This window comes from Bidens hawaiensis, unplaced genomic scaffold, assembly GCF_021521415.1.
Source record: "Bidens hawaiensis isolate Kalapana, Puna unplaced genomic scaffold, B.hawaiensis_p1.1 tig00040598_1, whole genome shotgun sequence".
NCBI classification, from domain to species: domain Eukaryota; kingdom Viridiplantae; phylum Streptophyta; class Magnoliopsida; order Asterales; family Asteraceae; genus Bidens; species Bidens hawaiensis.
Window position 1 is genome coordinate 8,663 of NW_027505669.1, and position 72,089 is coordinate 80,751.

At 37.0% G+C, this 72,089-nt stretch overlaps 5 protein-coding genes and 1 pseudogene across 5 annotated transcripts; 3 read left to right on the forward strand and 3 right to left on the reverse strand.

Annotated features, from left to right (window-relative positions):
• Nucleotides 1-7,119: 7,119 nt before the first annotated feature.
• Nucleotides 7,120-11,513, reverse strand: LOC143614639 (uncharacterized). Its single transcript, XM_077088021.1, has 5 exons — nucleotides 11,300-11,513; nucleotides 9,494-9,692; nucleotides 9,335-9,403; nucleotides 9,128-9,260; nucleotides 7,120-7,722 (listed from the first exon to the last, which is right to left on the reverse strand). Exons 1-5 carry the CDS (start codon nucleotides 11,511-11,513, stop codon nucleotides 7,180-7,182), a joined length of 1,158 nt encoding a protein of 385 aa, XP_076944136.1. The 3' UTR covers nucleotides 7,120-7,179.
• A 1,145-nt stretch (nucleotides 11,514-12,658) lies between these two features.
• LOC143614641 (protein MULTIPOLAR SPINDLE 1-like) lies at nucleotides 12,659-15,627 on the forward strand (annotated as a pseudogene).
• A 4,636-nt stretch (nucleotides 15,628-20,263) lies between these two features.
• On the forward strand, nucleotides 20,264-23,002 carry LOC143614642 (protein EMSY-LIKE 3-like). Its single transcript, XM_077088023.1, has 10 exons — nucleotides 20,264-20,356; nucleotides 20,832-21,043; nucleotides 21,127-21,236; nucleotides 21,329-21,563; nucleotides 21,655-21,870; nucleotides 21,948-22,016; nucleotides 22,087-22,332; nucleotides 22,414-22,482; nucleotides 22,562-22,625; nucleotides 22,757-23,002. Exons 1-10 carry the CDS (start codon nucleotides 20,329-20,331, stop codon nucleotides 22,792-22,794), a joined length of 1,287 nt encoding a protein of 428 aa, XP_076944138.1. The 5' UTR covers nucleotides 20,264-20,328; the 3' UTR covers nucleotides 22,795-23,002.
• A 4,414-nt stretch (nucleotides 23,003-27,416) lies between these two features.
• Nucleotides 27,417-29,824, reverse strand: LOC143614637 (uncharacterized). Its single transcript, XM_077088019.1, has 2 exons — nucleotides 29,691-29,824; nucleotides 27,417-28,803 (listed from the first exon to the last, which is right to left on the reverse strand). Exon 2 carries the CDS (start codon nucleotides 28,755-28,757, stop codon nucleotides 27,417-27,419), a length of 1,341 nt encoding a protein of 446 aa, XP_076944134.1. The 5' UTR covers nucleotides 28,758-28,803; nucleotides 29,691-29,824.
• A 32,517-nt stretch (nucleotides 29,825-62,341) lies between these two features.
• LOC143614638 (uncharacterized) lies at nucleotides 62,342-63,058 on the forward strand. The gene has a single exon (XM_077088020.1). The coding sequence runs from the start codon at nucleotides 62,342-62,344 to the stop codon at nucleotides 63,056-63,058; it is 717 nt and encodes a 238-aa protein (XP_076944135.1).
• A 2,931-nt stretch (nucleotides 63,059-65,989) lies between these two features.
• LOC143614640 (mannose/glucose-specific lectin-like) lies at nucleotides 65,990-67,329 on the reverse strand. The gene is made up of 3 exons (XM_077088022.1): nucleotides 67,057-67,329; nucleotides 66,331-66,780; nucleotides 65,990-66,244 (listed from the first exon to the last, which is right to left on the reverse strand). The coding sequence occupies exons 1-3, from the start codon at nucleotides 67,327-67,329 to the stop codon at nucleotides 65,990-65,992; spliced, it is 978 nt and encodes a 325-aa protein (XP_076944137.1).
• Between the last annotated feature and the right edge of the window lie 4,760 nt (nucleotides 67,330-72,089).

The window sequence follows — 72,089 nt, forward strand, 5'->3', positions numbered from 1 at the left end:
TCATATAGAGGGAAGTTAAAAGGTGGGATGCCCTTCTCAACAAACCCTAGACCAAGCAGGAAGCCAGCCTTTTCCCCATCCTCATGAGAAGCGTTGAGGGCTGCGATCATGGCATCGTCATAAGATGTGTTCGTGAGAACCCGATGCACAACCTACAAAACAGAAATATATCAAAAACTCTTCTAAGTGTAAGGAAAAGCGTAAAGAAATTATGAAGCTGCGCATACCTACGACAACGTTTCTCGAAGAAGCCATTCCTTGGTGATCAGAGCCTCCTGGAGGGCAGCTTGAGCTTCATCACGGGCGCGTTCGGCTTTGTTTTTAGTAAGGTTGGCAAGCAACACATCTTTAGCTGCAGCCTCTTCAATGCCCTTCAGCTTACGCTCAGTGTGGTCAAGCATGCCCCTCTGGTCCAAGATCTCTTGGAGCTTCTTGGCGTCTTCCATGGCGAAGTCATCATGAGCCTGCTGGAGCTTCTCTAATTTGGATTTAAGTTCTTCAACTTCAGTGCGTAGAGGCTCAACAACAGCTTCAGCCTTGGTGGCCCTCTCAGTTGCGTTCCGTGCAGTTTCCTTAGCCAACCGAAGCTGTTCGTTAACAGCTTGGGTAGCCTTGGAACGGGCCTCGAGCCGGGCCTGAACTTCAACCTCGAGGGCCTTGAAGGCCTTCTCCTTTTCCGCAGCAAGGGCCGCAAGCCTCTTATTCTCCTCCCGGATAGCCCGCGCCTGAGCCATTTCCAGGCTACGCGCCGTCTTTAACTTGTCGTTTTCACGACAAAGCAACTCGACGCGCGGCTGCATCCGGGCAAGGAGAATCCGAAGCTCATTCGTCAGCCTACCCTCCTGGTAGCTAGACATGGCTTCCCTCAGCGCACCACTTGGGGCGGCGTGGCGTGCCCACTCGACACAGTCCGCAGCAGTCCGGAGGGTCGTTCCCCGGCGGATACTCCACCGAGGAGCGTACACCTCGTTGGAATCACGAACTGCAATAAAACAAAAAACAGTTAAAAAAAATTGAAAAAAGGGATATAAGGCCAAGATAACCCCACGCACCTGTAGGGTCGACAACAGGCCGATAGCCACCAAACCCATCACCTGAACCTAAGGGATATCCATCCAAAAGGTCAAGGATAAGGGAAGGAGGCAAAGATTGGCTAGACGCCCCAACCCTGAACATACCTGAAGGACCGGCCGTAGTCGCCGGCGCTGGAGGCATGGTGGAGGCCGCCGCGGTAGAAACCAACGGAGGTGAACTCACAACCGTGACCGTCGCTGCGGAAGAACCCGCAGGAAAAACCACCGCCGGCTCAGTGAAGGATTCCGTGAAGATGGCACTGACAGCCGGCGGGGATGATGTTACAGTTGGAACAGTTGCCTCAACGGGATGAGCAACTGAACCAATACTGCAAACAGGCGTAGCCGCCTGGGTCATCGCCTTGGGTAGGTTGACCAAACCTACCGTCATGGGTCCAGAGCTGCTCCTTCCCGCTCCACTCTGGAATGCGGTTGCATCCACGCCTGCATGAAGACAAGATATTTAAATATAATGGCGGAAAGATATGCAGTTAAAGCAAATGAAATTTATACTTACGAGTTCTCTTGAGCTTGAAGTTCGGACAGGCGGGGACGAACCCGATTGAGCCGGCCTCTTCACGCCGGTCACCGTCGTCGTACTGGGCTGTTCGGAGGTGACAGCTGTCTCAACATCCGGAACAGTGGTCTCACCATCACCAGGGTTCCCCGCCGCCTCCTCGCTTTCGGTCTCCGACTCAGACCGATTCCCCTGATTGGCAGTAGAGGCAACCTTCGCCTTGCCCTTCCCGCCAACAGCCTTCTTCTTCCTCGCGAAGAAAGGACCATCTGCGGATTCCTCATCAGAAGACAAAATTAGAGGAATTCCAGCAGAGGTTTGAGCATTGAGAGGGCGAGGGTTACTATCAGCCGCTGCCTACCCACCAACCACCAGCCGCTGGTTTGAGCATTGAGAGGGCGAGGGTTACTATCAGCCGCTGCAGTTGGTGGAAAAGGAATAGTACACAGCCGGCCATGTCACTATCAGCCGCTGCCTACCCACCAACCACCAGCATGGCACGTGCGTAGCCCACAGTTGGTAGAACAGGAATATTATACAGCTGGCTGTACCTGCTTGGAAACCTACCTTCGGCTATAAATACTCCAACACCTTGGAATGGTAGGATGACCTTATCTTCTCTAGCTATTTCTCTTAATACACACTTATATTCAGAGCAATCTAGTCTGATTCTCACGCCGGAGGGTGGTCACAAGGAGGAACCCCCCCTTCTCAGTGACGAGCTCACGGTGTCTGTTTTGCAGGTCATCTGAAGGATAACCATCTTTGCCGGACCTAACCCTCGTGGGAAACATCTACTTAACCCCCAGATTATCCGTAATCTGCCCAGGGTCACTTAGTGTTTCTTCACCAACCAAGCTCTATAATTTACTTTGGCACATGATGCAAATCTAAGATATCCCAATTGTTGCCAGGTCCTGAATGTTATATTTGATCAAACATTTGTAGTTCCTTTTTTCAAACTTCTAAATACTTAGATGTTATAAACATCATATAAGTAGGGGCGGAACCAGAAGGGGTTAAGAGTGTCACTGACCCTCCGACCGCAGGAATATGTTAAGTTTTATACATAAATTTACGGTTTTGCTATACAAAAGCATAGTTTGGACCAGTTTGAGAAGAGAGGCTTATGATGGCATATATGATAAAGAAGTTTTGGTTCCATGTGTGTCTTATCAATTAGTAGAATGGGTCTTATTTGGAGCATTTTTCTCATTATCATATACTATAAGCAATCTGAAAAAAATGAAATTCAATAGCTTTGAGATTTCTCTATCCTTTACCTTTTACTTTTTGATGCATGGAAAGATTTTGGTAAATATTTTTTCATTCAAGTTGCATTAGTTTATGGTATTTATGGAGCAAATGAACAATGACACTTAAAATTTGTTCCAAAAGAAGTCTTAACCTTTTGTTCAATAATGACATTAAAATCCAAGTTCATAAGTCTATAGGACTTCATAATTTCTGCATAACTCAAAAACAAACTTTTCAAGGCTTTTGGTCATAGCTTTGTCATTTTAGAAAAAGATACTCCATAATAAACAAAACAAACCCTAACTCTAAAATAGTTTATATATTTCCTTTTTTTTTTGTCTTTCCTCATATTGTAAGGATTTTCTTTATTTTCTTTGACATAACTCGATTCCTAACATGGCATGCGATGAGCTTCACATCAAAGGTTCATATGTCAATTTCAATAAGCCAACATTGCAATAATCATGCAACCTTATTTTCCATCCAGTCCCATCATTTTGTTATGGTGTAAATGGTTGTCATTTGATTTAAAGGAAAAAGAATTCTAATAGAACAATCCCAATAAGGTGATCCTGGTCGGGTGAAAAATAAAGACAGCACGAAAGTTTATCTGGACATATTTTAGGATTGAAGATTCACTCCTTTGAGATATTGGTCGGGGCTACTGACTACTCTCATTCCATTTGTGTAACTAACAAGAGGCAATTCGAAATTCTTTGCTTAGTAATGACTTTTCTTTAAAAATAATGTAACTTAGATAACTTTTCGATATCTACATTTATATTTCAAAAATATTTTTTCTTCTTGTGATTTAGAGTGACTCATTGTGTAAAGGATGCAAGTATATAGTTAGGAACTTTGTATTTAGCTTGCGTATTGTATGAGTTTAGATTAACTCATGTTAAAGGAGTTCCAGTCAATAGAGTTTGAATATTCTTTCTGTACAATTTATAACGTCTAACATGTATGCAATCTTACAAGTCATATAAAGAGAGAAAACTATTATGTGTTAGGTTGCATAGGCCTTTTTTAGGCTGGGGTTTTAGTTGAGAGCATGAGGAGACTGGTGCAGGGCAGTGGGCCCTAAGCCCAGCTTGTTTGAGAATATCTAGTTGTAACACGTGAACGTGTGTTAGTTTATATTGAATTATGTTAAATTCTGGCATTCGCTTATTTGCTTTCGTATGTTTGTCAGATCCTAATATAATGTAGATCAATTCTATAATGTATAATGATACCTATGGAGGGAGGGTATATACCTATGGAGGGAGGGTATAGATGAGGAGAATGGATAAGGTGAGGTGGGGTTTTAAGGGTGCAAAGAAGACTACAAACAAAATTGTCCTAAAGCAAAGGAAAGCCCATGTTTCTTTCATGTGAGGATTGTCCCCCTACCCCCACTCCATGTGCTCATTTAACCAATTAAACTCAACCTTCCCTACTTGTATTTATCTACTAAGATTGGGACCCAATTTCCCTTTTTCAAAATCTGAGCTTTTTTTCACATCCTCAAAAGTTGTGGCATTTGTCATGCAACCACTTTCCAGCCACTTCATTTCATCAACTATACATACACACTGATGTGTCTATTTAGAGTAATGGCATGTTTTTTATTTCATTTTTTATTTTATATTATGTTTTAATAATATTAGACATGTATATCATTTTTCACCTGTTAATATCAAATAAAATTAACTTGATAAACATACAAATAATTAGTGTAATTTCAATCAAAACTAGAATAATTATGTTATAAAAAATAAAAGTGTAATAATAATTATTGTAGTTCAAAAGTTATAAAGTACTAATTCATCTAGTTATTTGTACGCTTCTCATGCTAAAAGTCATTTATATATGATTCATACTCTATATGTGTATAGCATATATTTTGAAAGCGATCAAATGACCGAAAATACAATTGCTAATCAAAGACGCTAATCAAACCAAGGGTTAAAAAAACAAGTTCTTACAGTTTTAAAATCAATCAAGACTGCAAATAAACATTCACTAAACCCCAATATTTATACTAAAGATAATGATCACTTGAAATAAAAGATCAACCAAATAAAGATAGAAATAAAATAAATATTTAAATTCAAACATTCGGATAATCATAAATCTGGATCCCATTTCAAAGCGGGTTCAACTCGGGGATCGCTATCCTCGTCATTTTTGAGACACTGAAACATACCAAGGAAAACTATTGGTTGACAAAATTACAACCCTAAATGATGGAATTCGAGTTCGACAATTAGGTCAAACGTACTATTGTCATTTGTTACATGATCCCGCTCGTTAAGACCTTTCCGTTAGCCAATTATGGGCCTTGTGACTCTACTTCAAGCCCAAGTTATACTCGTTTGAAGTTTGAGGCATCATGTTTTCTTTTTTCCTTTATCAAACTTGTGAAGTAAAAATTTCAAGCTTTTACGTCAACTCTTTAATCTTAGGGGTTTTGAGACCTTGATGAATCAAGAAGGGTTTGATTTTATTTGTATTTTTGGTCACATCTTAACATGTACATTTAAGGCATATATAATACAAACATTTTAATTAGTCTATTTTGTATTTACTTGTTCAATTATTTATAAAACTAATAATGGATTATTTGTTTTTTACGATATTATGTTGCCACTTGATGATGCGTGTGTTGGTAATTGATAGTTTTCTCCCCAAAATGCTAACAATGTCAATATGGTTGTTTGCAATTTTCTTAAACATTTATTTTAACAGTAATATTATATATACAGATTTGCTAAATATAATTCTTAGTGGTTTGGATAATTTCGGAGGTTACCAATAATAATAATAATAATAATAATAATAATAATAATCATCATCATCATCATCATCATCATCATCATCATCATCCAAGCATGGTTTTTCAGATGTTATTTATTTGCTAACTATTTGCATCCATGTTATTTATTTACTAACTATTTATTAAGATTTCAGAAAAGATTGATTATTTAAAATTATTTAAGCTCCTTGAGAGTTTAAATACACTGTCGAGTGTCATCCATATAATACGCGTAGAAACATTCCTAAGTTTAAATGGCCCTTTATGGATCTTGTGAAAAGCATGACATGTCTTCATTTCAAAGGTTGAAGAAAGTCAACCCGAAAAAGTTAGTTTGGTCAATGACCACGCCCAGAAATACAAGTTTTTGTATGGGCTTGAGCTTCTTACCTTGTAAGCCCAATAACAATAAATTTATGTCCAGAAATAATTTTTTTTTTATTTTTTCTCATAAATACAATAATTTCGATTTGAACTCATAAATCGTACTCCCATTCACTACTCTTATTCGCTAATTCATTTACCGGTTAGTTTCCCTTTTTAGAGCCCCCGATTTTCCTTAGGATTATTTTTATATCAAAACGAGAGAAATATGAAAGTTGAACCGGATTCTCCTCGGACTCAAAAACATTTTTTTTTCCGACAGTCCATCTGGAATTTAACATGGTTGAAAAGGCAGAGTGGGGATGAAACATTTTTATCTTTTGCTTTAGTTGCAAAAATCATTCGATTCACAAATCACATGTTGAAGATGTGAATCTTTTAACCTCATACACTAATTGACTAAAATCTTCAAAATTTAAAAGGTCCCCTATACAATGTGGGTCTAAGAGCATTCTCATCTTACTTCCTATCTCTAAATCAAAAATTACACTAAAACTTTCATCATATTTTTTCTCTTCATTACAATTAAATAATACTTTTTATACCTTTTATCGTTACCTTTTCTCTTTCCTTCACTTACAACCACTCTCAAAATATATTAAAAAATTATATGGGATGAACAGTAACTTTTCAAATATACAGAAAAATCACTACTTTTTCTAAAATATAAAAACTTTTCACTCACAACACCCTGAATCACTCTCTAAATTATAAAAACACCCTTCACAGGGGTTGAATGAGAATGCTCTAAGGTGGTTACTTTTTCTTATATGGACCACTAATAAATAAACATGCCACTTGGGATAAATACATGTTCCCATCCAATAATGAATAACAACTTAAAAGTGCCACTATAACAAAATAAGTAAAACAATGTTACACAGTAAGGTCAACAGTTCAAAACAATGTTGCATAAAAAATAAATGTGAGACATATTGGGACAGAAAATAGTGTGACAATCATAAATGCCAAACAAATAAAGCCTCAAAATTTGCATCTTCACATTTCTCACTTACCCAAAGTCGTGATGCATCTTTTCATATGCATTAACTACAATAACATTAAAAACGAAACAAAAAACCCGCTAAGCCGAGTTACCAAATTAACAGAATACGGGCCCACGAACGCCTAAACAGTAAACGCTAATCCTAACCCGCTATTTCCCCTTCCTCCAATTCTTCGTTAATAGCTCCACACAGACCGTCTTCTTTAGATGGCAAATCATCACACAAACCATCAAAATCAAGAAAATCATCAGGGTTTGTTTCTGATATGAGAGTGGAATAAACATCAACCAACTCGGGTTCAAATTCAAAATTAATCAAATCCACAAGTTCATTATCATTATCATTATAGGTTGAATCAAGAGACTTGTGAATTAACCCTTTGTCTTTTGTCTCGGTTTTGATGTTTGATTTATCGGTCAGATCCAAAACATGAGGGTCTGCAGAGTTGTCATCATTAATTTCTTCTTCTTTGAAGAACACACCTTTCGGGCTTGGTTGACTATCGTTGACCAGGTCGGGCTTGGGCTGCACTTGTTGACTGACTATGTCTTTGACTACTTCGACATCAGGAGTATGTGAAGGAAGGAAAATGTGAATAACAGGATACTCGATGATAGTTAAGTTGCTTAATTGTTTTCTTAGAGGGGCGTTTATGTCCAACTCACGAACCGGTGATTTTGGATTCTACATTTAAACATGATATTTTTGAAATGAAATGTTAGAAATGTTGAAAGCCAATGTACAAAACTAAAGATAACTCCACGGATCATATTACTATGGTGGCAAAATGAAAAGGTTGGGCAACAGATAGGCCTGTAAACGAACCACGGCATTCATGAATTGTTCGGCGGGAAGTTCATCAATTTAAATAAACGAACGAACATGAACATATTTTTTTTGTTTTAATTAAACTAACAAGCATGAATACACGCTTTGGTCATTCAACTATGTTTGTTTGATTGTATTTGTTCATTTAAATTTTAATAAAAACATAAGTTGTTATATTTATATAAATATATATATAAACATAAAAGAGACTCATTGAAAGATATATTTACTTGGCTACTTTTTAAATGAAAAATAAAACAATCGTGATTATCCACTAGAGTTTGTAGTTGTGAAGAAATATGTTTGGTCAATTATGTTCATGACTTCATTTGTGTTTGTTTGTTTTAAGTTAGTTTGTGTTCGTTTAAGTTTGTGAACTGTTCATTCGTTTTAAACGAACGAACATGAATGCACACGAACATGCCGATTTTCTTAATGAACGAACATGAACAAGAGAATTTGCTCGATTATATGTTCATGTTCATGTTCATGTTCATGTTCATGTTCATGTTCAGTTAAAATTAAATGAACGAAGTCGAGAACACATACATGCCCCAGTCCTAGATATATGAGGCTGTACAAAACCAGTTTTAAACCCAAACTGAACCGGTTTATAAACCGAACCGGTTTGGTCAATGGCTGGTCAAAACCGGTTTGACTCAAACAGGTTCGGTTTATAAACCGGTTTAGAAGCAAGACAACGCCTGGTCACGTTGGTTCGGCCCAGTTTATAAACCGGTTTTCCTAAAACCGGTTCGATTTTAATACCGGCTTTGTAGATCTTAAGGGGAACCGGTCCTGAAACTGCCGGTTTGGGAACTGGTTTGGGTGAAACCGGTTTTAAACCCAAACCGGTTCGGTTTGGTTTGCCTAAAACCGGTTTTTTGTACGCCTCTAGATATGTCTGTGTCAACCAGGGTTTGGTTCACCCGAACTACTTTATTGTCCAAATCTTCTATTTCTTTTTTGAATGATTAGTGTGTGAAATATGATTACATATACAAAATTGTTTTAAAATTAATCTAATTTCTAGAATACAATGATTTAAAAGGTTTTAAAAAATAAAAATAGGCATTGCATAATAGTTTGCTAGTTCTAATGTTTGACCCATTTCCCCTTAAAGAAAATTGACCCATTTAAAGAAAATGGGTCAAAATTTCCACCTCTACTTATGATAAACAAACCAAATCGGTCAATCACTCAATCCCATATATAAAAGAAAAGCAAACAACATAAATAGTTCAAGATTTTATATAAAAACCTTTGGGTGTTTGCTGATATAAAATTTGAGAGATTCCATGGGCTCAAGATAAAACAGCTTCAATAGATAATTTGTTGAACCAGATTCTAGATGTTTCTGGATAACCGAGCAAATATTCGAATCTTCACGAACTCTGAAATAACAAAATTACTATTTGTTAGAAAATAAATGAGTATTTAAAAAGATTTGAATAATGAATTAGCTTACCCGTGGTCAAGTATCTTAACGTTAGTTGAATGAAAGCGCCATTCTATTGTCCAATAGATAGATTTACACCTGTAAACAAAGTCAGCCAAGATTTGATTATCTATATATAGTTTTTATTTACTATGATGAGCTCAAAATGTAAAAAAAAAAAAAGTTAACCTGTTGATATAATATGTCTTGTTGGTCTGCCTCTTTGACATTCCATTTGGCATGACAAAAAGTCTAATTCTCCGAGCCTTAGCAGCATTCATTAAGTTCCTAACGTAGAAAGAAATCCCGGAGTAATTCCCGCAGATATTTACTCTCCTTCTCTTGGCAGAATCAGCTATTCTTTTCACATCCTCGAGCATATTATAATCTGTTTGTACATGTGATAGGCAATAAGAGTAGATAACAGGTATAATAGTTTGAAATAAATAAAACGGGTAAAAATGATAGTTCTACGGCTCGTTTGGACACAAAAAATCACCACCAAACAAACAGTAGGGTGACAACATCCAACTAGAGATACATATACACTACTACGGTTAGATAATCGAGCCTAAGAATACAACCCAACACGCCGCGGTTGCGCTAGCATATACAAACTAATTTAACTCATAATCCAATGGTATAAATCGACACACTTATTCTTCATTCTAAAACTCACTGCTTCATTTCATGTGTTTTACGGATTATGTAGAGAAAGAAAAGAAACTGACGACCCAAGTTCCTAAGGCTACTACCTAAACATTTGCAAATTGGAAATGACAAATTAACGGAATTACAAATGCATAAAAGTAAATCAAAATATTGGACATAGGGACGTGGTGCATTTTGTTGACTAATGTGCTTTGCATGGGAAATGGAATGCTATATTTTACAAATGAACATGGGTATTTGGTCTAACCCATGAACCCGTTTGTTGAAACCGACCCATATCTTTCTCTGAACAGATTGTACAATGACTAGCAACTCTCAAATTGTGACATTTTGCCGGGTTGTAATTGCTATCACCATGTTTAAGTCAAAAGGTTAAGCACAAAGGTCAAGAAACTTGATCACTCATCAAACTAACCTCAAGAGATTATAATTTGATGCAATAAAGAAGCAGTTTTGAGTGTTTGGATTGAAGTAAACTCTTTATGATTAATTTCTTAAGAAATTGCTTATTGAAATTGTTTGCTTGGTTCTGATTATTTACCTATTTAATCCTCCAATAAGCAGAGTTGCCAAACACTCATCAATCACCAGAGTTGTAAAAATCGTGGTTAGGCGCCAATTAATTGGAAATTGGAGGCTACCAGTTCATTCATCTGATCGACCCCTAAAATCGGTACCAATCAAATTTCAATCAAAATCTTTAAAGTATTTGAAAAATCATACCTTTTTATGGTAAATTTATATACAAAATTTTGTGTGAGTGTTTGTATACCTATATATATATATAATTTTGAAAAATTGCATATAAAAGTTCAATCCGATTAAGCACTAGTCGGTACCCTACTGCCTGACTATCACCTAGCGAGTTCTACAACACCGCCAATCACCTCCTGACTAGCACCTAACCGACCCCTAAAATCGATAACAGTCAAAAACTAGTAAAAAGTCGGTCAAAATTGCTCAGACTTTGGTCAAGATCAGTATAATTTCGGTCACAATCTTTGAATTGTTTGAAAAACTATACTTTAAAAATTTATATATAAAATTTGTGTGTGTGACAAAAATTGACTGATAATCAAATTTTATATATAAATTTTTTTTCGTGTGTGTGTATATATACACATACATATATATAGTTTTGAAAAATTACATATAAATATCCAATCCGACTAGCGCCTAGCGATCACCTCCGACAAGGCGTTATGTTACAGCTAATTATCTTCTTAAGCAAGCCCTAACACGCACTAATTTATAAATTTGGGGAAAAATTGAGCAAAATTAAAATTAAGCTGAATTAAAAAGCTAGTTTAATTAACAATTTACCAGACAAGAGGAGATTATCGTCGAATTTAGAAAGCGGAACGACCTCCGTAAGCTGTTGTCGTTTGCCTGTGCATCCGGTGCGTTGTTTGTGAGCCTTGACACAGGGGAGACTACACGATCGTACGGAGCAACCGGGGCATTTGTACTTGAACTCGTTCGTTTTGCATTCGGTGCATAATTTGGATGATGATTGCGGTGGTGGTGGTGGTTCCATTTCTTGATGATGATTAACTACGCCTGCCTCTGTTTGATGGAGGTTTATGAAGTTATGTGGGAAGAAGATGTCTAGGGTTTATGAGGTCAATAATTGATCTTTTTTTCCTTCTAAGAAAGAAAGAAAGAAAGAAAATAATATCACTAATCACTAAATAACAATAAAATATTAACTCGTATTTATACTTCATCAAAGCATGGATATTTGAGATTCGAGTTCAATTATCACTTAAAATGATATATAGGTGGTTTAATAAAGTAAGACTGAAAAATTTTGGGATCTTAAGTTCGATTATTGAGGGTGTCTAGGTATCACCACTGGTGAGTCTTTTGACGTGTGGGTTTTCTTCGGAACTGGAGATAACTTGGAGACGCTTGAGGCTCCGTACGGCTGGGTTGGGTTAGCTGGCGGTGGCCTTTTGTCATTGGGTCACCCGTATGGAGTAACTAGGCATTTTATGTTTGTTGGTCGTTAAAAAGGAAATATACAAACTTTTTTTTTGGTATTTACGGATCACCAGGCCTGTCAATATTAGAGAGAAAGTTATCTGTATGCTTTGTGACAACGAAAGTTGAATTAGTATGACAGAAGATGATGAACAAACTTCTGAGCGGTAAGTTGTTATGATATGAATTGGTCGATATCTCACTTCACTAGCTCATTACCATAATAACAAGTTTTGATTACACAAAATCTTTCTTTTACAATGATGTATTTTTACAAATATACAAAAATAACCTATACCCCGGGGGCGGGGTTCCCCGGTCATCCCTGTCTTTTTGCTTCGTAAGGTAAAGTTTCACAGTTTCGTCCGAAATTTTTATAGGTATTGAACTCGACCATTCCTACGATTTAGCCAAAGCTTTGCCGCTGTCTATACGAGCTCTATATATAGTTATATACAATTCTTATAGACTTAGCTGCTTGTATAAGCATAATTTTATTTAGTTATTTTAATTGTGGAGAGGTTGGTTAAAAACAAAACCGATGGTGTCAACATAAATCTACCCTCTTCATATAGTATGTAACGAGTGAAGATTGTTAAAAGGTTAAAAAAAAATAATCCCATACAAGTCGTATAAGTTGCAAAAAGTAACGACTGTATTTGAATTTGCAAATTGCAGAGCTCCCGCGGTCGTACAACAATGGCGACCACCACCGGTTCAGACAAATCGTTAAAGATCGCCATAGCCATGGCTCTTCTCCGGTCCAACCTTCTGAAGAAACCTTCCGACACTCCACCTGCTTCAGCCGAATCCGAATCTCTCAAATGCAAACAAAAGGTACACCGCCTTATTCACCTTCAAATCAAATTAGGTCAAATTCACATCACTTAGTTAGTTATTTATTTATTTATTATTGTATAGTTTGTGATTCCGTTTGTAAACCTGCATTACAGGCGAAAGAGCGTAAACAGGAGATTTTAAGGCTCAAACAGGATCTCGTACAAGTTGAAGGTCTGTTCATATCTGTTTGTGTGTGTAGGTTAGCCTAGAGCTCGGCTAGTTTAACTTACACAGAGCTCCAGCTCGGCTCGTTTAGATCTCTGTTTCTAAAGCTTGACTCGCTAGTAGTTTTTGAAGCTCGAGCTCAACTTGTTTCCTGTCTCTTAATTAATTTTTATGTATTTATAATTATTTTTTAATATTTCTTTTTCAATTATAATTTTATATATAACATACTACATATTACTTAGTATTTTTCATAATATTATATAGATAATTAATAATTATTAAGATATATAAACATATATATTATTAAACTTATATTAATGATAGGCTCGCTTATTAAACGAGCTTACTTTTAGGATCGAGCTTGGGCTCGGGCTCGTTTAAGCTCGGTCGATTGGGCTTTTTCACGAGCCGATCTCAACTAGCTCGGCTCATTTGCAGACCTAGATAAATGTATGTGTTCAGTTTTAGGTGATGTGTTTGTTATACAGATGGAATGCATCATGAATTGTTCGTGGGAAATGCGTCGTGTAAATGCTATTTTTTCGATAATTTGGGGAAGTTGAGCACTAATAAGGTGTCAGGAGAAGGATTTGATGAGAGGTTTAAGGATGTGTTGCGTCGCCGATTTATTAGACAAGGTTGCATAGATTAATATGTGATTGGTTTATTGTGTTATGTGTTACATCTTATGTGAGATATTTTGATTGATGTGGTTGGTGTAGTGAGACTGAAGGAAAGAAGAAAAAGAAGAAATGAGGGCTCTAGACAGAGATTATTGTTGTCCGGTATAATTCACTGCTAGTATCCTTCACTTAAATGCTAATATTTTAGGAGTTCTGCAGCTTCTGCCATACAGATATGACAGTTTTTCTTATTGTACTGTTTATATTGGTAGATAATAAAGTTGAGGAAATTGAGCAACTTAGGGCCTCGGTTGATTTTCTCGTGGAGCTATGTGACACTGTAAGAGTGTGCTGATTAACTAATACTAATTGCAGTCATTTGGTTCATCATTCTACTTAATATATTAACCATGTGAGCCTAGTCTTTACAGTCTGTGTGCTACTGTTGCAGCCAAATGATGCTAACTTTGCAAACTGGTCACACCAAGCTGTAGACTTCATTTTGGGTATATTTTTTTAATTTTATTCTGAAGTATAGCTTTGCTACCATTTACGAATTGCATGCTTATATCACCTAGCCACATGTTTTTTGGCTAAAACCTCCTGCTTCCTTTCATTTGAAACCTATCCTATTGTTTTTTATTTTTGTTTCTTTGTCATATTCTTGAAGATGCGATCGGTAATACGCTTTCCAAGGGAAATAATATTGAATCTGTTGAAGGGATTGTTGGCAGCTTATCACTGCATTTAGTGCGAAAAATGTGCACTACATTACAAGTAAACGGTAAGTATTTTTCTGTTAGTCATGTTTCTACCATTTGTATGCCATGATTGAATTTCCATATTGCTTTTAAGGGATTAGAATCAAGATTTCAATTCTCAATTTTAAATCCCTTTATAAATATTTTTCAGAAGCCCATCATGATGCCCGGTTTCATGTTCAGCACTTGCTTCGTAAGCTTGGAAACGAGTCATGTATTGGACAACGAGTTATTCTTGCAGTTCTCAAGGAATATGTTCACTAGCAGAAAATTTGCTGTTTCTTGATCCATTTGAATCAACTTTTCCAGAGATGCACAGCAATCTGTACATTCTGTAAGTTTTTATTAACCATGGACATGGTCAACTCCTAATAATCCTCTTGTTAACTGCAAAGTTTCATTTTTATGTACCAAAATTTGTGCTGTCGCCACATTAATATTCTAAGATAAGAATTTTGTCAAATTTGGTATTTTGGGATATAAATCATTTTGTCACACGTGCTATGTATATGACAGGATCCAGCTTATTGAGTTTTTAGTATCGGACTATCTAATAAGCTAGTCAAAGACAAATGGATTTGCAACAGGTAAGCATGTATTTTTGTCATATGGGAATTAGATAGACTAAAAGTTTGTACTTTATATTCAAATTAACCCAAGTTACTTCTGTGCTGATTTTGTAAGGGACGATTTCGTATACTCTTGAAAACTTACATGATATCATATTTACCCAATTGATTAAATATCAAATATGCCCATTAAAAATACCTAAAATTTCATATTTTCTGTTTTCACTAAGTACAACTTATAATATGACCATTATACCCTTCTCTTTCTCCTTACACTCCAAACTCCTATATTCTAATGTGTGTTATGATTCTTGGGTATGTATGATATTAGACCAAGTTTTAAGTGGCTATATGAAATTATCCCATTTGGTAGAAAGATTACAAGCCAAAAAACCAGAGACTTTAGTTTGAATATCTAAAATTAAAAAAAAATATATATATATTTCTGAAAGTTTATTCTGATTAAAACTGGTATTATCTCTTTAACTGAAATAAAATGTTCAATTGGTAACTATGCTACAGAGTTGTTTGAAGAGTGGGTGACTTCAATCCTCCATGCTAGAAAAGGACTTCAGCTTTTAGAAAACCGGTGTGGGCTTTACATTATATACATGGATCGTGTAACCGGGTTGATCGCCAAACTAGTGGGCCAAGCTGAATCTCTCCAAAAGCTCAACCTGGATATTCTTCAAAGCTTATTTTTCTGAATCTTTGCAATGTAAGCAACATAAAATCTAAGTTTAGAAAAAGTGAGTTGAATCCTCTAGTTGTAGTCGGTATAGAATAGAACTTTATGACGGCGTTCAGTGTTAGTTTTGTATAGAGGTACCCGTTTTGATCCAATTACGTATACATTTGAATTTGACAAATGAATTCTTTGAACACACACCATATAAATAAGTACCTATCCGTGACACAATTACGTGAGCCCAACCTATTTTTTCCCATTTCTCTTGTTGAACCTTTCATTTTGTAATTATAAATTTTCAACTTATGTAATACATATGTTTCTAACCTAGTGCATATAATATATAAATTCAAATGCAAAAGGGATTGTTTTTTGTTGTTGGTGGTGGCGACGGCGGCGGCGGCTGCTCAGACCAACTGTAATAACAGTCAACTCTAAATCTGTTAGAACCAGAACCAGAAGCGGACACCCGAACAGCAAACAATGCGGAAATGGTTTAAGGTGCAAAAGCAGTTGGGGTTTTGAAGCATAAAACTTTACAACTGGCGGTTTCCCCAATATCAATTTGAATCATTTGCAGCATTTTGATGACTCCAAAAGCATAGAAAGTGAGTCGGCTTCCCAACCGGCAAGATGGGCTAGCTTCTAGGAGATGTTACAGATCCTTGTTGAATTTACCCTTAAGGGGCTTTGTGTCAAAACCGTGTTTTTCAAGAAAAGGTGAAATGGTTCTTATTAACGAGTAAAAATTAATCCCGGAAACTGGTAATTTTTTTTTGTTGCTATTAACGAGTCAAACATGTCAAGTTGATCCCGGTAACGGGTGAGAAATTTGGCATCAACGAGTAAATATTAACCCAGAAACAGGTAATATTTGTTTTTATTATTAACGGGTTAAAGTTATCCTGGTAACTTGTAAAGGTTTACTAACCGGTTATGATGTCATTTGGATGACATTTGGGTCAGTAATTGTTGTCACATGATATGGATTACGTAACTTAATTTTATTTACCACATCTACGTATACTGTTTTTGGATATAAATCTGGAAACTTATTATGAAAACTCCCATTGTTTTACAAAAGTGTGGTGACTTCATATTACAAAGAAGACATTTTATATTCTGAAGAGGAGCTTCATTTGGAAACAAAGATGGAATTATAATATTGTAAAAGTAAAATTACCTTTCTCTCTTTGGAAAAATATGTTTAAAAGTTAAAAAGATAATGTAAAAAAATTAAAAACAAATTTTTATTTTTTGATGTTTTGTATTAAATATAACAACATACATTACATATATTTAAAAAAAAAATGATGTTGCATAGAGTTTTCACAGATTTTATCAACTAAAATGAGTTTTCATTCTATACATGTCTTATATGATGCTGAGAATGAAATTTCTAATAGAAGTGTTCTCGGTATGTTTTTACACGTGCAATTTTTTATTTATATCGTACTAAAACAATTAATAACAATTTGACTGTGATAAAGATTAGCCAATTGTTCATTAATGGTAATTGAAGTTATTTTTCCGTAAGAGCTGAATTGCTCTTGTAAACGAAAGTGCAAGTTAAAAGTGACATTCATTGTATGCTATTAAGAATTATTGTCGAACAAAGCTTTATGTTTTGATTGTTAAAAGTCAATTCCTTGTTGTTTTGATATTTATTATTTTACTGGGGTTAATATCATATAAGGTCTTTCTCATTTAAGTCAAAAGGTATTCTTTAACTTAACGTAATACATAAAAATCTATAAATGTGTATAAAATGCATAAACTATGAAAACAAACGTTGCTTAGTAAACACAATCATTACATAGAACGACTAACAAATCATTTTATATAAAAACAAACCTCATTCATCCACTCCAAAACTCGCTTAATCTTCCCATGAAAAGGAATAGCGCTTTGATCGTCTTCAAAACCCTTACATCCTCCATAATATTGCAAGAGAGGCTGTCTTTTGGTTCAATACCAAATTATTCTGGGCCCTCCAAATACACTGCAAAGTAGTAAGGACGATAACATTTATTACATTTGCCACTTCCTTCGGCACCTTCAAGAACTTGTGCCCCTCCAATACGTCCTAGTGCCAAACAGTGGCGGATCCAGGAATTTTTTTTGGGTGGTGCACTACTTTTATATGTTTCAATTTCACCGAGTCGGGTATATAAAATTCCGGGTCGGTTTGAGGTTCGGGTCGGTTTGATGGTTCGGGAAAAGTTCATTACATAATAAAAATACGATAAAATAATAAAAGAGACACTGTCATTAGAAATTAAAACCAATAATCTAACAAACTAAAACTAAATTTAACAAATAGCTTAACAATTAAGTAGTTAACACTTAACAATTATGAACAATTAACATTTAACAATGAATTATTACCTTCAAAGTGGGAGGATTCGAGACTCCGAGTAAGAGTAGGCAGTGGCAGGAGGACGGGGATCAAAGACGGGCTGAGTGGCTGATAGAGTGATAGACTGATAGGGACGGCGTTGCGGTTGGTCAGGGGTTGTGCGGGGCAGGCGGGCAGCAGGAGTGGCTGAGGGAGGCTGCTGGCGCCGGCGGACGGCGGTGGACGGTGGTCAGTGGCTGAACTCTGAAGTGTAAACTGGTCTGCTGACACTGCTGTTGCCTGTTTGCGAAGAGAGGCGCTGCTTTGCTTATGTTTGTTATAAAAAACCCTAACATCAGTTAGGGTAACTTAGTAAGAAAAAAAAAAAACTATAAAAACAGGAATAGAACCTGCGACCTCCGGGTTACAAAACCCACAAACTACCAGCCGGGCAAGCACTTTATATGTTTTTAAAATGGTTCCTGTATAATTTATAGGGTGGTTCATTTATTATTTTCTATATATAAATACACTATAATTTCGAAACTCGCGGAACCACCCGTTACTACCGTAGATCCGCCCCTGGTGCCAAAAGCAAAGATCAATGGGATTTTACACCATTGAGAAATAATCTGTCATATTGAGTGAGCAAAAGGAAAAAAAAAGACAATGTAAATGTTCACTCATTTAACCAACGTCACCACTCATCACAAACTTTATAGTTTACACATGATATAATTGGCTGTTATGTTACTTTAAGCCATCTAGATTACTGTATGCAGTCTCTCCAATTTGGCCGACAATGCCAGGATCCCCACCTTCTTCGGTACCTAGTTACCTCAATTATACATATAATTCGGTGTCACACAATTTAAATAATGTAACCGAGATTTGATACTTCTAATCTAACTGAGAAATCACTATTCGTATCCAATACCCACGACCAACTAGCCATACGCGTCCTAACTGATATCGACCCAATCACAACCATAATTTGATCTAACTCCGCAACCTCGTTCGGCAAATACGGGGAGCCTAGACAAGATCCATCGGCCTAAACAACCATTTGGCCCCACATAAACATGATTCGCAATAGAGCAGGACTTATGTCTTTCAAGTGCAAACAATTGAGGAAAAGTAATCGATAGCAATTTGATCCGTCCAAGTATTTATCTAGAACATAATGCTTTCACCAAACCCAACTACACCATTTATTGTACTACCAAGATCTAAACTCGTTCCTTCAAGCTTGACTGAGATCTTAATAACATGTTTTCATAGCCCCGAATAGATTTTGTTCATTGTTATGATTACTATCAAATATCAATTTTGTTCATTATCAAAATATTGTCCGGCCTCATTATTTTGCACGCTTCAAGCATTGTTTCGTTAAATTTTGTTCATTGTTAAGATTACAAATCAATTTTTTATAAAAAAAATTCATAATACGTGTATACAAATCAGCTTAGAAAGAATTTGATAAAAAAATAAGTTGAGGGGCTTGATTATTTTAGTATTAATATTTTAGTCATTAAATATTTTTTTTAAACCACAAACTTATAATACTCTTAATATACTTCCTAAACTCTTATATAATTACACTAGCTTTAGAACTCATGTAACACACGGTATGATGCAAATTATAAAGTTACAAGTAAAGCAAATAATTATATAACGTATATCTTAAAATTTATTACATATGTGCTTGTATAATTTATTTATATCACAAAATGATTCTTTTTAAATGAACTCAATAAAATGAAAGTCATAGACAAACGTATATACTTATTTGTTAGAGTTAGATTACCATTATCAACTAAAGAAAACGTTAAAATGATAATCGATCACAGCACAAGCATAAACTATTATCAACAAATAAAGACATAATTTGAATTATTAGTGGAGACGGGGAGCGTTCCACTCAAAAACCCAGGAAGCATCCAACCACCCGTCGACAACTCTTCCATCCTCTATGAACCCATCAAAATCCAAAAAACCGACGTCCTGTGTCGTGACTTCTGACTCGATTCTAAAAAAAGAAGTCAAAACCCCAAAAGAAGACCGGAACCCAAACCCAAACCCAAACCCAAAAGTTAACCAAAAACAAGAAACCAATTCCCCCCCGTTTAATAGATCTCTTTCAAATCCGCGCCTCTCATCTCATCACTATCTTCCAAACTCCCAAAATCAAACCCTAATTCGCCCTAAATCATCACCTTCAAACCTCCAATCAATCAATTTGCTTCACCTTCAATCACCACACGCCAATCCACGCTGATCTTGACTTGGGTTTTCGTCAATTCGCGTTTCTTTGAATCTTTTCGCCAAATTGGGGTTTTTTTCGCGGCTAATTTGTGGGGTTATTAATCTTGCAAGCTGGCTATGGACTACGAACCTTATGATAGCAGCGGTGAGCTATTTACCTTCTGGGTATTGATTATTTGTTAATCTTTCTTGGTTAATTTGATTGTTTTTGCCAGCATTGTGGCTTTTGTTAATTTCGTGTTATTATATTAATTTCACGCTGAGAAACTTGAATTTGATTCAGTCTTGTGTGTGGGATTGACCTAAAAGAAGCTTTTTTTGGTTAAAGTTTTAACTTTTTTTTTTTTTGTTGTATGTGTTGCAGTGTTTTAAATTTTTTTACTTTAATGGTGTGTATTAATGTTATATATGAATGTGTTGGTCTGTTGGAGAAAGTTGTTTATTTTTTTATAATTTTTTTTTCTTGTAAATTGGACTGTTGAGAGTCAACTAACAATTAGGTAGTGGTTAGTGTTTTTTAGTGTATTTGAATGGCGGCTATGAATGCACATAAATTGGAGATCAATTAGGGCCTTTAGAATGGATGATGAGTTTATGTTAATTATTTGGATTAATTGCAGGAACTGATGATGATCTTCCACCGACCCATCAAAACAGAATCCCGAGAGGTGGACCCGTGGCAGCTAATGGAAGACCTGCAGTTATGAGTTCGGTACAATATCCTAGGATGTATGGAGATACTGATATGGAGGCTCAGATTCATCTTCTTGAGCAAGAAGCGTACATTTCGGTTTTACGCGCATTCAAAGCTCAAGCAGATGCAATTACTTGGGTATAATTTGTCATTATAATGCATATGCTTTATGTGTATTAATCGTGTTTCTGTTAGATGCTCATTAAAATGTATTTATTCAGGAAAAAGAAGGTTTGATAACTGAACTCAGGAAAGAACTGAGATTGTCGAATGAAGAACACAGAGAACTTTTGCTTAAAGTAAACGCGGATGATGTTATCCGAAGAATAAGGTGATGACACAAACTTTGATATTTTTATAATTTATTAATTAAAGGAACTTGTTTTTCTGATATTTGTCAATGTCGTGATATGGCATTAACAGAGAGTGGAGGCAGTCCACTGGGCTTCAACCCGGGATGATCAACCCTGGTCAAGCAGTACACGATCCATTACCGAGCCCATCTGTCTCAGGAAACCGCAAGAAGCAGAAGATGATCCCGTCTGGACATTCTCAATCATTTGGTGGGCCACCTGCACCACAACATGTACCTTTACCAACCTCTTCATCTGCTAGAAGAGTGCCCGTCACAGCATCCAAGGGAAAAAACAAGAAATCTGTAAGATTTTTTACCTTTATAGCATCGTTTCTTATATTATTTTGTTATTATTATTTTTTTTTTCAATTTACACGTTTTTTTACTGTGTCAGATGATGGGTGGATTGTCTTCCATAAAAGCTCAGCATCCTCCATCAGGCCCAACGGGCCGAGCACAGTTTGGTAATCGTGTGACTTCTGGCCCACATGCGAATGAAGCTGCTGAAACGTCTTCATTCTCACAATTAATAGGTAGAAAAGTGAGAACCAGGTGGCCTGATGATAACAATTTCTACGAAGCCACAATTACAGATTACAATCCTGTTGAGGTAATATAATTTCTTAACAAGTTACAGTCCTGCACCCAACCCTGAACATTTTCCTGAAAATCTTTTATATTATTCAGGGTCGGCATGCACTGGTATACGATATGTATACAGCAAACGAGACATGGGAATGGGTCAATCTTGCAGAGGTAAGTGTAAACAAATATCTTTCTATGATATTTTTTTTATATATTTTAAAAATATTTGTTGTTGATGTAGATATCTCCAGATGATATACAATGGGTGGAAGGTGACGATCCTGGGATTCCTAATAAAATGGGCTATGGTGGGCCGGGTCATGGAATGGGACGGCCCGTTGGCCAAGATAACGGTCTAGGTGGCGGAAGAGGTAGAGGGTTGACCAAGGGTCAAAATCGAAAGGGTTTCCCACCGTCACAAAATGGTATAGGAAAGAAGGGTTTGGATGAACTTCAACTATTTAACACTGATACTCTAATAACCGAGGTATATTAATAGCCAGTCAGGATATTAAATCTTATTATTCTGTGTAGTATCTGATTTTGTATTGTTAACGAAAATGTGCAGGTGGAGAGGGTGTTTGGATCTAGTCATCCGGATCCTCTTGAAATAGAAAAGGCTAGAAAAATCCTCAAGGTTGGCCCGAACCACTTTCTTCTTGGAATTTTAATATTTTGAATGAACGCGTGTCTCATTAATGATGGATATAATGCAGGAACATGAACAAGCACTTGCTGATGCGATTGCAAGGCTTGCAGATATATCTGATGGTGAAAGTGGTACACCCCTTTAACTCTAATATGGTTTTATAAACCGTACTACTTTGGGGTTCATTGGATTGTTGAATATTGAATGGAAGCGGGTTGTGTTTGAGATTTAAAGTCAATGTTTTTGTTGGATGATTTGACAGATCATGGTATGCATGGACGGCCAATGGACCGAGAATAGTTTAATTACAAGTAGTGAGATACTAACTGTTAATGAGATGGCAAAAGGTGACAGAGAGAGATGTTTATTTTATAGTGTTGGATATTAGTGTTAAATGTATGCATTCGTTGTAGAATATCATGATTGTTTGTTACCCCTTAGTTATAATATGTAGCAGGAATGTAGTATTTTGGGTAAATTGTCATGTTCATGCTTTATATAAATTCGTATGCAGTTTTTTATAAACATGTTCAAATTATGGTTACTGCAGTATATCCTCACCACAGTACATTTGTGACGGTCCGTTTTTGGAGTATAAATAAGTCTTATGTTGGTTCAGTTTATGGGAGGTTGATAAAGTGTATAAATGGATGTTAAATAACTTATGCGAAAAATGACAGTTCGACTAAAACTGTCGGATCGAAAGTTGATTGACTAAATGTCATTTGTCAAACTAGACGACTGCGTGGGCGTATACTCCACCCAACACAACAGTTTGAAGCTGCCATGTGACACTACTACCCATCCAATGATATTGGCTGGCAACCTCCAAAACTAAAATGGATTAGAAAACTAAGTAAACAAGGCGGTTCCAATGATAACTGAGGTGCCCTGATTGTGAATTACGATTGAAAGAGGTGGACGAGTATCGAGTTAGGATCTGTTGTGTTCGCACAGAAAATGGTTGTTGCAATATAATGGCGTGTACATAAGTGATATACCTGTTGTGTGATTTATGCACCTTATACATGTTTAGCGTACTATATGTTGAAAACCTGATGAATTTGGTGTTCACGAGTCTGTTCAGTTTTGAGGCATTAACCAAACCCACATTGGTGATTTAATTTGTATATGATAAAAAGGCATGACCAAGAGGATAGTCACACATATAATATATGATCACAATCGTTGTACGTCGTTGGGTTGGATGCATAAATCATACGGGTGAATAATGGGACCACAGAATTCATCTTTGTGGTCTCATTATTCACCCGTATGATTTATGGATCCAACCCAACGACGTACAATGATTGCGGTCATATATGCATAAACCATACGGGTGAATAATGGGACCACAAAAATGAATTTCGTGCTTATATAATAAAGTAAACCATGGTTAGTTAATATATTAAGATAATATGGGTGCTCGTGATGACGAGCACACAGGTTTTCGTGCTTTAATAACTAAGTAAATGATTACAAAGGCAGTATGTGATCATGTGATAAGGTAGCATGCGATCAAATAAATAGTGGACCACAAGGGCCTGGGCACCATAGGGTCAAGTAAGATAATTGATCACATGAGCGGTATGCGATCACATCACAGTGATAGCAGGTGATCAAAAAGACCGCAAGTACGACACGCAACAAAGTGAAATAAATGTATGGGCATTAACGTGAAAATTGTTGCTTTATAACATACATCCAAATGGCAATCATCATATTTTAAAATGTTTATCGTCTCATGGTGTTGCTTGAAAGTTTGTAAACCACATGATGTGATGCACGTAAAAAATTGGACTCTTTTAAGTTGTTGTATACGGTTTCACCCACCTAACGAAGACAATGATATTACATACACTTTCAGGTAAATGCCACTCTTAATGAAGAATCAAACATGTGGCTTATTTTTGTATGGTGTAAATATCTATGGACGTGAAACAACACAGCGGGTGTTAATATTATTAGATCTTTTTCGTATTAATAGAAAATAAAATGATTCAATTACAATAAGAGCCAGATAAGCGGGTAACAAGTTGTGCCGTTACCCCTTTTAAATAGCAAATTCGATCCTACTAAAAATAAAGTTATCGTTCTTCCGCGTCGATGAGTTACTGTGCACGATCCGCTGAACCCTTTTCAGAAACGTAGCAGCATCGAGGGCAAGAGACCAAATGTATCGAAAGCAAAAGGAATGAAGGCGTGTTGATTCTCAACACAAGCCTTTTCGTGCTTAACAATTTTTTCTGATTCTGCCTTTAACACAGCCTGTCTAGCAACAAACCTGTTGTCCCTAAGCCCGACTAGAAGGGACACTCCAGTAAGGTTTACACAAGCATGCTTCCCCCCGCCCATCCAAACAAAAGAATGTTCGCTGGTCGGAAATTAGATCTTCCTTCACGTGGATCTGACAGGAAATTCACACGAGTCTCTTTTCTTGCCGAGATTCCAGTCCGTTTTAACACATCACAAAGGACATTCTTGACCAAATCATGTCTATATTTAAACCCCGGCAGTTCTTTGCAACGGACTGCATGCTTACCAAAATTATCTAAACAAACTTTACGGCAGACCGGACAGGGCTCATCAACTAGGAACAGGGGATCATTAAACGATATTTAAGAATGGCCAAGTACTCCACTGCTGACATGTGTTGGCCTAACCCTTCGATGGGGGTGACGATCAAGAAGTCTTGGAGCATGAGGAGCCTGAAGACATTCTAACACCGCTCTCTAGCGAGTGGATAGGCCAATTTCTCTCCCAAACTTGGGACGATTTTACAATAAAAGGCACTCGTCAAAGCTATTTGGGCTGGGGGGGGGGTGTCCTTATTAGTGACCTCGCCAATATCAAAATCGGAATCTAACCCATCAACACCACAATCTTATAAAACGTAGTCCTGTAACTTCCAAAATTGTGCTCTCGAGCTTCGAAAGCATAGGTGGAAACATCCTCAGCTGAATATAACCCTAAACCCCCAAAACGGATTGGGAGAGAGGCTAGTCTCCTTGAAAATGCCCAAAAAACGAATCCACACATACCACAATATCCTCAATTGCCGCTCGGAGCCCTTTGTAAAACACAGAGACAATATCCTTAACAAACATAGGCTGGCATGTTTAAAGACCAAACAACAACTTCGTCACCCCCATATAGGAGCGATGCAAGAGAAGCTCACAATGAGGGTCACGCAGACGAGTAAGACATCTCATTAGGTCAACTGCTTTTGAAGCTCTAAATTACTGATAAAACCTACTTTTTCTTTACCCCAAGGAGTTTTACCCCTAACTTTGGTCTCCCAATCCCGATAGAAAATAAACCTACTTTTTCTTTACCCCATTGCACGATGGCCAAGAAACTTCAGCCTTTTAAATATTAAGCCTGCGCCCCAAATTTAGCCCCTCGAACCAAATAATATCCAAAATTTTAGCCACTTTAATGACGTCTCATATAATCGTGTCATCATCTAAGTACCATGTGTGGAAAAGTAGTTTACAACTATCCCTTACCCGATGAATGAGGGGGGTGCAAAGCTAACGCAAAGAGAAAGGGTCCTAAAGACCTAAAGGATCACCTTGTTGAACCCTGGTAGTTGACCGAATACATATTCCCTACATATAGCCTAGCAGGTTACCCGCAAAGAAAATTAACCCATAGGGAAATAGATGGGCATCTGGCATGAACCTCCTGTAGGAGTGTATTCCTATCCACCAGGTTAAAGGCATTAGAAAAATCTACTGTAAGCATAGCCAACGACCCATCAGAGTGGAACATGTTAAGAAACCTATTCGCGCTAGGAAGCACCGTCTCCGCTCCACTCAGGATCCACACCCCGAATTGAAAATCAACAAGGTATTTTGCCATCCATTTCCCAACACTCCTGGTAACCACTTTGGATACAAGCCTTCTTCAAATCGTGCCTACAGCAATAGGCATAAACCCCATTGTCGGGCTTAAGCAGTGGTGTTGGGTGGGGGGGGGGGGGGGGAGCCACAAACTCCGCCAAAGCACCAGGGCGTCTCCCCCCTAACCACAAGTTGACCACCTCAATGAGAGCTTTAAGCAACCCCATGGCTATCGCAGATCCTTCCCACATAGGGCATCCAAAATATGTCGGGCTCTCAACCTATCTCTCCCACAAGAAGTCCCTTTAAGAAAAGATTTATTTCAAAGGGGGCTCCAAGAGCAAGGCCACCCGGGGGGGGGGGGGGGGGGTAATGTGGGATGCTTATCAAGCAACGCTCATTAGATTCTTAAAATGAAGAATGTAAGATGTTAATTTTATTGAAATTTTAGTAAATAAATGCGTTTTAAAACAAAGGTTTTTCGTTAATACTTCTCCCACAGATATCAACATCATCGCCTTTGTGTATATGTTTCGTTAACCAATGTTCTGCAAATGATGAAGCCAACATTAGCTACTTCATTCCTAATTTGATCCTCCGCATAAGCCACTTTGTTTCTATGGTAGCTACACTACATAGGGTTAATATTCTGTCTAAATTGAAAATTTATTAAAACATTTGTTGCTTTTATTTCTGTAACATTCCTTCGTTAATTCGCCTAGTCTAGCATGCTTTGCAACATTATTAGCACAAGAAGGATGCAACTTTGGAGACAAGTCTGGTCTTACCTTAATGATGCCAATCTTTCCAAGCACAAATATAGACAAATATGCATATAAAGAACTAATGCAAAGCATGAGAAGTGATGACACAGGCACCATCACCATATATAAAAAACAAAGTACATGAAAGTAACAAAGCAGGTGTTACAATTTCCAAATATTAAAAACATTACATGTAATGAATGACAGAAAATGATAAAACACTCAAGACATTATCTAAAACATGTTCACTATGAAAAATCAATGTAATGAGGAAAACACGGCACTAAATGTAAATGCTTTATGTTCATCACCATCACCTCAGTCGTCTCCTCCTGAGTTCCCGAGACGTTCCCCCTTCTACGCCCAAACCCCTCGAACCACCACCAGTTCTTCTAGAAGAAGAAGACGGGTGCGACTGCGACATAGTCAAATCAATCTCCACAGATCCATCTGTTGATATATCATCCAAATGCACAACAGCCACTGATCTTTGCGAAGAACTTGAATCTGGTAACGAATGATTCATCTCTGCATTCTGAGGCTCGGGTTGACTTTCAGTAAGTAAAGCATTCAGTTCTTGGGTACTTGGAAGAATGTGTGCCTCCGCTCTTCTTAAAATACTGTCATTAATATAAGTTTCAAGATCCTCAACCAACCTTTCTGCATTGTTTAACGCAAACGAAATGGAAGAAAGCGAAGCAGCACTTTCAGATATCACCCTTGAAAACTGACGACGGTGAAAGCGGTGTTCACTGCTACCGCCATCGCCATCGCCGCCGCCGCCGCCACTACCGCCCGCCTCTGAGTTCTGTACCAATGTAGGATCGGTTTCAGAAGTGGGGCCCGCACTGTTAAACCCTTGAAAAACAGGGCTCTCACCAATTGCACCAATTCCAATTCTAATCCTTCTAAGTGCTTCTGCAACAGGAATATGAGAAATTCCCCTCACTACCCTTTGTTGCCTAATGCTTTCTACCCTACGGGCTCGAGGTCTCGGCGGTATTTTCAAACCAGATTCTAACTTCAAAACAGGTTGATTCTTACCATTTCCATAAATCGGTGTAATACTCGAATCGGTCACCTCTCCTTTGCAAACAGGACACTCTTTCGCACTTGAATCCACATACGACAACTGGTAAAAACAACACCAACAAAACAAGTGACCACAGCAAGTCAAAATGGGATCCCGAGCCATCTCCAAGCATATATTACAGTCAAAGAAACCACCACTCTCATCATCTTCACCACCTCCATTATCATCTTTCTTTTCGGAATCTAAATCCATCTCCAACGCTTTAGCCAACTGACTAATATCCCTTTTACTGTTCCTCCCCCTTTCTTCAACACTTTCCTGAACCATAACCCTAACAACATCATCACCATTACTACTACTACTATTATTGTTATTCCCTTGATTCTGATTTCCTGCACCAGTATCTGTTTCAATTACCCTCAAGTAACTCAATTCCGGATTGTTCCGAGCCTGCCTCCACCGCTGCCTTTGTCTAGCCCTAGCTGTAACCGCTTCAAGCTGCCGAAGTCGGTCCTCAATTCTACCAGAGCCAAACGCTGAAACTGACGGTGCGGGTTCCACTAACGGCTCTTGATTCAAATCAAGATCCATAACCATATCATTGTTCATATCATCAGCCATTTAATTTCACAGATCACCAATTTTAAATTTCACTAACTTATTCCACCTATAACACAATTAAACAAAAATTGCAAAATCAAAGCTTTTAACATCCGATTAACAAAACCCAGAAGTTAATTTGTGAATAATTTGCGAAATTTAAAAGGGTATATGAATAATTGAATAAGCTTATCGAATTGTAAATGAAACCCTAAACACAAATAAAGGCGAAAATTGCAAAAATCAAAACTTTTAACATCCAATTAACAAAACCCAGATGCTAATTTGTGAGATTGAAAAGGGTATACGAATAATTGAACAAATTTATCAACCTGTAAATGTAAACCCTAAACACAAATAAATGCAAAAATTGCAAAAATCAAAACTTTCAACAACCAATTAACAAAATCCAGATGCTAATATGTGAAACTGAAAAGGGTATACGATCAATTGAACAAATTTATCTAATTGTATATGCAAACCCTAAACACAAATAAAGGCGAAGATTGCAAAAATCAAAACTTCTAACACCCGATTAACAAAAACCCAGATGTTAATTCGTGAATAATTTGTAAAATTGAAAAGGGTATAAGAATAATTGAACAAATTTATCGAATTGCAAATGTAAACCCTAAACACAAATAAAAGCAAAAAATGCAAATATCAAAGCTTTTAACATCCGATTAACAAAACCCAGATGCCAATTTGTAAATAATTTGTGGAATTGAAAAGGGTATACGATAAACTGAACAAATTGATCGAATTGCAAATGTAAACCCTAAACACAAATAAAGGCAAAATTGCAAAATTAAAAATTTTAGCATCCGATTAACAAAACCCAGATGCTAATTTATCAAATTAATTCAGTAATCAAAAAGGGTATACAAAAAATTAAATAAATTTATCGAATTGAAATGTAAAACCATAACCTAATTAGTTTGGTTGAAATGGTACCGTACGAACAGATCTGTCAGAACTGGAGACTCAAACCATGGGGTTAATGTTCATCTCGGCGGAAAGTTTGACGAGCACGACGGTGATCACGGCGGCGTTACGACGATTAGAGAGGATAAAGCACATGCCTTGGCGCACTTTTGAAGCGGCACTAGTGGAATAGAAGTAAATAATAATATTATTATTTGTGGTTCTGGAAACGAGGGCCATGACACGTCGACGTATCGTTTTCTATTTCTTTCTAAAAGGGACCGTACACGTGGATATATCGTGACCTTTGTATGGTGAAACTTGAAAGTAATTTAATTTTGGAATATTTTGTTTTGATTAGTTTACTACTTATGACTTATTAGTTATGATATTTATGATTATGATTCTCTTTTGGGTATTGTAGATTATGGTTTTGAAATTATTAGTGGATTTTCTTTTTTTGGATTAGGTTAACCACCCAAAGGCCAAATCTTTGTTATGTTTTTTTTATTATTATTATGAGAGTGACATTCAAGGAGAATGAATCAAAATTTTTTAAATAGAAAATAAAAGTTAGTAAATGGTTTGTAGGAGAGAGATTTGTATGTGTTCGTAGGTGATTCGCTATTTTAAATGGTGGATCTTAAAGATTGTGCATATGTTGTCAGATCTTGTTCGGTAATATAGAAGTTTCGTTAGAGTTATGTCATTTGAAATGACATATACATCCGGACCTTTGCTTTCACACAACTTTGACTACCCAATTTCACCAAAGCATAGCATACCTTTATATCAGTCTCGAGTCACCATTACAAATGACGAATCTCTAATAAATGGTCACATGCTATAACTTGAGATATGTCATTTCAAATGACATATCTTGAATGGTATACTCATTAGACTATCACCAATAGAAGGTGTTTTTGTGAGTGTTGTTAGATGCCTACATGTCAAACACCCCTCTTTCTCTTTCCTTTCTCTCTCTTCTCTCATGCATCTCTCTCACAAATATATTTTTCATCCATTTTTCACTAAGAATCTTCATGCATCTTCTCTCTTTCACATCACATCTCTCCTCCAACATCACCCTTTTTTTCTCAAAAACACCACAAAAATCTTCTATTATGGATTCTTTTAGTGAGATACACTTGAGATATGATGGTATCTCTTCTTTTTTTTTTTAACTTTTTATTTTTTATTTTTAGGGATTTGATATTGAAATACATGATCTTCTATTCTTCAAAATCAAATACCCGATTATATATTTTCATATGAGAGATCTTGAATTTGTTATTTTAAAACCCCATTAAATATTTATTATAATTAATAATATTTATTTAACAATAATATTCTCAATAACTATGTAGTTAATATTAGAGAGAATTTCCAAAATAGTCCATTTTAGGAGAGAGAAACTCATTTTGATCCAAAATTTAAAAATTTTCTCAAAATGATCCATTGAAAATTCACGTGGGCGCTACATTTGGATTCCTCCCGATAGTTTCGATATCCACTAGTTTTATGACACGTGTTAAAAGTCCGACCCCACCAATGAGATTTCAAAGGAAATCCGTCTAACCAGTGAGTTTTGATACCAAAACCGTTTCCTTGAAAATCATCTCCTCTGTGATGTTTCACCATACTTTTGTCTCCTCCATGAGTTTTTGAAAAAGTTGAATCCACCTCATTCCACCATTGATTCACCACCACCACCACCCCCACCACTTGCCGGAAACTAAAGAAGAAGACGACGGTGTTGATGCAGATGATGGAGAAGAAAACGGAGTTGATATTTGGAACATGACGGAGCAAATACCCAAAAAGTCATCCCCACCCATAAATTCCAAACTGGAGAAGATGACGGAGAAACCGAGTGGACGACCTCTAGGTCGTCGGAGAACCTCTGCTGAGCCAACGGTGGTGGTGGTCTTGGAATTCTGTTGGTGTCTGGTTCATCGGAGGTGGTGGTGGTGGTGGTGAATCAATGATGGAGTTAGGTGGATTCAAAGGTTTTTCAAAAACTCACAGAGGAGACAAAAGCATAGTGAAACATCACGAAGGAGATGATTTTCAAGGAGAAGGATTTGGTATCAAAACTCATGGGTCAGACGGATTTCCTTTGAAATCTCGCAGGTGGGTTAGACTTTTAATACGTGTCAGAAAACTAGTGGATATCGAAACTATATGTGAGAATCCAAATGTAGCGTCTACGTGAGTTTTCAATTAATCATTTTGGTAAAATTTTTAGATGTTGGATCAAAATTGGTTTTTTTCTTCTAAAATGGATTATTTTGGAAATTTTCTCTTAATATTAATATAACAATAGTTATAACAATAATATTAATTGCATTGATATTTGTTCTTGTTATTTAGATAGACATAAGTTATGCCATTTCAGATGACATATCTTGAATAGTTGTGTGAAAACACTTCCTCAATTTGACTGACCAGCTTTTTGAATGAAATATGTCATCCTCTTATTCCTCTCTATAAAACCTTCAAAAGAACAATTCATACCTACAGAAGAGAGCTACATACGGTCTCGGTTCTATTGCAGAGAACCGATGAACGGACCTCAGGTAGGACCGAACCCGATTATCCCCAACCGGTCCATACTCCGGTCTTCATAATCAGCATACTTAGGTCCTCGGGTCGGGTTTCTCTCGGGTCAGGTCGGGTTTTCAACTTTGCACACCCCTAGTTGTTGCTTCGATTTTTAATTACGTTGTCGACACGAGCCAAAGAGGGGACCTGCGAAGACGTGGAGCGACTACAAGATATGTTCGACCGTTTTGAGACCGAGAGTCTGGACCGTCACGCTACCACCGAAGCCAATGCACGGCTAGCCGATTTATATGCATTGCGGCAAATGGAACGACACATCCATTTCCTTCGCTCAATCGACCAAACCGAAGCGGCTGAAGAATTGGAAGAAAAGCGAACACAAAAAATACGCAACGTATACGGTCTACAACATTAGTTCTAGTTTTAGTAACCCCCCCCCCCCCCAAATTTTTGTTATGTATTTTTTTATTTTAATATATATTTCTTAATTTTAATGTATTTAATTTAATGAAGTTTTATTTGCTTATTTTAATTATAAAAAGAAAATAAAATAAAATGACACGATGACTTGATGGGGCGATTTTGGGCAACAAACCACTACACCTTAAAATGAAAATCACCCCTGCTGACGTGGCGTCACATGTAAAAAATCACCCATAATATAGCCCCTCCATCACACATAGCCTTACCGCTAAATATGTTGTGGGTTTTAGAGATCAGTTTCCTACAGTATTATTGATGGTCACAAACAATTAGTATTGTAGTGATGTATTGATATATGATATTTATATTTAGAAGTTGAATAAAGTGTAATTATACTTGCTCTTCCTCAGATAATTCTAGTCAGTTTTGGGATGAGTTTTGAGATATTGGTGGCGTGAATCGAAAGGTGAAAGTTAAAAAGTCTAAAATCACAAAATAGAGACATCCAAAGTGAAGGAAATTATAAAATGTAGTTCAAGATTGAAATACTTCACATGTGAAGTGTGTGTATATATATATAGTTAAACAACAATATCTATATCTATATCTATATTATCTATACTTTCTCTCTCCGTAGTATTTATGATACCTTTAAATCCTCATCTCCGGCGAACATTACATATTGGTCCTTTAATTGCTATGCGGACCTCGTTGCTTCATTAATTCTTGTATTCATTTCAGTATTGGCTGATCAATTACCTCATTAATTCGTCCGTTAGTAGGCCATTAAATGTTTCTTCCACCGGCTCGATGAAGCACCGCTTGAATGATAAATGAAACCGACGATTCCCTTCAATAACTAATGATAGTAATTGGCGACGTTTGTGATTGCACTTCTGCATTATAAATTTGGTTCCTAATTGGATTCAACAATTATCTTTGGTAGGTAACCTGTCAATTTCTTACCGATCTTGTTCTTTTTTGTTTTGTTTTTTTGCAAATTAATCCAGGCTGTTACTGGTTTTTTTCATAAATTATTAGCCTTGAATGGTTTCTCCTTAATGTCATTGGTTAATCGCATTTTTAGGGCTAATTATTTTTGGGTTTAAATCCATTAATCATGTTTCTGTTTGTTATATGTCATGTCTTCAAACTGAGGCCAGTAATCCATTGGAAGTTTGATGTAACCGTGAGCCGAATTTTCAGGTTTTGGATACATGATACAATTACATGCCAAATTGGGTCTAATTTTGTTTGTGTTTCTGGTAATTAGGGTGAATCTCTGGTTTTATTTTCTTATGATTTAATAACCAGTATTTTAAATGGATTTCAAGACAAACAACTGATAATGTTGTTATACATTCTCTAATCTCTATGTAGTAATTTTGGATGTTTGTATGGTGAAATTCAAATCATGTTTTATATGGCTATCTTTTATAACTATTTTGGTTATATGCAAATTTAAAAAGCAAGGACAACAGTATGCTTGAATTTGGACACATCAGAATGGAAGCTGATCCAATGCACACAAAACCCTTCGAGAAGCTATAAAAAATCTATTTGATTTGGGCTCAACTGATTGGTTTTCGGTTAGAAATTGGTGTTTGTTGGTTTTCAAGAACCATTTTCATTGTATTTGATTGCCAAACATCTATAGATTTGCCACTGTAATTATTCAAAAGTTAATTGTTTTACAAAGGCTTATGGTGAATAGCAATCATTGAGCACAAATGCACCAACATAGCCAAAGTAAGAAGTTTTGCTAAAAGGGAAATAGACTTAAATAGTTGAGCCCGCAGTGTACGTAAATCACAGCATACATGTTCTTTTGTTTCTTAATGAACAGGCCTAACCGAATTCTTGCTGAGTGGTTCACTGAAAATTCGGTTCGTGTACCCATATTTAAGATGCTTATTCAAACAACTTGCTTGCTTATGGTGTTTTCAAATAAAAGGTTAGTTGATTAGGTAAACTCTCACGTACACTATGGTTGACACGTACACTACGGGGTTTCATTTTTTATTTTAGTATGCTATGATTTACGCATTTCATTTAATCGTCCTTAAAACAGCTTTTATTATCATTATTGTCAGAAGTTGGAAGCTGCTAAGGGGCATCTTGCACCACCAGCACCTACAGACCAGCCCATCACAAACATTACAGTTTCTTTAGAGTTGAATCATAGGCTCGACCCGTCCGGACAGCGGACGGTTGCAGCTTCAGCTGAGGCAATGGATGAAACATCAATTGTTGATGATGAAGGTGCCTTTTTAATTTACTTGACTACTTTTATTTTCTTTTAAGTAAATAACTAAATAATATATATTAGGTTATATATGACGCATTAACTATGTTTGGATGTCTACAAGAACATGGATCATAATCATGGTCACATTCTTTTAATGATTAAATGACTTAGTCATAAGTTTTTATGCACTGATCATCATCTTTGTTTTTTTTTTGGGTTCGGGTTGTTCGTGTCGGGACATAATAGAAATTAACCAAACAGCGATCCATATACACATGGGTTGTTCGATTTTTGGGTGGAATGGAATGAGCTACAACGGGTTGGGTTTCGGGTGACACTCAATAAATAAAAATCTAGTAATTTTTCATGATTTTTAATCATGTTATAACTTGTTTCTTATAATTTCTTCAAGAGCATGCTTACTTTTGATTCAATATAGTGCCACACTCTATTTCTTTTGGTTAGTTGGAGCATTCATAATCCTATAATTGATTTCAGTGATTCGATAGATTTTTTTTTTCTTTGATTGATCTCATTCTTTGACCTCCTATCAAAACCCATACTGTATATAAGTTGAAGTTCAGATGTACTTTAAATAGTTGAACAATTTCCGTTTTCTTGTGAATCGCCATTGTTCTTATAAATGTTAAAAATTGAACTGAAACATCTTTTGCCCTTTTATTTATTAAACAGTTGGACAGTTTGATATGATAGCAAGCTCTTTTATTTTCTTTTAACTAAATAATATATATTAGGTTGTATATGAAGATTCTACTATAAAAATGTAAAAAGTAACAGGTTTTATGTATAGTGTAAGTGTGCAGGGGCATTTATGTCCTTTATTGTTTATATTATAATTAGTTTGGAGTTGTTGAGCCTGTTTGATCAGTTTCCTTGACTTGTAAACACTTTTTTTTTAAATAATTTCTTTATAGTATACATATTTGATGTGACCCATTTGACATGTTTACTTGACTCATAAAACACTTTTATGTTAAGTCTTCTTTTACTGTGGTTTGCTGTTTCCTGTATGACACCATCAACCTTCCCGGTTCGGCTATCTTTTAGTGATGATTAATACATATTTACTATATCTATAACTAGGTTAAGGAGTGAGTCTAGAAAAAGAGGACCTCGGACCGTATGCTTCTTCCTTAACTACTCTCTTGTCGGAAAGCAGATTTATAAGACAATCTAAATCATTAGTTTCAAACGATCATCAGTTAGAATGGATTGACAATAGTAAGGGACAAATATCTCACCTTTAAAAGTAAGATATTATGTTTAATCTCACAACAAACGTATGTCGTTAGATATTAACTTTCAACTTGAAATTACATAAAAACTAATACATTATAAACCCCATTTTGTTTAGGGGCAAAATGTCATGGATGCTACGTTTGCAATATCTGGAAGGATGTATACACCTGCCCATGATTATAATATCAACTCTACTTGGTATTTTAGTTCACATTTGTTTTTAGTTTTAAGTTTATTGAGTAATACTCAGTATAGACATAAAGAAGTACTTGGTGTACATTTTATTATGAAGAAGAAACGATTTTATTCGCGGATGACCTTAGGATTGGGAACTTGTGGTTAGTGATCAATGTTTCAATATTATTTGACATGAAGCCGGCATATATGGATGATCTTACAGGTAATATGTTAATATATGTTCATTATTCACATATTGGAAAATCATACAATTATCTAACAATTATGTTTATTTAACAAAAAGAAGTGATATCAGTTGGGAGCATAATATTTACACATTTTTGAAAGTCATCTTTTAGCATACTCTAATTAGCACGAATGGATCATATTCGTGTTCGTTCGTAACTTTACCCGAACAACATACTCTAACTAACACGAATGGATCATATTCGTGTTGGTTCGTTTAACTTTGCCCAAACAAATGATTGAACACAAACAATTATATGGCCGAGGCTTTTTTGTTCATGTTGGTTTGTTAAGAACATGAACGTGTTTGTGTTCGTTTATTTTTAATATAATGAATGGTTGACAAATGTAAACAACCGAACATATAACTAAACATAGTGGATGGACATAACTGATGGTCCCGTTTTCTTCATCGGTCTTTAACGAGTATGCACTATCAATTGGTCTTCAACGAGTATGCACTATCAATATAGCACAAGACTTTCACGTGAACAGAATTTTATATTAGTTTTGATGATTGTTTTCAATATTATAGTTGTTACTTTGTTGCTAACTGTATTTTGTTGTTGGCTTGCAAAATTCTTTTTATCCGGGCACGGTGTTATATTCAATTTTCTCACATGTTTTGGTTGTAAAGGTTTTAAACCATTACTAGCGTTTCTGTTTGGTTTCGAATTAATGGTCACTCAATTATCTCTGTTCCTTTGACCTTTTTTAAATGGTTCTTCAAATTTATTTATTACTAATATAAATTTGAAACCATACTGGTTTTTATATTCTAAACCCTTCTATCCAATTTAAGATCCCTTATATATCTTTCTTTAGTTTTAAAATGCTGCATGCAATGGTAAAAAAATGTGTTTGTTTCTCTCAACCATTTGTCTAAGTGACAAACATGACTAAGAACATCACTTTAGGCATTCACTGTATGTAGACAAAAGTCCCGCCGCAACGCGTGTGCTCTCTCACTAGGATTTTAAAAATCTAATAACATACTTAAAAATCTAGCATATGTTGCATTAACCTACAGCAAGCTACGGTACCATCACAAACCGTACCGATGCCATCGAATTTCCGTCATGTCTATACCACGACCCTTACTCATACCGAGCTAATCCTGATTGAGTCCCCGCCGGCCGCCGCAACGCGCTATACACACACACATATACATATATAAGAGACAGCATCAAACAATTTTGTGGTTCATTTATGGGTGTCTTGAAATCTTAATTTGCAAAATTGAACACTCCCCTAAAATATTTGTGACCAGATTGCCCTTGCACTTCTATGACCAATACATGTTTTTGACACATTGAAACTTTTTTTTATTTATTCATACAATATTACACATCATACTCTAATTTGTTATATTTTGTGAATAAATAATAATAATAATGTTTGGATTGTAAAGTAGGATCAATTGAATGCTATGTTTTCATGAACTTTATCGTGATCATAATTGTGTATGTGCATTGATGCTTGAACTCAGTTTTCTTTGCAGGTAGAGGCTTTGGTTTAGGATAACGGATTGTCCATAGTGAGTTATGCATTGCTTTTTTCATTATCGAATTAGTCAATTGTATATTGAACTCGGTGCCTTTGGAATATCTGATCAATGGTCTAATTGTATGATGTGATAGATATTGTTGGTACATTCCATTGACCATCATCTTCAATTCCAACATTCAGATCAAAGTCAAACATGGGTTGAGCCGGTTTACTGGTACAATTATTATCAGGAATGGGATCATTAACCATTCGAGGCTCTACTGAATGGAATGCACTTGTGCCATATGAACTTTCCATCAAAACTTAGGCTTACTCGTGAAAGGCTTTTTGAAGGGTAAAAATGGTCCTTTGGCAGCAGTAGCAACGGTAATCAAACCAGAACGGATTTTATTATTAGGAGGTAGCGGGCTCAATATATGAAGAGTCTGCCTTTTCAACATGTATCTATATCCTATCATCATGAGGTACAACTTCATTCACATGAACACCCAACTTTATTGCACAGTCTTCAACACAATTGGGATCGATTCCATATATCATTAGGCTTTCCAGCCACATAGGTGCTTTCATCTTTTTCTGTACTGTCTTTCACCTGTTGTAAAAATTGTACAATTTTTGTTTTGTTGAAAAATGTCGTTTTGTGTTCGGTTGACCTACAAACTATTTGGAAGAGCTGATTTGTGATTGTGATACTGATTAATTATATTTGTACATTTTTAAAGTTTTCTTGTATAGTAATGTGGAAATGTTCATTTTTTTTTTGCTACAAACCATTTTCTTTGTTCATCACGTGGTATAGGACGCGTAATTGGTGCTGAAAACCTTGCAAAGTTAACATGTACAATTATTTTAAAAAATTTGTTTTGGCCCAAAACTTGTTCCGACTCAAACCCATTCCAATCCGATAATTGTTCTGGCCCGACCCCTTTTGAATAGAATACGTACCGAACCAAACCAAACCAAAACCGGTCGAATCCCCGTTGCATCCATCCCCGCCGCAACGCGCGGGCTCTCATACTAGTTACATTATAATGCATATAGGCACCTTTTCAACTCTCCCATTCTCTCTCCTTAAGACACGTAAAATTAAGTGTACATTAATGCTCCGGCAAAGACCTAATGCATGTTACCGATCTTACTCCAGAGACCATCAATTTCACTTCGGTTACGTAATGTAATAAGGCGGTCCAAGCAATCAATTTCGTACTTCAGACGTGTCAAGATGAATGCGAACCACCAGTGTCACTTTATAAGCCTACCTTCCGTTTCAATCCCTACACCTTTCAGGTCGCAACCCCTATTTCACCTCCCAATTGTCGTTCATTTGACCTCTAATCGCTTTCTTCTACAACCGTCATGATCCAGGTATTAAATTTCGCATCAAATTCATGTTCCAAATTACCAAATTGTATTAATTGTATACATGATTTCATGGTTCGTAATTTTAGCAATTAATTGTAATGTCTTTTTTTATCGACTTAATTTGGATAGCGGTGGTAAATTGCTAACTTGATAACTGAATGCATTCATTTGCTATGATTATGATGCGGGGCTTTAGCCTAAAGAACGTAGATGGGTAAAGGTTGGCAAATTGCGGTAATGAGGCCATGGATGGAGAAACAAATGTAATATAAATATTATTTGCTTTCACTTTGAATGTATATGTAAGTTCATTATTTTTAAGTTTTTTTTTTTTTTTTTTTTTTTTTTTTTTTTTTTGTCAGGGTCATCACTACGGGTCATCACCACATATCGAGACTAGATGACTATGTCTTTATGAGGAACAAAGTGTTAGCAAGTTAAGTACTTCTATAAACAAGATATCGGTTTATTCGGCACTTTTTGTTTCATTTGATTAGATTTATTCGGTTCATTTTCCGCTTAAACCGGTTATAATTTGGTCATTTAATTAAACCGGGCACAAAGATTTGTGGAACCAGTCACCGAACAGAACTGAATTCACAATATGGATACGATTAGAAATCGATTAGATAACCGAATTTACTATTTGGTTCGGTTTTTTCAAGTTCGATTTTTGCATTTTTCTGGTGTTTTTGCACAACTCTACGTTTAACTCGCGACCTCAGCTCAATAATTAATATATAACACAATATATTATTTTTACTTATTACCACAATTTTATATACAATAATAGCGTACCATAATGAACCAAGCCCCTAACGACCCCCGTTGCGACCCTAAATATCTATGATCTTATATGAATTTTATTCAAAACCATGTTTACCCGTCGCTAGGTAGACTCTATACCAGGACTTTTTAGTCATCTAATCTCTTGAAATTTTAAATAAAACTCAGATCGACGTGCCACAAACCAAATTCCCATTATATCCCCGCTGCAACACGCGACCGTCTTAAAAATGTATCAATTTAACTCAGGGTCAAAACATGTTATAGCCAATATTGTTGGTTGAAATGAGTTGTTTTTTAAAGTGCTATAATAGACCGTTATATTTTCTTATAATTCTAAGCATTGGTTGATATATTTATCTTATAAACAACCTATCATAGTTTCCTTTTTTTTAACTTTCACTTCTTTAGTATAGTGGAATTGGCTGCAATTGCTGACCTTTTGATGGTTAAAACAAATTAAATAATCAATAGTGGTAAAAAGTTTTGGGATAACATAAATATTAGGGAATGCATTATTTGAATATTAATTAAATTAGTTCATATTTAGAAAATAAATATTTAGATTTCTGTTGTTGTTTTCATTAGAATTTATTTATAATATTTGTTAGTAATTAAAACTTAGTTAAGTGTATGTTGTTGTTATTGGTTAAAATTATTATTAATAGTATTTTGATTATTTACAACTTATGATATTTCTATTATTGTTTTCATTGTAATCAATAGTAATAGTATTATTAATATAACTATTTTAAATATTATTATTATTATTATTGTTATTTGATTAAGTATGTCACGCTTATGACACACTTATGCTATTAACTCGAACACTTTAATTTAAATAAAACTATAAAATAAATAAATAAGGAAACTAATATATTACTCTACAGTATTCGCAATATGATTGACATAAACGAATAACGTCTTGCAAATTGTCTTGTGTTGACCTTAAACACTTCTCACTCTCTTTGTCCCATTTATCTTGTTTTTATTAAACATCCACTAAGATCTCTTGCATTGACCTATAACGAACTATGATACAGTCATGAACCGTGCCGGTGTCATTGAATTTCTATAGCATCTTCACCCCAAACCAGAGTAATTGTAGGTTCCCGTACGGATCTTACACGGGATATCGCTATCTACGTAGGTGCGGAATCCCTGCGTAGGTAGTTACGAGCGTAGAATACGTAAAACAATCACACGCGATACAAACGAACACGTTATATATTATAACTTGAAACACGTCTATTACAGACTCTCGGCACGTTCACTGAACTCAACTACTGATTCCTCTCTCGTTTTTTTAAACAATCCGTCGGCTACAATATATATAGACACGACAACTTCGCCCGATATGTTCAGGCGAAGTTGTCCATAACTTCGCTCGTTCAACAAGTTCGCCTAGGCGAACTTGTCGACAACTTCGCTTGTTCAACAAGTTCGCCTAAGCGAACTTGTTGACAACTTCGCTTACATACATAAACATAAACTTAAACATAATTACATTACAGACTCGATTACAAACGCTAGACTATGAACTACTGACATTTATGTACCAACAGACTCCCCCTTGGCAGTAGCTTCATATCTTGATCTTCAAAGCTTGTGTCTTGTAATCTCTCGTCTTCTCTCTTCATCTCTTCAAGCATGCACTCCCTGTCTAACACATACAGAAACCAACTTCTGGTACTTCTTAGCTTCCTCTTTCCAAGCAGGAATGTAGAAAATCTTCTTAGCATGTAGTACCTGCAAGTCAGCTTGAGACAGATTGACTAAGTGCATAGGATCATACACTCTCATGATCTCTTGCTCATCTTCATCCTCCATGACCGCTTCAGCAGTTTCACAATCCACGTACCACCACTTCAAGTCTTTCAAGACGTTCTTGGGCATCACCTTCATCGGCACTTCTTTTAAATGACGGACTGGTTTATACTTCATAACCATCCATGGTTTGTCGTCTGCCCTCATCCCTCTATCTTTGTCTTCTACTAACTTCCCTTTCTGAGGCTTCAGAAGTTCAAACTTTTTATCTTTAATGGCCTCCTTCCAAACAATTTTCCCAATTACTCTCGCCATGTTATCATCACTTCTGTTTATCAGCCCCAGTCTTGCTAAGTCTTTCACCTCACACTCCGGTAAGGTATTCAGGGATCTTAACATCTTCTTGAAGTACTGAATGCCGTCGTAACGTTTGATCACAAATAGTTTCAACTCTTCATCGTACAACCAGCATATGATTCCCTTCTTTGATTCTGCATATCCCTTTATATTATACGACTTTTTGAACATAGTCGGTACTGCTGGCTTCTTCGTCTTTACAAACCACTGAGCGCAGCCTTCCTTCCAGTTTGGCTGATCTTCCCACTCAGTGTTGTCAACCGCAGCATCTTCACATATAGTCGACTGTTCAACCACAGGGATCTCATGCTCTACATTTTCTTCAACAATCTCTCCTTCTTCTATCACATTCTCAACCACAATTTCTGCACCAATCTTTTCGATCTCATCGATTGGCAGAACATCATCTTCATTTATCAACTCATCATCCTCTAACATATCGTCTATCTCTTTCAGCGCATCAATCATATCATCAACAATCTCAACATCTTCAACCACATCCACATCATCACCAACAGCAACCACATCATCATCAGCGGCAGACTCCCCCTCAGCTGTGGAAGCCCCAAGAGCTATAGTAGTTCTTGGCAACTCACCACCTGCACCTTCCGGTGCATTGGGATCATCGTCTTGATCATTTCTTCTTTTCGTCCTCAGCTCGTCGCCTCTACAGCTCATCTCCCCCTGAGATGCCAAGAACACCTTCAAGGCATCTATAACTTTCCCGTGCTCAACCAGGAGGGATACCTGCAGTTGATTTGCTTCCACTAGGCGTTGAATAGTCTTGGACTGCTCAGCAACGATCTGCTCTAGTGAAGCTATTCGTTCCGAGTCTGAAGTGGGCGTAACCGCAGGTGGTACACTTGGTAACCCTGCAGTGGTAGCAACAACTGTCGACTCTATGAATTGTGCAACAACCTCCGACGTAGTGAGCGTTGGAGGCGGCAACGATACGATCTCCGGAGCCGAGAGTTGTGCTGTGGTGGTTGGGATGCTAACAGATGCAGTAGTTGCCACCACAGGAACAACTGTAGCGCTTAAGCTTGTAGTCTGTGCTGTAGAAGGGACCAAAAACATACCAGACAAGGCAGGTGGAGCAAAACGTACCAACCGTGAAGTCTCTCCAGCTCCTACACCCATACCTGTCCTTTCCCTTCGTGAACGCTTTCTCACCAGCTGCACAGCTTCTTCTTCATCATCTTCCTCGTCGTCGTCGTCAACAGTTCTCTTTTGTTTCCCAACTGTTCTCTCATGCGTTACCATCATCCGTCTAGCCTCTTCCATCACATCATCAAAGTCAGCCTGTGGACCCGAGACTTGAATATTCTCTTGAGGATCAACTCGGTCCATATCAAACATTCCTTGGCCTCCCAACATGGCATCAAGGTCAATCTCTGTAGCTGACACAGCAGCAGATACAGCAGGCGCAGCTGATACAGCCTGGGGTGCTGCCGCATGTTGTGGTCTTGGGTCTCTGAACTCGTCCCCTGCCGCAGGCACATAATCCGGGTTTATAAGGTACCCAAAGAGCGGAGTATGCCTGGGACGCATCTCAGGCTTGCTTCGTGCGCTGGAAGTGCGACACTGTGCAAAGATACGTTTTGTCACACTTTCCACGTATCGAATATGGCGTCGTTGAGGCAGCGTCGGAGCCACATGATTTAAAATTATCAGTAGGAATCGTGGATACATTATAAACCGCTCACGCGCCACAGCCCTTCGTTGCCTATCGATCTCGTAAAAGATCATCTGGCTGAAAGAATATCCTTTATTATAAGTCAACGCCGTCATAGCAGACTGCATTGTCGCACCCATACCATCAGTGCCTGCCTTCCGTCCTGACATACATACGATCATGACGTGCATAAGGAAGCGCCACTGATCTAAAAGGAATCCCTTCCTCCGTTGTGTGTCCCCTAAGGGACCAGAATACCCCATCCTGAGGAACGCCCCATCACGGAATGGCGCAACAAACTCCGTTGGGTCATCCCTCGTCTCTTCACCAAACCGCAACGCCACCCGTATTTGTTCAGAAGAAAACTGAACAACTTGACCGTTTACGGTGGCTCGCATAACCGGGGGCTCAACCCGGCAATCGTACTCTACCGTCTGCCAAAAGTCTTCAATATTCGGTAGGGAAATAGGCAGGGTAGTTGTTATTGCGTGATATATCCGTGAGCGCAGGAGAAAAGTAATTATCTCCCTATAGTCCTCCACGCCATTTGCATCTAGGTCAAGTGTTATGAACTGGTTATGAGCTGGGAAGAATTGTCTGTGATCATCACCGTCATCACCTGCACCTCCAACAGCAGCCATATCTGCACTAAACGAACCAAGTTAGATAAACGTTAAAGTGTTACACAAGTTCGCTTGATTACCAGGAGCGAAGTTGTGATCAAACCTGTATAGGCGAAGTTAAAGGTGAGGCGAAGTTGGGAACAACTTCGCTTCATCTTTAAGTTTGTCTAATTAATTTTAAGTAAAAAGGTCTAGGCGAAGTTAAAGTTAACTTCGCCTCATCACAACATCGCCTCAGGCGAAGATAAGGGTTAGGCGAAATTAAGCCTCAGGCGAAGTTGCGGATAACTTCGCCTCAGGCGAAATTAATCGTCAGGCGAAGTTGCGGATAACTTTGCCGAAACCCTAACTTCGCCTGAACTGAATCGGCGACTGTTAGCATTCCAAACATCCGGAAATCCGATGTTTCGGTAAAATTGACGATGAAGAACTCAATAACACTTGGTATTAAGGTTATGTGGACGAAAAGTTTGTCCATGAACACGTTAAACACAAGTTATAAAAGTCGGTTTTGAGTCCGACGGACCAAGATCTCGAAGCGGTCGAAATAAAGTTTGATAAACAAGAAGAAACAGCTAACACGATGTACCGATAACACATACCGTGAAACGATAACTGAAACTGAGAACAAAGAAAGAAATCGAAATCGAAAAGATCAAGTTCGCTGATATATCGGAGCTCAAGTACGCTGTATATTGTAAATAATGAAAATTTTACTGTTTGAAATCCTTATATAGGGTCAGAGTTGGTCAGGCGAAGTTACGGATAACTTCGCCTAGGTGAAGTTATCCACAAGTTCGCCTGATTCAACAACTTCGCCTATATTTTCATAACCAAACCTTATAATTTTGAACAATTTGAATTAGCTCTTTAAAACTTCCCTTTAAGAAATAAACGGCATGATCAATTCTAAGTAAACAGTTAAAAATTAATACAACTACAAAACTAAGAAAAACTTATAAAAATTTAACGAATAAGGGATCAAATTTCAGTCTAGTCAGGGACCACCATGTTTTAGAAAAGATCCTAACAGGAATCTTACTAACTCCGTGACTGTCACATAGATCCGTGTTTAGCTGTATTATGACATAAAGAAACAGGTTGTACACATGTAAATAACTTAAAATGGTTTTCATCGTTTCTGTGATACGAGTTAAGTTCAATTAATCTCAAAAAATAAGTGGGCAACAACTCAGAGATTAAGATGCCTCCTATCTATTCTCAAAGCGTATTTGGCTTTCCCCAAGTCACCCCGAATTGACTTCGACCCATAGTGTCTGATTAACTTGTAAGTATTCTTTGTCTGCTTCCCGTACTCTTTCTTACTCCATGATTGAGAAGTCTCGATATCTTGAACTCTCGAAGGTTACAATAACTCATAAGTACTAATTTTTTTTTTTTTAACAAACATACTTATAGACTTCTGAGTAATAAACAACTGCAAGTCCCGAATCTGGATCACTGCAGTGTCTTGAAACGCTTTCTTCACGGGAATCAGAACACATACGGGCTCGTGTATGACTGGGTAAACGCTTTTCTGCCTATCATTCGGAAAGATATGTATGAAGACATACAAAACTCTTAAGGAGTTTCCACGTAAAATTGAGTAGATTAGGTTAGTATCACATCTACTTTTACGCACCATAAAAAGTTACCATGACATACAATGACTGTTCTAAGGCCTTTTAAGCCTAATAACTTCACTAGTTAAGCACACACAATCAGTATATATATATCATTTTCCAAGGTTGGATCAATTTTCTGTGAACATAGCAAAGGTACTTCATACGAAGTAGTAGACTTGAAAAGTAATTTCATTTCCCAAAAAAAAAAAAATTTTTGACTTCAATCGCCCCGATCACGTCAAAGTCTTCAGGTAAACGGCAATCCTGAAGATCCAATGGATCAACTGGACCGACCACATACAAGTATGTGTCCTTCTAACTAACTATGAACGACTAATTTTCAGCGACAGAAAGAAAACACATCATAACAGACCCGGTCACTTTCAGTCATCTGGTTAATGGCGACCCTCATTCTCTACAAGTAGAAACGAGGACCAAAACATATCCGAGGATATGTCCATCAAACTGAGGTAACAGACTAATTTTAAGCAATAGTGACGTTTTTTTTTTAAATAAACACAAAAAAAACATGGTTACTCGGGATTGATCATCCCGTTCAGCTCAATTAGGTTTTGAAATCTAGATTTATCAAACGCTTTTGTAAATAAATCAGCGAAATTTTCTAGCGTATCGACCTTTTCGACCTTAATCAGTTTCTTCTCAGCACAATCCCGTATGAAATGATGACGAATGTCAATATGTTTAGTTTTACTATGTTTCACGGGATTGTTAATTACTGAGATGGCAGCAGTGTTATCAATAAAAATAGGAGTGAGTAAGAAATTCAGACCATAGTCGCGCAATTGTTGCTGAATCCACAAAACCTGAGAGCAGCAGTTGGATGCTGCCATATATTCAGCTTCGCACGTTGAGATTGCGACTGATGTCTGTTTCTTGCACTGCCAGGAAACTAATCTTCCACCGAGAAACTGACATCCTCCTGTTGTCGACTTCCGACTCTGATTGCACCCTCCATAATCAGAATCTGTATAAGCAACCAGTTCCACGTCTCCTCCCTTCGGGTACCACAACCCTAGCTTCGGCTTGCCTTTGAGATACCGCAAAATCCTCTTCACACCCTTCATGTGAGATTCCTTTGGGTTTGCCTGAAAACGAGCACAAAGACAAACAGCAAACATTATATCAGGCCTAGAAGCAGTCAAATACATCAAAGAACCTATTATAGCCCGATACTGAGTTGGGTCCACATATGCGTCACCGTCTATTTCAGCTCCCAACTTGTGGTTGACGCAAATTGGAGTGTCAAATGGAGAACAGTCTTCCATCTTGAAGCGCTTGAGGACATCATGAACATATTTTGTTTGATGAATGAACATCCCATCCTTCTTTTGATCAACCTGCAATCCTAAAAAGAACGTTAGTTCACCCATAGCACTCATCTCAAATCTTTTCTTCATGACGGCCTCAAATTCCTGACACATGGAGACTCTTGATGCAGCAAATATGATGTCATCCACGTAGACTTGAACTAGCAGGAAGTCACTTCCATCTCTCTTCACAAACAGTGTGCTGTCAATCAAACCCCTTTCAAAACCATTCTCTAGCAAGTAGTCCGATAACGTTGAATACCAGGCACGAGGTGCCTGATGTAATCCATACAGCGCCTTGCTCAACTTGTACACGTGATCAGGAAAGTCTGGGTCAGGAAAACCCGGAGGTTGCTCAACATACACAACCTCATCAACTTTCCCATTGAGGAACGCACTCTTCACGTCCAACTGAAACACTTTCATCTTCTTAAAAGCAGCAAACGCCAAAAACAATCTTATCGCTTCCAACCTGGCCACCGGAGCGAACACTTCATTATAATCTATCCCCTCTTGCTGATTAAAACCTTTAACGACCAGCCTCGCCTTGTTTCTTATAATAATCCCCTTTTCATCTCTCTTGCACTTAAACACCCATTTTGTGCCTATCGCATGCACATTCCTTGGTTTTTCAACCAAAGTCCAAACTTCCATCTTCTTAAATTGAGCCAACTCTTCTTGCATGGCCTCGAGCCACGAGCTGTCCTTAAGAGCCATTTGATAATTTTTCGGTTCAATCTGGCTAATAAAGCAGGAGTACAAACATTCGTTCATTATACCCATTTCCTTAATGCTTGTATAAACACAGGTGTGCTCATTCAAGCTACTTCTGGTTTGTACACCGGAGGACACATCACCTATAACATTCTCCAAAGGGTGATCTATGTGAATTCTCGTGGTCGGAACAGCACCGACATGCAAATTATCTTCTAAATTAGAAGAGAGCTCATCAATGGTTGTTTCTGGCTGAGAGTGAAATGGATTGATAAACTCTTCTTCAGGAGAGACAGCAGGGGAACCGATAGAATTTGATGAGGAAGGTTGACAATCATCAAATAGCTGTCTATGTACCAAATTTTCCTCCTCATCTAGAATCATCTTCGTAGCAACACGTTCTTCTTCTTCTGTACAAAACAAATCAGGTATGTTAAAAGACTTGAAGAGCCTATCATAGTCGAAAATCCCAGGAGGTCCGATGCTCGGTCTTGGTGATCTGTAACTCGTAATGTCGGTGTTACATACCACCTCAACCTTGCCGTTCGTTGTATTAAAGACACGCCTGTTGGGAGTCCCAACTTCATAGCCGACTAAGATTCCTTCATCGGCTGCTTCACCAAACTTTGAATGTGCCTTTAAAATTGAACACGGGGACCCGAAAGCTTCAAGTCCACACAAATTGGGCTTTCTCCCATGCATAAGCTCGTAGCATGTTTTATTAAGTCTTTTTACCGTTAAAACTCTATTCAGTACATAGCAAGCTGTAGAAACAGCTTCAGCCCAGAACACCACCGGAAGCTTTGAATCAGCCAGCATAGTTCTGGCTCCTTCAATTAAAGTTCTATTCTTCCTTTCAGCCACTCCATTCTGTTGCGGAGTATACGGAGCGCTGAATTGGTGTTCAATCCCTCTTGACAGACAGAAGATCTCCATTTCAAAATTTTTAAACTCGGAACCATTGTCACTTCTGATGAACTTCACTCGTTTATCCATAATGTTATCAACTTTGGTAATCAGATTCTTCACCATTTGAGCCGTTTCGTCTTTTGATTTCAGGAAGTATACCCACGAGTATCGTGAGTAGTCATCAGTGATCACCAAGCAATAATTTGTACCACCTAGACTTCTTACATTCACAGGACCGAAGAGATCCATGTGAAGCAGCTCTAGTGTACTGGCAATTTAATTTACTTTCTTGGTGAGATGGGACTTCTTGTGCTGCTTTCCCTTTTTGCACGCAAGACATTTGTCTTCAAAATTGAAACTTTTTAAGGGAACACCCAACACAAGCCCATGTCTGACAATATGGTTCATCTTCCGAAGATGAATGTGCCTCATTCTCCTGTGCCACAGTTCAGATTTCGATTCGCTTGCTTTCGTCAAAAGGCACGATTCTTCCGTTGACATTTCAGTTGAACTTAGATCCATCATATACGTATTTCTATCACGTGGAGCCTTCATTACTATCCACTCCTCTGGTATTTGAAAACCAGGCTTCAACACAATCGCATCATTCTTCGTGAAGTGTACGGTATAATCTTTATCACAAATCTGCGACACACTCAGCAGATTGTGCTTCAGTTCTTCAACAAAGTTCACATTTTCTAACGTCATCTTCCCGTTAGTTACCGTACCCCTTCCTGTTATTTTGCCTCCACTCTCACCGGCAAAACTGACTCTCGCTCCTTGAACAGGTTTTAAATCTTGTAACAAATCCTTGTTACCAGTCATGTGCCGGGAACAGCCGCTGTCCACAACCCAAAGATTATTGGAAGCACTGTTCAACTGTTCCTGCACAAACAAAAGAGATTATTAAAATTTGGGGACCCAAGACCTCTTGGTCTTGGGTCGATTAACCTTCTTAACAGAACTCACACACCTTGGCTGACCAAAGTTACCATTAGAAAAATTTCCACGAGTCCTAACAGGATACCTCCTTGGAGACTGATAGTGAGGCCAACCAAACCGACGTACATTAAGAGAATCAAAAGAATTATAGCATTTGGTTTGGTTATTAGTAGTGTAAAAACGAGATGTGTTTCTTTGAAAACCTGTATTATCTCTCAAATTTGAATGGTTTTCATTTTTAACATTTAAACGATTACCAAAAACCTTAGTCTCAGTTTTCGAGGGCCTCACCTCTCTGAAACGCTGCTTCAGAGGACAATCAGCAACAAGGTGCCCTGTTTGATTACATCTAAAACAACACCTATGATCAGCTTTCTTTTCAGCAGATGTTTTAGATGTGGAGGCAGTATTACCAACCGTACGTCTCACATAAGGTGGGACATATGGGTTGAGTGGAGTACTCCTTTTAGTTGATTTAACTTTTTCTCCACTAGTGGGTAATACTTCCTTCTCTTTTGTCTTACCCGACTTGGATGACTTATCCGAATCAGATGAGACTGGACTTGAAATAGAAATTTTAACTTTTGAGACAGGCGAACTTGTTTCGCCTTTACTAACTTCCGGTACTTTACCAGTTTCCTTAGCAGGACCTGTCTGATCAGCTACAAAATTAACAGATTCATGAACACTAGGATTGAAAGTATAATTATGGTTATAAGGTGGTGGAACCTCATGGTAACCAATTCCTCCCCTCTTAGGTGAGGAACCTTGATCACTAACGAGGTGATCAAGAATAGCAGAGGAATTCCGGAATTGCTCCAGTTTCCTATTTAGTTCCACCACTTTTACATGGTGATCAACAATCTGTTTTTCTTTCTCAGCGATTAACTTGGTTTTCTCTTCTAAAACCTCGTAGCTTAGATCGATCACATCAATTTTCTCAGCTAATTTTGTTTTCAAACTTTTAACGTCTTTTTCACAAGCTTTAATTTTTATTTTATAATTATTTTCTCTTGTCTTTGTGAAGTGGTGATCTTCTTTCAAGGTTTTAAATTCGGCATCCAACTTAACATACTGATCAGTAATTGTAGCAAGCTGTTCAGACAAGTTCTCACATTTAGTACAGATAGGTTTAGTATATACCTCGGAGTTCTGGTAATCAGCCATGAAAGCTTTTTCATTTTCAGCAGCTTTCATACATTCTTCAGCTGCAACCTTTGCCATGTGTGCCTGCTCAAAGAGTTCTCCAGAGAACATGTTCCAGTTGTATTCACCAGCATCAGACATCATGGCATTATTCCCATTGTTATTTCCACTTTGCTGTGTAGTCCTCCCCTGACTACGTTCTACACGTGCATTAGTGCACTCCTTTGCAAAGTGTCCATTTTGTTGACAATTGTAACACCTCACCCTTGACTTATCAAATCCTGGCTTTCCACCTACGAACTTTCTGCCAGTCTTCTTCATGAAACGCTTCACTCTTCTGACTATCATCGCCATCTGCCACTGCAGATCCATCTCCTCTAGATCATCAGGATCGATCTGGTCATAGTCTTCTTCCAAAGCAGCAGGGTCCACAATCTTCCCTTGTATGTAGTTCTCGTAAGAAGCAATAAAAGATGCATAGAGTGCAAACTGCTCTTCAGCAGATTTGACACTCATTGGCATCTTAGAGTAGTTATTGCTTGAAGCACTGGGAGAGAAACTACTCTTGGATGCTTGAGGTTTCGAAGCACTTGATCCTCCAGCAACAAAGCAAACATCACCGTTCATGTTTACTACACCAAATGCGAATAGGTCAAACGAGACGTTTTCTACACCCGCGTGAAATCCCGAACCACACAATCGAGCCAAAGCTCTGATACCAATTGTAGGTTCCCGTACGGATCTTACACGGGATATCGCTATCTACGTAGGTGCGGAATCCCTGCGTAGGTAGTTACGAGCGTAGAATACGTAAAACAATCACACGCGATACAAACGAACACGTTATATATTATAACTTGAAACACGTCTATTACAGACTCTCGGCACATTCACTGAACTCAACTACTGATTCCTCTCTCGTTTTTTTAAACAATCCGTCGGCTACAGTATATATAGACACGACAACTTCACCCGATATGTTCAGGCGAAGTTGTCCATAACTTCGCTCGTTCAACAAGTTCGCCTAGGCGAACTTGTCGACAACTTCGCTTGTTCAACAAGTTCGCCTAAGCGAACTTGTTGACAACTTCGCTTACATACATAAACATAAACTTAAACATAATTACATTACAGACTCGATTACAAACGCTAGACTATGAACTACTGACATTTATGTACCAACAGTAATACGTGTTGTGTCCCTGCCGCAACGCACGGGCACACCTTCTTGTAACTATACAAGAGTGTTTTCAACATCATCACATTCAGTATCTAACTAATATATTAAAGCAACACAATTTTATCCTCCTGTCCTTCACCTAGGTTGTCCACATAAACTTCCATGTCATCAACCTTCCATGTCCACATAGACTTCCATGTCATCAACCTTTCATAAATCTAATTTCCACATGTTCACAATAAAACTTTAATCAATGATATTGACTTTTATATTTTTGTAACTAATTAATCTAATTATGATATTAATTATTCTAATTGTTGTTAGAATTAAAATAGTTATCTAACTAATATATTAAAGCAACACAATTTTGTCTACATGTCCTTCACCTAGGTTGTCCACATAGACTTTCATGTCATCAACGTTCCATAAATCTATTTCCACATATTCACAATAAAATTTTAATCAACAATATTGAGTTTTATATTTTTGTAACTTATTAAAGTAATTATGATATTAATTATTCTAATTGTTGTTAGAATTAAAATACTTATCTATCTAATATATTAAAGCAACACAATTTTATCCACATTTCCTTCACTTAGGTTGTCCACATAGACTTCCATGTCATCAACCTTCAATAAATCTAATATCCGCATATTCACAATAAAATTTTAATCAATGATATTGACTTTTATATTTTTGTAACTTATTAATGTAATTATGATATTAATTATTCTAATTGTTGTTAGAATTAAAATGCTTATCTAATCTAACTAATATATTAAAGCAACACAATTTTGTCCACTTGTCCTTCACCTAGGTTATCCACATAGACTTCCATGTCATCAACCTTCCATAAATCTAATTTCCACATATCTTACTATACTATTAAAGCAATATAAGGTTTCACATGACATTCAACTAGGATGTCCACATAGGCTTCCAAATCATCAATTTTTCATTTATATAATTTCCACATGTTAATTTGAACATTAATCTTAAACATTAACTCCTAAGTTGAAGAAAGTTTTAAAATAAATTGTTATGATTATCATTTATTGAGTGTATCAATGATAATTAATTATTTTCATTGTTATTTTTTTTAATTCTGAGACTTTGTTATTTTATTTTTTTTAAGATTTTGAGAAATTATTTATAAACGTTTGGACTGGATGCATGGATGTTTGGATTGAAATGGTGGTTTAAGTCACGAGTTTTGGATTATATTGTCGCTTTATTAAACGTGCGTTTAATTAAAGTTATAATTATATCTCATTATTATATTCGTATTTTTAGCATTTTTTATGTTGTGTACTTAAATGATTTATAATTTCAATAAAATAGTTTTTGTAACACACAACTTATGTTACAACATCTACATGTTTACGCTTTATAGTTTAGAACATATGACTTCAGTAGATGATGAAGTTTTAACTAATATGTCTTTTTTGTTTCATGGCATTAGTTAGAAATATGTGGCTAACTTAGAATTATGTTTTAAATTGTAATTTTTCTCTATTGTTTTTGTATGTTGGGTTATTTTAATTAAAATAACAATGTGCTACCTTATAATAATAATGCTAGACTATATGACGTTTACAATTCATTAATGTATATAACACACACACACACACACACATATATACATATATACATATATATATATATATGGTCTCACCGAAACAACCTCTCTATTCCTATGGGGTAGAGGTAAGGCTGTTTACATCTTACCCTCCTTAGACCCTACCATAGCTTTGCTATTTGTGGGATTTACTGAGTAAGATGATGATGAAGTTTTATATATTTTTCGTCTGTGTGTAACACGGGATCTAACCTAGTTGTATAATAACGAAATAAAACAATGAACAAAATATGACACGTAAATAAAACAAAATAAAACAATGAACAAAATATGACACGTAAATATTGTTGGACGTAATTTCGGACTCTAAGTCATAAGCCGGTGAACTTGAGGGACCAATATTGACAAATCAGTCATATATAGTTGGTTATGTTCCATAATTACAACATGTTTCCTAATTGTTATGCAATTATAAAGGATAATTTATTGGTTAACAAGCTAGGTTAGTCTATATAACCCAAGTCATGGTTAGGCATTAGAGAGAATATATGTGAGATTCAAACGAGTTATGGTTATCTAGAGAAGATGAGATGCAACGGAGTTAGGGTTTATCAAGAGTCAAACCGAGTTAGGGTTTGATAGAGTTGTAATAAGTCTTTTGAGCTATATAATCTGATTAATAAATGAGAGTTATTCGTTTACTTCTTGTTTAATTATTGACTCGGGACGTGAATTGGTATCAGAGCCAAGTTCAAGAAATCGATAAGGAGAAGATCAAAGACTCAAGACATCGATCAAAGTTGTGATTGATAAGAAGGGTTCGTTCAAGTCGTTATCGGAATTACAACCAAATTCAAAATGGGCTGTGATAAAATAATCGAGGCGAGGGTCGGCGGTCGAGACAAGGGTCGGCAACGGCTAAGATTTGGTGACCGGAAGACAACGTCGTTGTTCTAATCTGTTCGGCGACAGAACAACATCATAAAAGTAAGTTCCGTTAACGATAGTATCTATGAGAGACGACATATTAGGTGGATCTGTGACAACTGTTCTTTCTTGTCCGACAGAAGCAATAGGAGAACCGGAGGGTTCTGTTTGGTTGTGTAGCAGGAGCATCGGATACGAGTGTCGAAACTTTTGATCTGGTTTTTGATTTATATTGGAAGAGGTCAAAGACGCAGTTTGGGCTTGTGGGAATGATAAGTCTCCAGGACTAGACGGTTTTACGTTTAAATTTATAAAAGCCTTCTGGCACGGGTTGGGGCGAGACATTTTTGACTTCGTGAAAGAGTTTGAGCAGGTCGGCTTTCTAGAGAATGGGTGCAACTCATCCTTTATATCTCTAATTCCAAAGAAAAAGGATCCGATCGCCATATGTGACTACAGACCGATTAATTTGATAGGTTGTATGCCAAAGATTATCTCCAAATTGCTTGCACTTTGAATTCGGAAGGTCATTCCAATGATTGTTGGGTCTTAGCAAACGGCTTACGTAGAAGGGAGAAATATTCTGGATGGGGACTTGCTATTTAAAGTCGATTTCGAGAAGGCGTTTGATTCAATTAGCTGGTCCTATTTAGATTCGGTCCTACTTCAGCTGGGTTTTGATGTTAAATGGAGAAAATGGATCAGTTCGAGTGTCTCTTCGGGCAAGGCTCAGGTGCTTGTCAATGGCTCGCCGACTTTGGAGTTTAATTTTAAGCGTGGTGTCAAGCAAGGTGATCGATGTCGAAAGGTCAATCAAAAACATTTATAAAAATTACCTTTACTAGCTAGGGCAAGTAAGGTGTCGAATCCACTGGGAATCAGTGGAAAGTGCTAATCAAGTTTAAGTCTTTGTAATTGATTATACTATGGTGGACAAACGATGTCAAGCGGTTTAAATATTGATTTGTTTGTAAAACAGTTAGAGAAACAGTGACACACTTCAGGTTCAGGTAATGCAATGAACTGATTGACGATAAATTATAACAATTGGGAAATCACATAGACATGATTCGTTTATTAGAATAGATAAATGATTACTAGACACAATAGTTTGGTTATGATGATTCACAGAACTTAATCCGAAGAATTGACACAACTGAATACGATCTATCTAATTACCAGTTCATTAATACAAAACTAAGCATCTATCATTGATTAATGGTAAATGGTTCAATGACGATAAGAACTTAATCCTAAATGTTGATGAACACAAACCAGATAATTGATGATAAACGAAAGTCCCAAAAACACAACTGTTTAATCAATTCCAATAAACGTATAGATTCAAACAACCAAAAGATTAATCAAAACTAAATCCCAATACATGTAATGTTCATAAAAATAATCAGTTCATATGCAAACCCTATACCTGAAGTGGTCACGAGTGGTTTAGCCTTGCCTCTTCATCATGATTAGCTCGATTATGGATTGGAAGGATGAAACCATGGATGATTATGGTGATTGAGAGGTGTTAGAATGGTGAAGAGTGGCCCCAAAATCGTCCAAGGGGGCTAGGGTATGAAGCATAGGCGGCATAGGGTTGGACCGGGCTTAAATATGGAAGATAAAACCTAAAAATCGTGTTTTTCCGTCTAGAAGACCGTTGCCTACGGTCTCCCCACCGTAAGCTACGGTGGGACCGTAGCCTACGGTCATTAGCCACTGCTTTACGGTGGCAGCCCCCTTGCACTGTTTTGCCCATAACTTCTTCGTTATAGCTCCGTTTGAGCACCGTTTTCGGCCACGTCTTCTTCTTATTCCATGCAATAAAATCTCTATTTCCACTCCATCTCATATGCGCCAATTTAGCTCCTTTAAGCTTCTTTAAGCTTCGCTCACCTGTAAACGTAAAACCACTCAAAGTAATCGTGTCCAAGACATATAAACACATAAATACACGATATAACTTACTTAACACACATTATTTCACCCACACATCACATTCCCACACTTATCCTTTTTTGTCCTGAAAAATATGTACAATGAAATTAGAACCGGAAACTGTTTTTACTAAATACTCAATTTATTTTTATTATTAACAGATAACACAAAAACTGCGATTGCTGATATTGCTATCCATTTAAACCCATGCCCTAATACTTACCGAGACAAATAAGGTGTGACAATTTCATTAGTTTATATGATTAAATGGAACCCACACATCAAGGCCCTGAAGCCGCCTTGCACTGTTGTATTATGGTTTTACCGAGCCAGACCACCCCAAATTGACTTAAACTTTAGAGCTAGATGATCAGAACTATGCACAACCATGTGTACCATTTTAAGCCCATATGTAATAGCTAAAACAATCATGGATATTTTATCGAACCAAAACCTAAACTTAAGCATCAAAGTCTACCAGAATGGCCATTAGATACGATTAAGGTACAATTATGTAACTAACTAGCAAATAGTCCCCACTACATGGTATACCCCCGTTATCAAGCAACACCCCAAAGTCCATATCCATGGGTGAGTGTGCATGAATGCATCTGTAGGGATTACATATGACGTGTCCCGTGTGGTCCGTTTCTTAATGGTAATGAGACGCGAGCACGGGGACCCCATATGACTAACAGCGTGGATGATCAAGTCAGTAATGTAATCACACTTTAAAAGCACGTGATGATCATGTTTAATGACTTATATTTGGCAGATAAACTGCGGGTTTGCTCTTTGAGCTATTTAATATTCATAAATCCACTTAGGAGATATGAATACCCAGATGATATACCGCATAAAGACCCATGGTCTCCGAACCCTAGAGCATCCCATCAATGCAGGATTTAAGGTTATAAAACCATACACCTATGAAGCGTTAACCACTTAAACTAGAAGCATTTTTGTTATGTTTATATCACAAGCCATCTAGCATACTCTAACGTTAAGCCTATCCAAGCATCGTTTAATAGACTATTCATATTTTAAAATTTTCTTTTGGTGATCAAATCTAACAAAAGGCTTGAGTATGGCCCGACCTTTCATCCCAGTCCTTACACAGGCTTAGCTAAACAAACAAAACCCGAAGATGTTTCTCACTAAAATCAAGCAATTAAAAGTTCAATTAAGTCAACAACCAAACCATCCTTTCATTCTTAAAGGCTGAGCCTACCGGCACATCCCAAATTAAGTGTGTTACTGTTCCTTTATTATTATTACTATTATTTTTATTAGTTTTAATTAATTTATTTATTTATATATTTTTTTTTATTTTTTAATTTATTATTATTATTATTATTATTTTTTAACAGCTCCAGTTTTTCTATCATTTTTCATTGTGTATAAGTATAAAATTTTTGGGACATTCTTAGCATTACCCGCATCCCCACACTTAAACATTACATTGTCCCCAATGTAATTATTCATTTAAAATTCGAGTGTGACACATGGGAACTTAAACATTTAAACAACCAAAGTAAAGGAAAGAGACACATGCACCTGATTCGAATCTCTCTTGTCAAACGGGTTCTGCTAATAAGTACTGTTGCAAACTTGACTCGAACTCCTTGAACTTTGATGTTACACTATATGCTCCACCAAATCTTGACTAGACCACCATGAACTTCCCCACACTTAGGGTTTATTATGACTGCAAAACACAAGCAAAAAGTAACACGCAAAAAGAAAAACAAAATAAAGAAAAACAAAACAAAATAAAATAAAAGGTCGGGTTGCCTCCCGGTCAGCGCTAAGTTTTTGTTAAGGTCTTCAGCCGGACCGTTACTTGATTTAGCGATTACGGTGGTTTGATGAAACATTTACCTATCGAATTTCCCAAGTAAGCTCGGTAATTAGCACGCCTCTGCTTTGCTTCCTCCTTCATGTTCAACATGTCCGATAAACCAAAACGAGCCGGTGAGAACGCATTTTTACCTTTAGAATTTCCAACATATACTCGGTAGCAAACATGTCGAGTCCACACACTCTTTCTTATCTTCAAAACCTCAAATATTGATCGGGGCCGAATCGAGAATTTTTCGACTGAGTTTCCCGTGTAAGCTCGGTAGTTAAGGTGGTGTGTCCACACCTTCTTCTTTATAGTTGAAACGTCTGTAGAACCAATATAGGCCCACTTCTTGCTATTCTGACCACTATCCTTCACCTTTACCTTTTTCTTCCTCGATTCTAAACCATCATCCCCAACTTTGTGAATTTGTGTAATATGTAATGAGGGATGGTTACGATAACCTGGAACTGTTTCTGTCTCTCATATGTCGAAAGGTGTTTTATCTTCAGTTGGGTCCACACTTTCAATTATATACTTCAACCATTCTGGATCCTCTCCCTCAGCATCCTCATCAGCAACCATAACCACAATATTCATTGGCTCATTAATAATTGACGGAGTTGGTGTGGTATTATTCTTTACAACCTCCTCCTCAAATTCATTCTCTGAAAGATCAAGAGCCTCTTCTTCTAGGTCATCTTCTTTATCATCAGCCGCCATTTCACTGTCTCGTTTAATTTGGGCCAAGTCATCAATTATTTGGCTCATCAATTCATCTTGAGCAGCATTAGCCTTTTCGTGAACTTCCATCCTCCGATTGAGGTCCCTCAGCAGTGTCAACACCTCAGAATCTTGATTATTATATTGAGGAATTTCTTCGTGCGTTGGCTGAAGGTGCTCATCAGAATAGTAGTCACACTCCTCCTCTTGATAACTTACAAACGTTGGTGTCTCGGACCCATCACTATCATACTCATCTAATTCATAATATTCCTGATAATTCGGTGGAGGCGGTAAATAATTCTAGTACTGCCAGTTGCGACCCTGCTGGTTGAGATTCCTTTGGTTATAATTATCTAACTCATAGTTTGCTGAAGGTGGTTCATGATATGAAAATGGAGGGTACGAATCGTCGTCCTCCACGGCCTTATATCCTTCAACTGGGTCATAAACCCAACTCCACGTCATCTTGAGTTACCTGCACACATGAGACACACAAATACCTGGCGTAAAATCAAACGAATAAATGTAAATAAAAAAAAAAACTAAATTAATAAACTAAACTAGCACTTTGCGCGTTGATTCCTCGGCAACGGCGCCACTTTGATCGATGTCGAAAGGTCAATAAAAAACATTTATAAAAATTACCTTTACTAGCTAGGGCAAGTAAGGTGTCGAATCCACAGGGAATCAGTGGAAAGTGCTAATCAAGTTTAAGTCTTTGTAATTGATTATACTATGATGGACAAACGATGTCAAGCGGTTTAAATATTGATTTGTTTGTAAAACAATTAGAGAAACAGTGACACACTTCAGGTTCAGGTAATGCAATGAATTGATTGACAATAAATTATAACAATTGGGAAATCACATAGACATGATTTGTTTATTAGAATAGATAAATGATTACTAGACACAATAGTTTGGTTATGATGATTCACAGAACTTAATCCGAAGAATTGACACAACTGAATACGATCTATCTAATTACCAGTTCATTAATACAAATGGTAAATGGTTCAATGACGATAAGAACTTAATCCTAAATGTTGATGAACACAAACCAGATAATTGATGATAAACGAAAGTCCCAAAAACACAACTGTTTAATCAATTCCAATAAACGTATAGATTCAAACAACCAAAAGATTAATCAAAACTAAATCCCAATACATGTAATGTTCATAAAAATAATCAGTTCATATGCAAACCCTATACCTGAAGTGGTCACGAGTGGTTTAGCCTTGCCTCTTCATCATGATTAGCTCGATTATGGATTGGAAGGATGAAACCATGGATGATTATGGTGATTGAGAGGTGTTAGAATGGTGGAGAATGGCCCCAAAATCGTCCAAGGGGGCGAGGGTATGAAGCATAGGCGGCATAGGGTTGAACCGGGCTTAAATATGGAAGATAAAACCTAAAAATCGCGTTTTTCCGTCCAGAAGACCGTAGCCTACGGTCTCCCCACCGTAAGCTACGGTGGGACCGTAGCCTACGGTCATTAGCCACTGCTTTATGGTGGCAGACCCCTTGCACTGTTTTGCCCATAACTTCTTCGTTATAGCTCCGTTTTACGCACCGTTTTCGGCCACGTCTTCATATTCAAATTCTCTATAATTCCATGCAATAAAATCTCTATTTCCACTCCATCTCATATGCGCCAATTTAGCACCTTTAAACTTCGTTTACCTGTAAACGTAAAACCACTCAAAGTAATCGTGTTCAAGATATATAAACACATAAAATACACGATATAACTTACTTAACACACATTATTTCACCCACACATCACAAGGTGACCCACTGGCTCCTTTTCTTTTCATCATTGCATGGAAGGGCTTAATGTGGTCATGAATTCGGCTACTCATCTGAACTTGTTTAATGGCATTCGCCTACCTAATAATGGTCTTGTGTTGTCACATGTGATGTATGCGGACAATGTGATGTTTTTGGGAGTTTGGAATGTTACCACCTCTGTTAACCTAGCTCGCATTTTAAGGTGCTTTTACTTAGCTTCTGGGCTCAAGGTTAATTTTAACAAAAGCAAAGTTTATGGGGTTGGAGTTATGGAACAAGAGGTTTCTTCTATGGCTGTTACCATTCATTATGACAAGGCGTCTTTGCTGACTATTTTTCTTGGGTTACCCGTCGCAGCAAATTTGGGCATGCCAAAGCATTGGGACCTAGTTATTGATCGGGTTAAGAAAAGGCTTAACGGGTGGAAAGCAAGCTCCTTATCGTTTGGCGGAAGACTTACTTTAGTTAAAGCGGTTCTTGGGAGTCTCCTTCTTTATTACTTATCTATTTTTAAGGCGCCTTTTTGTGTTCTTGATAACTTGGAAAAGATTAGAAGGAATTTTCTTTGGGGAGGTTCGCTTAGAAAAAGGAAAATAATATAGGTCGCTTGGGAAAAGGTGGTGATGCCAAAAAGGTATGGAGGGTTGGGGGTGACGGATCTTCACAGCATGAACTTGGCTCTACTCGCTAAATGGTGGTGGAGATGGAGGATCGAGAAGGATTCCTTATGGGTGAGGTGTATAAAAGCCATTCATACTGCTAGGGCTCATCCGGATGGGAAGATGGCCAGAAACTCGATTTGTAGTACATGGCAGAAAATTTCTAGCATTGGGAAATGCTTCTCTTCGATGGGGTTAGAGCTTAAAGGCCTTTTCATTAAGGATGTCGGCGATAGGTTGAATACGAGATTTTGGTTAGATGTTTGGTTGTGTAGGTTCGCCTTGAAAGACTTATTTCCGGATTTGTATAAGTTGGAAGTTTGTAAAGGGTCTTTGGTTAGGGACCAGATGGTCTTTGTAAATGATGGTTGATACGACATGGGCCTGGTCTCGAATCAACCTTTCTGAGAACATGCTGTTGGATTTGGCCGACCTGCATAAAATGGTGGTGTCTTACAATTTTCATACAGGTAAGGGTGATAGCTGGAGATGGACCAGGGACAATTCGGGGTTTTTCACTGTGCACGGGTTAAGAAGGATGATGGCAGATTCGTTGTTTGGTGAAGTTTCGGTCTTAGATTACTTGTGGGACAGTTGGATTCCGATTAGAATCAACTGTTTCATGTGGAGATTAATGCAACATAGAATTCCGGTGGCAGCCAATTTAATCGCTAGAGGCATGGGTAGTATTCCGTCGGATTGCTTGGGTTGTGTGTTAGAGGCGGAGTCGGTGGAGCACGTTTTTCTCATTTGTCATCGGGCTAAGGATATTTGGAGGGCAGTTTCTTTGTGGATAGGTTGTGACGTCACCGGTTTCAAGTCTTTTTTGCAGCTTGTGCAGGTTGCGGATGAGCCGTATACGGTTTCGGGAAGGAGAGTTTTGAAGGCTATCATTCTTGTCTTGCTTTGGTTTATCTGGAAGCAAAGAAACGCGAGAACGTTCAGACACAGAAGCTTGTCCACGGAGGCTCTTATGGAGGAAATTATGATTAATCTTTATGTGTGGATCAAGAATAGGTCTACTTGTAAAGAAATTGTTTGGTTAGATTGGAATAAGTCTCCTATATATGTAATGGGTTGACTACTTGTTCTCTTTTGTTTTGTTGAGGGTCTTTACCAGCTTCCTGCTGGTGGCCCTCTTTTTTATATAACTTGGATTTAGGACCCGTGTTTTGTGACGGGACCGTTAAATCGAACAAAAACGCATACGTAAAAAAGTTAAACTATAAACTCGGTGCCGAAGCGAAGTCATTCTGTATCAAGTTACGACGTCGAAACTAAACAAAAGAAACAAAGCCGTCTATGCCAAAATACAACAAATTATATCATATGTAGAAGCAAAAAAACTGGCGTGTTACAGCTGCGAACCAACACAAATTCGGTTACTATCAGCGGTACCAACACAAATTCGTAAACATAAATTAGTAAGCCAAAAAAAAGTATTTTAAAGGCGAGGTATTAAACGTTGAAACGCGGATATAAAACCATGTGACGATGGAATTTTTTTAAATCATGAAAAAATTTTCAGTCATTGTAAAGACAGACAATAAAAAATATGAAAGCAAAGTTTAAGAAAACTATTTAACCAAAAAATAAAATATGTAAAGCCGACACTCGCTCAAGTTTAGTATTTAAAAATATAGTTTGTTAAGTATTTTATTTAGTTTAAACAAAAAATAAAACAAGGAAAATAAAATCCATCAATTTAATTGTAAAATTATGGATTATGATTTAGTGGTTATAATTAATAAAATATTAAAATAATGAATGGTAAAAGGAATAGTAATTTTGTGAGGGAAGAAAAATACTCTATTTAATATATATATAATTTGCAATTTGCTTGTTGTTCCAAAAAAAAAAACGAAAAATATGACCTTTTATTAAACAATTGATAGGGGTCAATATAAAAGTAAGGTATTTAATTTTAGAGGACACAGATTACTAAAATAATTTTGTTTGAAGCTATTAACTCTCTGTTTGGTGTACAACTAGTTTTGCAAGCAAACGGGTCAGTTCTGAAATGTTGTTCGGGCTAATTTGTTCATATATTTCAACGTACTGGAACAAAGGGGTTGGACAAGTCGATTCAATTTAGAGTTTGTTTTCATTCGGGTTAAATAAATTATGTTTTGACCAAGGTTTTGATTTGAAGGATGTGTCCGTATTTTGATTCGGGAACAAGAGATGATTAAAGAAGACTGATGTTCGCTCGATTAGATGACTAGAATCACAGTGAAAGAAGTGAATATGCGAGTTCATACGGCCAAAGGAATGGTCAAGAGCAGGGTCACAAAGGAGGTCAACTTGAAGGATATCCAATGCCATGGAAGAACCTACAGTGAGCTATTACGCTTTCTTCAAAGGATGACTGCTTCCAAGCCAACCTCCTGGTTGTCATCGCTCGATCACTTCCTTTTCCACTAAGTTATTGCTTAGGGACCTTATCGTACGATCTGGGCTGTTTCCCACTTGACTTTGAATCTTAGCACCCAAATGTACAAACGATCTAGGCTTGTATTTGGAGTTTCCTTGGGGTTGGTAAGGCGAAATGGGGCCACCCTAGCCAACCATGCAGTTTAATATACACCTAGTATGAAATACAACTTTGTAGCATCGAAATAAAGGAAATAATAAAAGTAGCTCAAACCCGAATTTTCATCCCAAATTGAAATACTTCCACGTGAAGAAGATTAAGTGTGTATGTATATAGTTAAACAACAATTAATACACCTAGACAAGAGTGCTTTCAACATCATCACATTCAGTATTGATCGACATTATGAGTGAAATGAGCCGAGCTACTCGCGAGCTATTCGAAATCGGCTCGTTAAAAAGCTCGATCGACCCGAGCTTAATCAAGCCCGAGCTTCACTTATCGAGCTCAAGCCGGCTCGCGAGCATAAACGAGCCTATCATTTATAAAACTTTTTAAAAAATATATTTAATAATTATATATATATATATAATGTTATGAAAAAATAAATAAACATAACTAAATAATTTATATTATTTTATACATAAAGTTATAATAGAAAAAATATATAAAAATAATTAAAATTATCTAAAAAATAGTTGATATATAGTAAGCGAGCCGAGCTCAAGCTTGAAAATCTACTCACGAGCCGAGCTCGAGCTTTGAAAATAGAGTTCTAAACGACTCGAGCTTGAGCTCGAGCTCTGTGTAAGCTAAACAAGCCGAGCTCGAGCCTAGTCAAGCTCGGGCTCAGCTCGACTCGTTTGCACCCCTAATCGAGATTATAATAAATAAATAAAACAATGAACAAAATATGACATGTAAATATTTTTGGACACAATTTCAGTCTCTAAGTCACAACTCGGTGAACTTGAGGGGCCAATATTGATAAGTCGGTCATAGTTAGTTATGTTTCATAATTACAACATGTTTCCTAATTGTTATGCAATTATAATAGTTAATGTCTTTGCTAGCAAGCTAGGTTAGTCTATATAAACCAAGTCATGGTTAGATTTTAGAGAGAATATATGTGAGATACAACCGAGTTAGGGTTCATCTAGAGAGGATGAGATACAATCGAGTTAGGGTTCATCTAGAGAGGATGAGATACAATCAAGTTAGGGTTCATCAAGAATCAAACCGAGTGAGAATCAGTTTTTAAGTTATATTTTATAATTAATAAATGAGAGTTATTCGTTTACTTCGTGTTTGATTATCGATCTGGGACTTGAAATATATTTTATAATATACACAATAGTTTTTCTTTATTCTTTTTCATGTCCTGTCCTAGTTTGTATTGGATTATCAGGGTTTACACACACTTGCTAAATGCTGGAACTTGTCATATTTTTATTCATTACATTACAAAGCTTACACATAGTAAAGCAGAACATAAAGAAATAGCAAACGCCATTTATTTGATGCAACAGACTGCGGAACTAGTGACCGAAGACTCGCAATCCCTTATGACTCGCACAACTTGAAGCAACTTATTAAGACATCTACTAATGGTTACGTGATGATTTCGAGTTTCTTCATTCAACATTTGTTAGCCTTTAAATAGACACCGATGCTATCAATATAATATCCACAAAGGCCATAAAATCCAGCAAAAGAACCATACTCCCATGGTACTGTAAAAGGTGTCCCTCTCACATTACCAAATGGTCCATGCGTTTTTTTGTTCGTCACGAACGATATTGATGAAATTACTGTGTGACCCGCATAAGTTCCTCTTGACAATGCAACTGTGCCACTAATCGCCTTAATTTCTTCATCATCATCGAATGTTATCTATCAATTAAGAAAGATTAGATTTAAACACTCCTAACAGAAAAACTTTATAATACATATATTGTTATGAGTCAAGAATTGGTTACCTCCGAAACTTTTTCTCCACCATTCCAACCACCAAATTTGTCAGAATTGCGTATTAACTGTCCACACTGATAGGTGAACATCAGAGAGTATATGAGATCGCCATGGTCAATGGTTATCTTGTTCAAATGATTATTTCTCTCAAGTTGGAAAGACCATTTATTTTGAGGACCTGCAGGAATACTTTTTCCCCATGTTCCGATCTTCATGATTTCCCCACGGGCTTTCACATAGACACCAATGCTATCAATATAATAGCCAGCAAGCCCGTAAAACCCGACTAACGAGCCATTGTCCCAAGGTAAGGAGAACACATTATCGGTTGTTCCACCAAAAGGTCCATAGGTTGTCTTGTTCGTTTCAAAGCACAGTGAAGAAATTATTGTATAAATACCTTTGGTACCAACACTTCCTTTAATTCCAACTAGTTCCTCGCACTTGCCAAAGGTAACCTGAAATATATTTATGTGCCAGCATGAAGACTATGAAGTTTGCTTAAGTTTCGTAGATGAGACAAGTTTAGTTCTTTTTTTATATAAAAGTTTTTACACAACTCAAATTATAACCAAGTAAGCCCATATAAAAATTAAACTGTTTAAACCCAACAAAATACTCCTTTTACTTAAGGCCCACAAAAATTTTTGCCTTCGGCCAAAAAGTTGTTTTACTTTCACAGAGCCGGCCCTATGTGTATTATATATGTATAAGTGTTGATAAGTAAATTTTACCTGGGAAACTGTTTGTCCACCATTCCAACCACCAAATTTTTTAGAAGTGTACAATTCACCTCTATATTCAGTGGTGAACATGAGAGAGTATATCACACCATCACCATGATCAATCTTTATGCTGTGCAGCTTATGGCCTTCCGTAATTTCAAATGACCAGTTATTCTGAGGACCTCCGCTTTGCTTTCCCCAAGTTCCTACCCGAATAGATCCCGCAACTTTCTTGTTTGCGTTTGCATGTGGAGCGTTCACGTTTTGTAGTACTCCCGCCATACTGTATTAATAATATATTCAAAACATCAATGAATTTAGTGTAAATTTAAGGATTTATATTTAGAACTTAAACAAAAGTATAACTTGAATTTAGCTAATTTTTAAATGATTCATACCTTGCTAGCTAGCCTTCTGTTGATCTAAAGCAGCTGGGTTGAATGTGGAAGAAAGCATAAGGTCCCGCGTATTTATATGCAAACACTGATACGGACCGTTTTGTCTTCTTTTAATCAATAACTCACTTGAATAACCTGAGAGTGACTAAGAATATATCCTTACTCCCCACATGCTTTGTCTTTTTTAAGTATTATTGTTCGTTTTTTTAATAGTTTTTTACTATAAACTCTAAAAAAATCTTTTCATTCTTAACGTTTCATAAATTTAGCTTTTCTCAAACTATTCTTCCTGCTTTAATTAATTCAAAAGTTTGTTTATAATAAACTAGTTTTTTTACTCGACGCATTGCGCAAGGCTAGCAAAACCCCAGCGTTGAACCCGAGCGTTACAACGGTGAATCGACTCGAATTTGATCAGTATCGGTTACATTTGTTACGGTACAGAAACCATCGGTGAAATTTGAACGTCAAAACCCAAAAAATTAATTCGTCGAATTAACATAGAAAATAACAAATAAAAAATAATTATTTAAAGCGATAACTATCTAGTCGGCAACTTAACACGAATTTGGTCGGTTTTGATTACGTTCGTTACGGTACCGGATCTAAAACAAATACTATATATATAAAAATTGAGGTCGGCCAATTGCGGGGGGGGGGGGGGGGGTCGGTAAAATTGCACGTTGGTAAAACCCGAGCGTTGACGGTCACGCCGTTGAGGTGGCGAGTCTACGCAGATTCAATCGGTTTCCGTAAGATTTATTATGGTACCGGAACTAAAACAAAAAAAATTGACGTTTGGTCAGTTGTCATTACGTTCGTTATGGGAATGAACTAAAAATCAAAAAACAAAATTTACGGACCAATACAGTGCCGCCAAGTAACCCAGTAGGGTACTTGCGGCACCAAAGTTCTATTTTTTTTTTTGAACGGCGACTTTCTTAGTTAAGCGGTATCGCGACCGCAATGCGGCCCCACCACCACTTAGGCCAGACTATGTTGACATTATCGGGGCCCACGCTAGCATCCAAGTGACTTGGCGTTCCCGGTAAAACCCAGTTGGCTCACCCCGTCCGAAGGCACGACAGGTTTTTATGCTCTGGGAAAATCCGATCGGCATCAAGGATCGAACCCAGGACACCCGGGTCTCCCATCACTTGCCTGACCAACTGGGTTAGCCCAGCTGGTTACCAAAGTTCTATTTTATATATAGTAGTAATTTTACTTAATTTCTTTAGAAATATGTTTTACAGTTGTTTATCACTTCCACATGCATCTCGGAGACTTGGACGTTAAATTTATTCTTTTTATGTATATATAGTATCTAGTCTTAGTATCAGCTTGGGATCTGAACATCATCCGACACGTACAGATCATATGCCTTATATTTCCTGTATGTTATTAGGGATAAGCATTTGGTACTGGGTACCGGTATCGAAAATCCTGAACCAATCAAATTTGATACCGGTACCGGCACCAAGGATTTTCAACATTCGGGATCGAGAAAATCGGGACCGGTACCGGTTTTTTTCGGTAGTCCCAGTTTAGTAACGAGTCTATACATGCCTCCGTTTAAAAGTTATCCATAACAAACATATACCACCCTCACCAACTCTCAGTTAGTGTAACCTTCACACCACCACACCTCCATCCTCCTGTACCGGTACCGAACCGTTATTTTCGGAATCGGGGTCGGTACCATGTTTTTGTGATTTCCGGGATCGGGATTTTCAGTACCAATCTTATCCCGATATGTTATCCTTGATATGTTTGATCTTAAGAGATCTCTAACAATAATCAGGCTGCCCATATGATCGTTATACAAGTTCAAAATGAGCTCAAAACAACCGCATCCGGTAGATATCCCGTCAATAGCAACGCCATTAGTATGGTATGAGAATGGTAAGATGTAGACAAACCTAACCTCTATCTTTAGAGGATAGAGATAATGGGTTATAGAATCAAGTATTTTATTGTGTACTATCTCCACAAGATGAATATATATTAGTAGACATTCCTTTAATTAGAATCAAGTCGGGTGATGATTAGAATCCAGGCTGATCGATTGGTTTTTGATAGACATTCTTAAGAGGTGACAAGTCAAATGGAATAAATGTGAATTTATTAAAAGTCAAATGAGCATTCTGAGAGTTCTCCCATCTTAAATGTGGACAAATTCATAAAATATCTTATTAATTGAGAGAGGTTTCATTTTGTTCTTATTTATAAATAAAAGTTTCTAGAAATGTCTCCGATAAACACGTCTTTGACGACATATTTGGTCTCAACGCATTTTCACGACATGTTTGACCTCAACACATTTTTCACGACCAGTTTGGCCACCAAATGTGTCTTTCACGACCTTTAGCCTTCAGCGCATCTTTCACGATTTGTTTTTTTTAATATTACATTATTATAATTAATTACTCATATTTGTTTTTTTAATAATTTCTAATACATGAAGTTTTATAAAGTTCTAAATATACCGTTGAGACGTGCTTATTTTTATATATGTGTTGGCATAAACCTTACTTAAAACCAAGCTTGGTCAAATTTTATTAAAAACATTTCGATATAAATTTGACACAACTCGGTTTTGAGTAAAAATTCATGTAGAAAAAAATAAACACATCAACGGCATATTCGAAATTACATTTTTATATATTAAAAGTTATAAAAGAAAACGAAATATGAGTAAAATTAGTTGTAATAATGTTATATTAAAAAAAACAAAAACAAAAGTGGCCAAACACATCGTAAAAGATGTGTTGGAGGCTAACAGGTCGTGAAAGACGCGTTTCGTGGCCAAACAGGTTGTGAAAGACGCGTTAAGGCCAACACATGTCGTGAAAGACGCGTTGAAACCAAACATAACGTCAAAGACGTGTTTATAGAAGACATTTTTGAAAATTTTTATTTATGAAGATAAAAATACAATTTTATTCATTAATAGGACATTTTGCAAATACCGCATAAGATACCACATTCCCACACATTTATATCAAATCACTCTTAACGTATCTTATTCTTTTCTTTTAATCACAAATTCACTTAGGGATGATAATTCACATGAGAGTCATCGAGAAAGAATATCTTTACTCCCAATCGTCTTTTCTTTTTGTATTATTATTCTTTTAACTTTGTTTTTTCTTCGACATATGTTTACGATAAATTGTAAAAGGATCTTTCCACATATCTTCAACTTTTTATCAACTAAATGTCTCTTTAACTATTGTTTACTACTTTTATAATAAAAATATGTTTTCTACTTTATTCTCTTCCAGATGTCGGGATATGAAACATAGGTTTTAATGTTAAATCATCTACGTATGACCACCATCCTCCCCCTTCATGATTCTCAATCTTATCATTCATGTTCCATTTATGTTTGTGTGATATGTGAATTTGTGCGATAGACATATTTTAGACGGCAAGCGCATTCATAACGTTCGTGTTTTGGGTGTTATCCGAGTTATGTGGCAGACGGATGGACGAGGGCGGAAGGAGGAGCAACGACGTGGGGAGAAGTCCGTCTCGGTGCGTTTGTGGGTGCAGATGGACGGGGGTGCGCTTGATGTTGTGAAAGAAAGTGGGTGGGGGTGTGAAAAGTTTGATATTTGATATGACGCTAATGTCTGTGGAGGTCTAGCGTTAAGGATGCTCTAAGTAAATATTATTTATTATAATTCAAATCTAAATAATATGTACGGTTACTATGAATAATGATTAAAGTTTTGTAAAGTTGTTTTCGCTGAATATTTTCTTTAACTCTTTACGGTAGCAAATCCTTCGCGTTGCGGGGTGCAACGACGCGAATTAGGTCGGTATAAGTTAGGCTTGTGACGGTAACGACTATAAACCCCAAAAAGTAAACACATAGATTAGTAGTGGTACCCGTATAACTTATGGTGACAACAATTAATGATCGCACCCAGTCTCATCCGCAAATAGGAAAACGCTATTGATAAGATTTGACGAGTGTGGAATGTAGGCAGGCATTACCTCTATCCTACTCTATCTTTAGGATAGAGAGACTACTTCCAGATAGACCCCTTGACACTAGTAACAAATAGTTTTAAAACCACTGGACCTAAAAAATAAAACAATAAAGACTACAATAACAAATAACGAAAGACGTGGTGGGGGTAACATAGTATCATAAAATACATAAACATATATGTAATGTCATAAAATTACACAGAAACATATATGTAGAAAGACAAGCACACGCAAAGGTCACCTAAAGTGACATATAAGGAAGTGTAAAACCTACGCGGTGCGGCAAAAAGCTGACGTAGATTTGGTCGGTATGGTTACATATGGTATTGAAACTGAACTACAAAATAAATTTTAAACGCCAAAGACTTTGAGATCTATTGAAAGGTTGATGCCCTCACATGCTTAAATTACCAAAGCACTACGCCCATAAGCACTAGTTGCTAGGCATCTCCATAATGCCAAGTTCACACACTAATCTTACGTATCATCGTCTTGGTGTTGTTAAATATTTCTCAGCATAACCATCTTGGACAAGGAAGATACACATAATGCAACTGTTTCATTAAAATGTAATTTGTTAAGTTGCATTAGATAACAAAGACGTTGCATTATGTCTAATGCAACTTATAGTGATGCAACTATTTT

Excerpts from the sequence above, each read along its gene's own strand:
- LOC143614639 (XM_077088021.1), bottom strand. The coding sequence starts at position 11,513 with ATGGAACCACCACCACCACCGCAATCATCATCCAAATTATGCACCGAA. Across the intron at positions 9,693-11,299 it reads CGATAATCTCCTCTTGTCTG|ATTATAATATGCTCGAGGAT; the intron begins GTAAATTGTTAA and ends ATGTACAAACAG. Across the intron at positions 9,404-9,493 it reads AAGACATATTATATCAACAG|GTGTAAATCTATCTATTGGA; the intron begins GTTAACTTTTTT and ends CTTTGTTTACAG.
- LOC143614642 (XM_077088023.1), top strand. The coding sequence starts at position 20,329 with ATGGACTACGAACCTTATGATAGCAGCG. Across the intron at positions 22,017-22,086 it reads AATGGGTCAATCTTGCAGAG|ATATCTCCAGATGATATACA; the intron begins GTAAGTGTAAAC and ends TTGTTGATGTAG. Across the intron at positions 22,333-22,413 it reads CTGATACTCTAATAACCGAG|GTGGAGAGGGTGTTTGGATC; the intron begins GTATATTAATAG and ends GAAAATGTGCAG.
- LOC143614637 (XM_077088019.1), bottom strand. The coding sequence starts at position 28,757 with ATGGCTGATGATATGAACAATGATATGGTTATGGATCTTGATTTGAAT.
- LOC143614638 (XM_077088020.1), top strand. The coding sequence starts at position 62,342 with ATGGTTGATACGACATGGGCCTGGTCTCGAATCAACCTTTCTGAGAAC.
- LOC143614640 (XM_077088022.1), bottom strand. The coding sequence starts at position 67,329 with ATGGCGGGAGTACTACAAAACGTGAACGCTCCACATGCAAACGCAAAC. Across the intron at positions 66,781-67,056 it reads GTGGACAAACAGTTTCCCAG|GTTACCTTTGGCAAGTGCGA; the intron begins GTAAAATTTACT and ends AATATATTTCAG. Across the intron at positions 66,245-66,330 it reads GTGGAGAAAAAGTTTCGGAG|ATAACATTCGATGATGATGA; the intron begins GTAACCAATTCT and ends CTTAATTGATAG.